The sequence below is a fragment of the Dreissena polymorpha genome, unplaced genomic scaffold, assembly GCF_020536995.1.
Source record: "Dreissena polymorpha isolate Duluth1 unplaced genomic scaffold, UMN_Dpol_1.0 chrUn049, whole genome shotgun sequence".
Classification (NCBI taxonomy): Eukaryota; Metazoa; Mollusca; class Bivalvia; order Myida; family Dreissenidae; genus Dreissena; species Dreissena polymorpha.
The window spans coordinates 45,489-106,436 of record NW_026273363.1 but is presented as its reverse complement, the minus strand read 5'-3'; the positions used below and the strand labels follow the sequence as shown (position 1 = coordinate 106,436).

Here is a 60,948-nt window from a genome sequence, read left to right as displayed (position 1 = left end):
TACAAATAAACATGACCCATTTATAATCCTTTCAAAATCACACACCGTATCAACCGTTATAATTTCAAGTAAGCTATCATTGGTTGATTTAATTGACCAGCGTTGTCTGTACCGGGGTGATTAGTGGGTTTTTCTAAACTCGTGCTTTTCCGGGATAGATCTATTCACACATTGACACATGATTCGCCCCATTGTTGCAAAAAGGTGCGATATGAAATGTCACATAGTACCTTTTTACACCAAAGGTGCGATTTGAGTTCACATCAACTAGAATGATAATGCACAACCTCGTGGATTTGTAAGATGTCTATTTGTAACCGATTTATATTAGCAGAAAAAACCAGTTTTAAAGGAGTTCCTAGTAACAACAATTAGTCAAGTCGTTGAAGCGAAACATCATTGTTATCAAAGTCGGAAAATAGAGTCTCCAATATACGGATTAAAATTAGTGTTCAACACGATCTTGAGTTGGATGACGAAACATACACAAACAGTAAGTAAATAGAATTGTATTGTGTTTTTATTCGCCTGTTCAAAAAACCGGCCGTATTATGGGAACACCCGTAGCGGGCGGTGTCCTGGAAAACGATGTCCGCTCAATATCTCAAAAAGTTTAAATCGGATCATTCTAAACTTGGAGATAATGTTTGTTGGCATAATATCTCGACCATGTTTGATAACCAGCCAGAGCGCTTAAAGAACTTAATAGAGTTATGGCCCGAATCAATGCCTATAACTGTGATTAGCCTTGGAGCAGAATTATGCCCTTAGCAAACAGCGTAGACCCAGATGAGACGCCGCATAATGCGGCGTCTCATCAGGGTCTGCGCTGTTTGCTTAAAGGCTACTTTTTGTACTAAGAAAAGCCCGGTTAAACTTGCGTTCTGAGTAAAATTCAGGTTAAAGTTAAAGTAAAATAGGTTCGTTTTTCTGTCACAACTAAAGTTATCCATTTGAAACTTCACACACGTCTTTTGGATCATCATGCGATACCAACAACCATCGGCCATATCTCTGACCTGAAATTTAGCAGAATTATGCCGCTTATTGTAGAAATTTAAGGAATACGTGTGCATGCAACGAAATATATCTCCAGCTAACATGAAGACCTTGCATGTGGTTGCATTTTAAGCCATTAAGTTCCATGTCATTGTTGCTAAAATAGATAAAACGTCAGTTAGAATTTAGTTATTATGCTAACATTTTGTCTAGGTAGGTAACATGCTAATATAGCATAGGATTGTATTTAAGACCGGGGGGTGTCAAGAATACTATTACTAAAAATAGAAGAAGTCTCCGTACAATATCTTTAGTTTGATTAGTGTATGTTGCTGTAATTTCGTGTGTAGGTAACTGACATTCAGACCTTGGGTGGGATCGTATTTGGAGCCAGAGGTATCAAGATTACTGTGCCGAACAAACAACGACAACACAGTTTCCTCTCAATAACTGAGATTCGATTGATATATTGATGTGTAATTTTGTTTTTAGGTAGCTCAAATACAGACCATGAGTGTGATCACTGAAGGGTCCATTTGGGTCAAGTTCATTATTGGGTCCAGATTACTGTTACCAAAGCTTAACATAGTTTCCGCTAAATAACTTCGAGTTTGGATGGAGGTATTGCGCTGACATTGTGTGTATATGCAGACTATGCATGCAAAGTAAATTAAATATAAATGAGATTGCACGATTTTGTCAAATATTTATGAATTTATATAAAATGTGCAATAAACTTATTATACATAATATAAATTTAAAAAAGTGTAAGAAGAACATGTGTCGAAACATGCGAAATAAGCCAGATATTTAATTCTTAAATCGAAAATATCCGTTCAGTCGAATTCGCCAGCATGTATATCATGCGTTCATACGACACAAAGACACAATTTTGTTTCCTAACGATACCTGTCATAAGACACGCGAACACTGACTCCGATCCTAATAAAACGACGAATGCTTCGGTTATTGTAGGAAAATATGTACGAAATATCTTCGTCACAATCGACTCGGGGCGCTTATTTGTCTTTGCTGCATTTTATAAAATTCGTCTTCAATGTACACTTTTTCTTGCCTATTTTGTGTTATTGTAACATAGTTTTTATCAATATATTACAATTTAATACATATAAAAATCGTACAAGCTCCCTTTAAATAAAAGTAAATTAAAAGTTTACATTTGAAATATTAGTATATTGGCTTGGTCACTTAACTTTTTATGCGCCCTTTAAAAAAAGGGGGGTATATTGTTTTTGGCCTGTCTGTCTGTCTGCCTGCCTACCTGCCTGCCTGCCTGCCTGTCTGTCTTTCTGTCTGTCTGTCTGTTGTCTGTCTGTCTGTCTGTCTGTCTGTCTGTCTGTCTGTCTGTCTGTCTGTCTGTCTGTCTGTCTGTCTGTCTGTCTGTCTGTCTGTCTGTCTGTCGTGTCTGTCTGTGTGTCTGTCTGTCTGTCTTAATTAAAGTTTTATCATAACTTTGGCAATATTAAAGTTTTGTCATAACTTTTGCAATATTTAAGTTTTGTCATAACTTTTGCAATATTTAAGTTTTGTCATAACTTTTGCAATATTTAAGTTTTGTCATAACTTTTGCAATATTTAAGTTTTTTCATAACTTTTGCAATATTTAAGTTTTTCATAACTTTTGCAATATTTAAGTTTTGTCATAACTTTTGCAATATTGAAGATAGCAACTTCATATTTGGCTTGCATGTGTTCAAGGTCAAAGGTAAAAAAAAAGAGTTAAATGCATGTGTATCTCACGGAGCTGCACATTTTGAGTGGTGAAAGGTCAAGGTCATCCTTCAAGGTCAAAGGTCTTTTTTTTCAAAGCGGCACAGTAGAGGGCATTGTGTTTCTAACAAACACATCTCTTGTTTAATATAAGTTATACTACTTAATAACTACACAAATATTCATATTTGTCTTTGCGGTCATTAAGTATACGTTATACATGTACATTAAAAAACCGAAAATATACAATATAGTATCAAAACGGAAGGACAATCGAGTGCGTTGTTTTGGGACAGCTCTTTGTTTATGGATTAATTAACCCATTTATGCCCAGTGGACTCTCCCATCCATCTAAATTGGATCAATTTATTTCCAAAAGTAGGGGTGTCTGGTATATTTATTTCTATATTTAGAATATTTCTTACAGAAATTTCTTAAAGCAAACAGCGCAGACCCAGATGAGACGCCGCATTATGCGGCGTCTCATCTGGGTCTACGCTGTTTGCAATGTCCTTTTTTCAGGACGCTAGGCATGAATGGGTTAATACAAATGTACGTACATTATAAACCACCAATAACATAACACTGATCCCGGAGCAATTATATGAAAAAATGAGAAATACATTGTTTAGAAATAAGGCGCAAAACCGCGCCATACTTTATCCGCACCGATGGAAGTGTCGGTAACTTGAGAAAAGAAATTGTCGATTTTTTTTCAGATATTAAAAGCAGATTGTTAGATGAATTAACTACGAGAGGCTAATTGGTTACACCGACACCATGACTAAATTATTGCTCGCTGTTTGTATCGTCTTGATCGCTGCGTCTTTGCTGCAGACGACAGATGCTCGTCCCCATAGGGAAAAAAGAAACAAGGATCCAGGTATACACATTTTGTGACTTATTGAAGGATATCTTAATTTTAAATATTCTGATTTTAGCACACTGACATTATTATGATACTTAGGAAACGTTAAGTAGCGAGTAAAGTAGCAACATTTTTTTAATTATCTTTTTAAATGCTATTCGGCAAGAACCGAACCCGTTTTTGCATGTTATTCCAATTTTGTTTTAATACACGAAGAAGTATATATTTACTTTCTGAATGAATAATGTATGCATAGGTTACATACCGCAGCCAGAAGCATATGCTTATAGTTCTGTATATGTTTGCAATTTGAAAGCTAGTATCATCGTTTTCTTTCTTTATGAGGATAGCATTTGTCTTACCATTTGGACAAAGCATTAAATAAGGCATCCTTTTATGTATTTTCAAATTTCACAAAATAATGTGATGCAATAGATTAAACCATTTTCGATAACGGAATTATGAGCAGATTCATGTACGTCTTCTTTTACCTAAACTTTGTCAAGGTGAAGAAAAACCCTTTTCCTTTCAATCGCGTGAACGAAAGGAGTTTCGTAACAACATACTACCCGAAACACTGCTGTACGAAATTGAAATAGAAGGATTTCCAGTGTTCGAGCTGGACCTCGTGTTGAGCTACAAGATGAATGTACCGGAAAGTGTCATTGGAAACTTAGCAAGGGATTCCTGCAAAGGAAGTCATAAACTGGTGAGTTTAATGCACGTGCGTAAAGTGTCATCCTAGATTAGCCTGTGCGTTCCGGTGGATTTTTGCTGTGAAGATACTGTCTTTAAACGAAACATAAAAGCGGTAAGTGTCGTCCCTGATTAGCCTGTGCGGACTGCACAGGTTAATCTGGGACGACACTTAACGCACATGTATTACATACTTTTCAAAGAGTTTTATCAGTTTTACATAAATATTAAACGTAACGTTGTTTAATTATTATAAGTATATTACCTTCTTCGGCTAGAAACTGTAATTCAATAATTTAAACACTCTATTTAACATAAATGTGTCACTAGAATAGTTCGCACCATCCGAAGCAATTATAAAATGCACATCTGTTTGCAGGAAAAGACGGTCGGCATATATACAGATCTAAAGGGACACGGATCTTTCGCATGTGAAGCGAGTACAGGAAATGATTGGCAGTTGAACTGCGATATCGTAAGTTCACGTTGTGAGGATTTACGATGGAATAATTCTAAATATATTTCACTCTGTTTCTCTGGTGTTGAGCGTAATTCATAAAGGTATTCATACCTTTTTTCGGCGTAAGCTGCATTAAGCCAGCTTTTCACCTTAGCCTGACCTTTGTAAATGTCCAATAAAATTCCAATAAAATTTCCCGCGGCTAGGTACGAATGAATACACTTCATTTATTCCATTGGCTGATTTGAGTATACCACCAGAACATTGGAAACATATCCGCGTCTTTGTAACACTGTTTTACTGTATGAAACAATTTTATCTCGAATGAAAAGGCTTAATAGATAGAACAGTTTTACACTCAATTCTCGACATCAATACAGTTTGTGCGTACACCTTTTATTTTCAGAGTATTACCAGCGCAAGAGCGTTTATACTTAAAAGGCTATGTTCTCATATTTAGTACTTACTTCCTTATTCCTGTCAACATGTTAACATGTAAAAGTATAAAGAGCAATGGAAGCGAGGCCTCACTTTAAAGCATTGCATTTCAACCCGCGAGGTATATCGGGTCAATTCGCGGATATTCAGAGTTTATATACAGGTCATCACCGGAGTTGGCGGCCAGTAAAATAATCGTTATATAATAAAGACGCTATCCGTGAACTAGGTGACCTGGAATTTTCTTTAGACCAGAAATATGTTAAATGAAGATATTCAGCAATATAATTATGGTATGTAAATAATAGATTCTTAATGTGTTTTCAACAATACAATGATAAATATTATTGTTGATAAATTTAACAATAATTATTCGTCCATATTGCCTAATGTACTAAAGTGATATTATGAGCATGTAACAGTTTATAGGTGTCTATCGCAACCGTTGATTATTTTTGATGTTTCTACTTCATATACACTTATATTAATTAATGCAGCATCATCATACTAAAACAATATACCAGAAAGAGAAAAATAATGCATTTGAATATCAACCGTACTTTCGTTTGACAACTGATCATGCGTTTACGAGTTAAACCTAAATTTAGTTTTAGTGCAGATTTGTTCATACGACACAAAGACACGAAATTGTTTTACGGATCATTTCAGCTTACAGGACTGGGTGGGTCACGTAGGAATATCGAATATAAAATATATTTTTATAAACAACTGGTAGCAAGGTGAGTTGCAGATAATTAATCAGTAACCACATTTTAACTAACTTTTTTGACCTGTTAATTCTTTTCAGCTCAATTCAACAGTGCAAAATGCCCATAATATCACTTTAAGCATTAGCACGATGATAATTGATAATGTTAATAATCGAATCAAATAGCAATGCCCGACAAACCACTAAAACAGGTTTGTTCGAAGAACGCGCCTATAAATACGGATACTTCTCGTGTGGCCGGTTGACTCATATGTTTAAATTTCACTTCCATTCTTCTTTTGGTTTTCTGTTTTGTATCTATAGGTTTATGACCAGCAATATGTTATAATGTAAAATAAGCCGCGAAAACTCCCCGTAACATCCCGTACTGCGTGTGATGCAGCTAAGAACTGCACAGAAAAAGACATTCGCTATCCTTGATCTCATTCATTAAACTATTTACGCCGTATATCTTTTTTAAAGATATTTCTTGTCCAACATGAGCTCATATTTCGTATATTAAAAAGTGAGTCAATTTATTTTTCGACTTACATTTTTGTTTTGTTGATATAAATGGACAATTTTGAGGGGTTTTGGAGGGAGAAGCAGCTGGGGAGGGGCAGAAGTGGGTAAGGGTAGTAGCCAATGCCGAATGCCTGTGATTAAAATTACCTATTTATGACGAAATGGCGGCAAATTGTCTATTTTCAGAGCGGGCTTTTCCATTTCAATGGTACGTCCTGCTACATCGGAGGTGAAGTAGACGAAGCCGTGTGCTTCGACGATACCACGGAAGGACACCTGGAATGCCGTTACCCACCTGATGGTACTATACATAATATAAGCCTCGTTCTGGGAAAACTGGGCTTAATGCATATTCGTAAAGTGTCGTCCCAGATAAGCTTGTACAGTTTGCACAGGCTAATCAATAACCACACTTTACACGGATTAGCCTCAAAGTCTTTTAAACGATACCTAAGTTATGGCATTGGAATAGTTTATGACACATGTTTAACTTAAGTAGATTCAGTTTGAGATTCTTGAACTAAGAAACACTTGTTTGCTCACACTCACACATCATATTACGATTGAATCCTGGTTGTAGAATGTAACAAACAGTTGAAAATAGTTATAGCAAAATTACAGCCTTTGAGTATTTGCTTTGTCAACATCTGTTACGTACTGTTTTGTTATAGTTGTGAGACCGAATAGTTCCGTTGATATGAATCAAACAGCAGATTTACTGGGTCGTGACCGTCGCTCCATTCACCCTTCCCCGGGGTTCAAGGTCGTTGAAGTCGCATTTGCACTGGACGCTGCATTCATGAAACAGTACGTAAATTGGCACATGATACCTATTGATAGGGCATAGGTCCTTATGAGTGGCACATGATACCTATTGATAGGGCATAGGTCCTTATGAGTGGAACATGATACCTATTGATAGGGCATAGGTCCTTATGAGTGGCACATGATACCAATTGATAGGGCATAGGTCCTTATGAGTGGAACATGATACCTATTGATAGGGCATAGGTCCTTATGAGTGGAACATGATACCTATTGATAGGGCATAGGTCCTTATGAGTGGCACATGATACCTATTGATAGGGCATAGGTCCTTATGAGTGGCACATGATACCAATTGATAGGGCATAGGTCCTTATGAGTGGAACATGATACCTATTGATAGGGCATAGGTCCTTATGAGTGGAACATGATACCTATTGATAGGGCATAGGTCCTTATGAGTGGCACATGATACCTATTGATAGGGCATAGGTCCTTATTAGTGGCACATGATACCTATCGATAAGGCATAGGTCCTTATGAGTGGCACATGATAGCTATTGATAGGGCAAAGGTCTTTATGAGTGGAACATGATACCTATTGATAGGGCATAGGTCCTTATGAGTGGAACATGATACCTATTGATAGGGCATAGGTCCTTATGAGTGGAACATGATACCTATTGATAGGGCATAGGTCCTTATGAGTGGAACATGATACCTATTGATAGGGCATATGTCCTTATGAGTGGAACATGATACCTATTGATAGGGCATAGGTCCTTATGAGTGGAACATGATACCTATTGATAGGGCATAGGTCTTTATGAGTGGAACATGATACCTATCGATAGGGCATAGGTCCTTATGAGTGGAACATGATACCTATTGATAGGGCATAGGTCCTTATGAGTGGCACATGATACCTATCGATAGGGCATAGGTCCTTATTAGTGGCACATGATACCTATCGATAGGGCATAGGTCCTTATGAGTGACACATGATACCTATTGATAGGGCATAGGTCCTTATGAGTGGCACATGATACCTATTGATAGGGCATAGGTCCTTATGAGTGGCACATGATACCTATTGATAGGGCATAGGTCCTTATGAGTGACACATGATACCTATTGATAGGGCATAGGTCCTTATGAGTGGCACATGATACCTATTGATAGGGCATAGGTCCTTATGAGTGGCACATGATACCTATTGATAGGGCATAGGTCCTTATGAGTGGCACATGATACCTATTGATAGGGCATAGGTCCTTATGAGTGACACATGATACCTATTGATAGGGCATAGGTCCTTATGAGTGGCACATGATACCAATTGATAGGGCATAGGTCCTTATGAGTGGCACATGATACCTATTGATAGGGCATAGGTCCTTATGAGTGACACATGATACCTATTGATAGGGCATAGGTCCTTATGAGTGGCACATGATACCTATTGATAGGGCATAGGTCCTTATGAGTGGCACATGATACCTATTGATAGGGCATAGGTCCTTATGAGTGGCACATGATACCTATTGATAGGGCATAGGTCCTTATGAGTGGCACATGATACCTATTGATAGGGCATAGGTCCTTATGAGTGGCACATGATACCTATTGATAGGACATAGGTCCTTATGAGTGGAACATGATACCTATTGATAAGGCATAGGTCCTTATGAGTGGAACATGATACCTATTGATAGGGCATAGGTCCTTACGAGTGACACATGATAGCTATTGATAGGGCATAGGTCCTTATGAGTGGCACATGATACCTATTGATAGGGCATAGGTCCTTATGAGTGGAACATGATACCTATTGATAGGGCATAGGTCCTTACGAGTGACACATGATACCTATTGATAGGGCATAGGTCCTTATGAGTGGCACATGATACCTATCGATAGGGCATAGGTCCTTATGAGTGGCACATGATACCTATCGATAGGGCATAGGTCCTTATTAGTGGCACATGATACCTATCGATAGGGCATAGGTCCTTATGAGTGGCACATGATACCTATTGATAGGGCATAGGTCTTTATGAGTGGAACATGATACCTATCGATAGGGCATAGGTCCTTATGAGTGGCACATGATACCTATTGATAGGGCATAGGTCCTTATGAGTGGCACATGATACCTATCGATAGGGCATATGTCCTTATGAGTGGAACATGATACCTATTGATAGTGCATAGGTCCTTATGAGTGGCACATGGTACCTATTGATAGGGCATAGGTCCTTATGAGTGGCACATGATACCTATCGATAGGGCATAGGTCCTTATGAGTGGCACATGATACCTATTGATAGGGCATAGGTCTTTATGAGTGGAACATGATACCTATTGATAGGGCATAGGTCCTTATGAGTGGCACATGATACCTATTGATAGGGCATAGGTCCTTATGAGTGGCACATGATACCTATCGATAGGGCATAGGTCCTTATGAGTGGCACATGATACCTATCGATAGGGCATAGGTCCTTATGAGTGGCACATGATACCTATCGATAGGGCAAAGGTCCTTATGAGTGGCACATGATACCTATCGATAGGGCATAGGTCCTTATGAGTGGCACATGATACCTATTGATAGGACATAGGTCCTTATGAGTGGCACATGATACCTATTGATAGGGCATAGGTCCTTATGAGGCAATTTTCATTTAACAACAAATGAGCCTTCCTCTGTACAAAGAGGGTGTAATGCATGTGCATAAAGTGTCGTCTCACATTAGCCTGTGCAGTCTGCGCAGGCTTATCAGCCACGGCACCTCTTGCCTAAACTGTTTTTTTGTCCAGACGAGACTTCGTTAAAGTGAGTATGCAAGGTTTTTATATGTGTTAAATTGTAATATATTGATAAAAATATGTTACAATAACACAAAATAGACAAGAAAAATTATACATTAAAGACGAATTTCATAAAATGCAGCAAAGACAAGTTACTCGTATTTGTTAGGAAACTAAATTGTGTCTTTGTGTCGTATGAACGAATCTGCACTAAAACTAAATTTAGATTCACATCGTTCATGCATGATATACATGCTGGCGAATTCGGCTGTACAGCCTTTTCGATTTCAGATTTAAATGTCTGGCTTATGCCGCATTTTTTGACACATGTTCTTCTTAACTTTTATTTTATTTTATATTGAAATAAATGTATAATAAGTTGTTTGTACACATTTTATATGAATTCATACATAATTGACAAAATCGTGCATACTCTATTTGAAACGGAAAATGCTATAAAAGCGGAATGCGACGTCCCTGATCAGCCTGTGCGGACTGCACAGGCTAATCTGGAACGACAATTTACGCACATGCATTAAAACCCTTTTTTCAGAGCGGGGCTCATATTAATCTGCCCCTTGCATTTGTAGCACTCACTTTTATTGAGGTAATCGCAGTGATGCCATTATGAACATATATATACCAGCGATAAAAAATAAAGACTCTACTGGAATAACAAAAGAGGTCTGTCTGTTTGTCTGTTTGACTATTGTCTGTGTGACTGTTTGTCTCCGTGTCTGTTTGACCATTTGTTCGTCTGTCTGTTTGTTTGTCTGTTTTTCTGTATGTCGGTCAGGCTGTCTGTTTGTCTATCTATCTGACTGCGATTCTCTACTTACTATGTTCAATTAACCCATTTATGCCTAGCGGACTCTCCCATCCTTCTAAATTGGATCAATTTATTTCCAAAATTAGGGATGTCTGGTATATTTCTTTCTATTTTTATATTCTTTCTATATTTCTTACAGAAATTCCTTTAAGCAAACAGCGCAGATCCAGATGAGACGCCGCATTATGCGGCGTCTCATCTGGGTCTACGCTGTTTGCAATGTCCTTTTTCAGGACGCTAGGCATAAATGGGTTAATTCCCATCTGGTTCACACTTGTCATGACTCGGGGTCCATATTTTTATTGTCGCAATTTTCTACATATTACTACATGCAGTGTCGTTTTTTTTTTCGTCTCGATGTTACAAGTTCTTATTTACAATTGTCAGGTTTTACGATCGCCATCGAGGCAATACTGCGGCTGCCGAAAAGGAAGCTGATCTGTTCGTGGTACTTTTTGTAAACGAGGTAGACACTAGGATATTACTGATAAAACTGAATTTTATAAGCATTTGATGGTTTTATTAAAATTGGAAATGTTAGAAAATCCCATATAATTGCATACACAATATTTTTCATTCCTTGATTCGCTTATTAAATATGAATGCATCTCAATTGGTAGACTTTTAATTTGATCTTATGTTAGCTTCATAATCATCCACGGGAGATCTGACATATGTGTGACTTACATCTGTTGTCATGTTGTATATATAATACAAATACTACACGGTGTATGTATGAATATTAAATATTTTAGATGAACGTTTTCTACGCGTCTGTCAAAGAGGTTTCTGACGGTCAACTTGACCTATACGTTTATCCTGCGGCTATCGTCTACCCAGGCGTAAGTTTTGCTCGAGATAATCAAAACAACTCCTTCTTATCAAATAATGTCTAACTATCTAATCATTACATACAGACTTTAGAATGAAGATACAGTTTTTACCAAATACTGCATTGAAATGTGTAATGTCTTATAACAGAGTCCCAACTTGTCTCAAAATACGACAGTGTAACGGTTGTGATAACATAGGTCTGTGCAGGATGTTTCGATTTGTTATAGTACCAGGGTGCAGGATTAACGGGGTTTTCAGGAGTTTACACACGGACTGGACAGAATGTAAACACATCGATAAGGACTTTATTTTTGCAAATATCTCAAGTGATTGAAAAACATTTTCAAATATTTATAGTGCATAAAAGACAGTTTTGCTTGCAGTTTGTGCCGATATCTTCAGATTTAAGAATAAATATTTAAATACGTCTGAAATAGGTGACAATGTTTACAGGTAGAGAAAATAAACGTGAACATGAATGCTGTACACATCAAATTTCTCCCAAGAACACAGGCTAATTAAATAAAGTAATTCTGACGTATTTCATATTGCCACAAGCAACTTTAAAACTGTCTTATGCACTAATTGAAATTCCAAATTTTAATTGTTTTAGAGGGTTATTTGAAGAAAAACAACAATTACCGATGTGTTTGTTTACATCCATAAACGTTCAATTGTGAACAACACAAAGTCACGTGATCATGCACCCTGAGTACTGATGGTACATTCAATAACGTTGCCTACAAGAAACATGCAAATGCCATGAAACCAGGTCTTCACAGTTTTAAAAAAGAATCTTAAGTTAATTAAAATAATTGTGCAAGTCTCAAGTTAGATGTGCTCTGGTATCATAAATTTAACAAGATATAAAATGCACTTTTTATTTAATTTCCCGCAAAGATATCTATTCATACGACACATGCACACTTAATTGGTAAATGAATAGTTGTTTAATATATTGTACCACACATAATAAAAAAGAGCATTTTGTATCGTGTTAAATCTATGTTACCAGAGCACATCTTACGTTTATATTTGGCAATTGCTACAATGAAGTCTGATTATTTATATGTTAACTTTATTTTACGAAATATATTACGAAATTTTCGTTGATTTTGAGTGTTTAAGAGGCTTTAAGCAAGTTTGGAGTTGATATGATTAAATGTATTTTAGTTACAGAGAGAGGAAAAGGATCATTGGCCAGTTTTTTTTTAATTCAAGGGCAATACTTCCGAAATTCCATGCGATTTGGCTGAGTATCGAACTTGGCCGAGATTTAATTCCCACAAACGTTATCACCAACTTTAATGATGATCCGATTTTAACTTTTTGCAATATTGAGCATTCATCGTTTTGTTGGACGCCGCAAACCCGCCCGCCAGCCCGCCCGCCGCAGGTGTTGCAATAATACGCCCCGTTTTTAAACGGGCTTATACAAAAATTATCTATTACCAATTACGAATAGCTTGCTAAAATCTTTAGCAAATCTTTGAATGGTTGACTTGTCCTTAAGTACCGAGTATTATTTATGCATTGTGTATAAAAATTATGTTACTTGGTTGAATGGATTCGGTAATACAAAGTAGTCGGGTGACGTATAAGGGGAAGGCAAGTTATTCCCTGTGCTATTTCTGCCAGATTTTTTCTAGCGAGCGTCTGCCTAAAAACTTGGTGGTCGAGGGTTCGATCCCCATGTAGGCTGATGATTTTTCAGCAGGGTTATAATACTATAATCTTCATAATTGAATTTCAGTACGGGTATGATTTCCGCTGGGCTTCGAACTACAATGACGGTGGTCGTCTACAAAGTAGTACAGCCTCCGACGAAGAGCTAAGATTGTTCTTCAACAGTGAATTTACAACCAACCATCATGACTTTGCCATGGCTCTAACGGGGTACGTGTTTTACTTATATATTTCCATTATATTATTGTTTTCATTTGACCTGTATATTTCTCTTAGAAAAAAAGACCTGTTGTTGTATTATGTTTTATTATATGCTTTTTAGTGAAATACTAGTATATACTGTTTTGTTGGCATATATTCTATATGTTAAAATAGTTAAGTTGAATATATTCTTCATTTTCACTCAATGAAAAATATAACATAAAGGGAACTACTTTGTATTGGCCGATTATTTATGTGCATTATCAAATGTAAGTAAAAGAACATTAAGATATGTCAACAATCATCTATTTCTTGAAGAAAACACACACAAAAATAAAAATCAAGTACAAAAATGAAAATCTTCTATGAATGTTTAACATGAAATTGAACAGCGAAACATTGAAGTTATACTGGATGTCCGGTTAGCGCCGTGGTTGGCACACGCGCTTTTCACTTATGTGACCCGATCTCAATACCCGTGCCCGGCAGCATGCTTTTTGGTTAGAGGTCACCATACTGGACTAGTGGGGTTTTCTCTGGGTACTCCGGTCCCCCCCCCCCCCCCCTCCACAAAGCACAAGACCACGCCGAATATTTAATATTTCAGTTAAGACAAAAAGTCGGAAATTGCAGCTTCAATTAAGATATTCGTCCCATGAAAATCAGTTTAACTTCATAATCAAATTGAATATTGTAGGTTGGATCTCATTGACCAGGACGGAAGCGAAGGGTTGCTAGGTTACGCCTTCCTCGGTTCGGTTTGTGTAGACAGCAGTAACACACTGAGTAAATACAAGTACGCTATCAACGAGTTCACAATCAGCAACGTGGCCTGGGTGGCTTCACATGAACTGGGACACGCGTAAGTGTAAACATATGAGCCGCGCTATAAGAAAACTGGGCTTAATTCTGATGCTTAAAGTGTCGTCCCAGATTAGCCTGTGCAGTCCGCACAGGCTAATCTGGGACAACACTTTCCGATTAGTCTTAATTTTCATTAAGAAGACACTTCCTTGAAACGAAAAAAAATCATAAAAGCGGAAAGTGTCGTCCCTGATTAGCCTGTGCGGACTGCACAGGCTTATCTGGGACGACACTTTACGCACATGCATTGAGCCTAGTTTTCTCAGAACAAGACTCATATATTCTTAAACATTGTGTCGAACAATGAAAAGATTCGTTAATCATTTTATTCCAGAAATGTAATGCTCAAGTAGTAGTTTTGTTCATATTGGTGATATAGGTACATAAAAGTGAGTATGTACAATTTTTATATGTGTTAAATTATAATATATTGATATAAATATGTTACAATAACACACAATAGACAAGAAAAATTATACATTGAAGACTTATTGCATTAAAATGCAGCAAAGGCAAGTTAGCGCTGGTTAAAGCCGATGCCGACACTTTTACTCGTATTCGTTAGGAAACAAAATTGTCTCTTTGTGTCGTATGAACGAATCCGCACTAAAACTAAATTTAGATTCACATCGTACATGCATGATATACATACTGAACAAAATAAAATAAAAATAAATGTTTAATTAGAATCCTGAACTTATGCATTTTAAACCAAATTTAATATTGTTATTAATAATTCACCCAATACCGGAATGACTTTTTTTGTAAAATGAAGAAGTATCTGTACAATTTAACTCAATACGTATCAAGAGCAAGGGTCATTAAATCGAGTATTTCACAAACTATTATAATTATGCATATCATATACTGTAAAATATTTATTATTCGTGGGAAAATAATTTTCGTTGTTTTCGTGGGTTAATACAAACACAGTAAAACGACCGACGAAATTTCCCACATCATAAATCCCCGAATTTACGTGTCCACGAAAGTCTTGTTGTGAAAACCACGAAATTTCATGACGACGAATACAAATTTTAAGTGATTATAAAGTTTAAACTTTTTATGCCCCCTTTTAAAAAAGGGGGTATATTGTTTTTGGTCTGTCTGTCTGTCATTCCGTCTGTCAAAAACTTTAAGAAATCTTCAAGTTTTGTCATCACTTTTGCAATATTGAAGATAGCAACTTCATATTTGGCATGCATGTGTATCTCATGGAGCCGCACATTTTGAGTGGTGAAAGGTCAAGGGCAAGGTCATCCTTTAAGGTCAAAGGTAAAACAAAATCAAAGCGGCGCATTAGGAGCATTGTGTTTCCGACAAACCCATCTCTTGTTTATTTTAGCTCGATTGAATCGAAAGCTTAAGGCTCATTTGAAACGCTCTCGAGTCTGTTTCCTGTGACTAGAATCAGTACTTGGAGTCTTTGTGGGGTATCTAAAGAACGCCCCCACTGTGGGGATCGAACCCGTAACCTCGCGATCGCTAGGCGGACACCATATACACTACGCCACGGCGATCTCAAAATGATTTTACACTTTTCATAGACTGGGTGCTAACCACGATTCGAGTGAAGAATGCCCTGCCGGAAGGAACATAATGTCCGCCTCCGTGTTCAACCCTGACGAGAGCACCGTCGACACCTACAGCAAATTCTCCACGTGCAGCGTCAATCAATTCATCGATCACTTGAAACGGTAAGTACGAATAGTATATCGGTTTTGTTTGAAACGATCACTAAAAAAATATATATATAAAACACGAGTTCCGCTGTTATTTCGACGTTTAAAGTCAGCAACGGTTCCGTTTGTTCTAATTTATTAAAGGACTACCTTTATAACTGTGCTGTTGAAAGTCAGAAAAAAAACGTTTGTAAATGCGCCACTAAAATTAGAAAGGAGAACCGGTAAACGGCCTTTAAAAGTAAGAAATTACTACCGTTGTAAATTCGCTGTTCAAATTCGAAAAGAACTACATTTGTAAATACCCTGTTGAAAGTATGATATGATTATCTTTGTAAATGCCCCGTTAAAAGTAAGATGTGATTTCCTTTGTACATACCCTTTTGAAAGTAAGACAATATTTTCTCTGTGAATTCCCTGTTGAAAGTCAAATATGATTACCTTTGTGAATGCCCTGTTGAAAATCAGATATGACATCCTTTGTTAATGCGCTGTTGAAAACAGATATGATTCCCTTTGTAAATACCTTGTTTTAAGTAAGAAATGACTTCCTTTGTTAATGCCTTGTTGAAAGTAAGATATGATTTCCTTTGTAAATACCTTGTTGAAAGTAAGATATGATTTTCTTTGAAAATGCCCAGTGTAAAGTCAGATCTGATTTCCTTTGTAAATGCCCTGTTGAAAGTATGATATGATTCATCTTGTAACTGCTCTGTTGAAAGTAAGATATGATTTCCTTTGTGCATGTCCTGTTGAAAGTAAGAATATATTTCCTTTGTGAATGCCCTGTTGAAAGTCAAATATGATTTCCGTTGTGAATGCCCTGTTGAAAGTAAGATATGATTTCCTGTGTACATACCTTTTTGAAAGTAAGACAATATTTTCTCTGTGAATACCCTGTTGAAAGTCACATATGATTTCCTTTGCGTATGTCCTGTTGAAAGTAAGATATGACTTCCTTTGTTAATGCCCTGTTGAAATTTAGATATGATTTCCTTTGTAAATGCCCTGTTAAAAGTAAGATATTTTTACCTTTGTAAATGCCCTGTTGAAAGTAAGATATGATTACCTTTGTAAATGCCCTGTTGAAAGTAAGATATGATTTCCTTTGTGAATGCCATGTTGAAAGTAAGATATGACATCCTTTGTTAATGCGCTGTTGAAAAAAGATATGATTTCCTTTGTGAATGCCCCGTTGAAAGTAAGATATGAGTTTCTTTCTAAACGCCGTGTTGAAAGTAAGATATGAATTCCTTTGTGAATGCCCCGTTAAAAGTAAGATATGATTTCGTTTAATAATACCCGGTTGAAAGTAAAAAATGACTTCCTTTGTAAATGCCCTTTTGAAAGTAAGAAATGATTTCCTTTGTTTATGCCCGGTTGAAAGCAGATATGATTTCCTTTGTAAATACCCTGTTGAAAGTAAGACATTATGGTAATTCCTTTGTAAATACCCTGTTGAAAGAAAAATATGATTTCCTTTGTAAATGTCCTGTTGATAGTAAGATAAGATTTCCTTTGTAAAAGCCCTGTTGAAAGTAAGATGTGATTTTCATTGTGAATGCCCTGTTGAAAGTAAGATATGATTTCCCTTTAAATACCCTGTTGAAAGTAAGATATGACTTCATTTGTGAATACCCTGTTGAAAGTTACATATGATTTCCTATGTGAATGCCCTGTTAAAAGTTATATATGACTTCATTTGTCAATGCTCTGATAAAAGTCAGATATGATTTCCCTTGTAAATGCCCCGTTAAAAGTAAGATATGACTTAATTTGTGAAAGCCATGTTGAAAGTAAGATATGATTTCCTTTGTGAATGCCCTGTTGAAAGTAACGTATGATTTCCCTTGTGAATACCCTGTTTAAAGTAAGAAATGATTTCCTTCGTGAATACTCTGTTGAAAGTAAGAAATGATTTCCTTTGTAAATGCTCTGTTGAACGTAAGATGTGACTTCATTTGTGAATGCCCTGTTGAAAGTCAGATATGATTTCCTTTGTGAATGCCTTGTTCAATGTTAGATATGATTTCCTTTGTTAATGCCATGTTGAAAGTAAGCAATGATTTCCTTTGTAAATGCCATGTTGAAAGTAAGCAATGATTTCCTTTGAAAATGCCCTGTTGAAAGTAAGAAATGACTTCCTTTGCAAATGCCCTGTTGAAAGTAAGAAATGAATTCTTTTGCAAATGCCCTGTTTAAAGTAAGAAATGACTTCCTTTGTAAATGCCCTGTTTAAAGTAAGAAATGACTTCCTTTGCAAATGCTCTTTTGAAAGTAAGAAATGAATTCTTTTGCAAATGCCCTGTTTAAAGTAAGAAATGACTTTCTTTGCAAATGCCCTGTTGAAAGTAAGAAATGAATTCTTTTGCAAATGCCCTGTTTTAAGTAAGAAATGACTTCCTTTGCAAATGCCCTTTTGAAAGTAAGAAATGACTTCATTGTAAATGCCCTGTTTAAAGTAAGAAATGACTTTCTTTGTAAATGCCCTGTTTAAAGTAAATAATGACTTCCTTTGCAAATGCCCTTTTGAAAGTAAGAAATGACTTCATTGTAAATGCCCTGTTTAAATTAAGAAATGACTTCCTTTGCAAATGCCCTTTTGAAAGTAAGAAATGACTTCCTTTGTAAATGCCCTGTTGCAAGTCAGAAATGATTTACTTTGTGAATTCCATGCTGAAAGTAAGAAATGATTTCCTTTATAAATGCCCTGTTGAAAATCAGATACGATTTCCTGTGTAAATACCCTGTTGAAAGTGAGATATGATTTCCTTTGTGATACCTTGTTGAAAGTAAGATATGATTTTCTTTTAAATGCCCTGTAAAATGTGAAAATTCAGATTTGATATTTTTTGTAAATGCCCTGTTGAAAGTAAGATATGATTTCCTTTGTAAATGACCTGTTGAGAGTAAGATATGATTTCCTTTGTAAATGACCTGTTGAAAGTAACATATGATTTCCTTTGTAAATGACCTGTTGAAAGTAAGATATGATTTCCTTTGTAAATGACCTGTTGAAAGTAAGATATGATTTCCTTTTCGAATGCCATGTTGAAAGTAACATATGATATCCTTTGCAAATGCCCTGTTGAAAGTAAGATATGATTTCTTTTGTTAATGCCCTGTTGAAAGAAAGATTTGATTTCTTTTGTTAATGCCCTGTTGAAAGTAAGATGCTTTCCTTTGTAAAAACTTTGTTGTAAGTAAGAAATGACCTCTTTTGTTAATGTGCTGTCGATATTTCGGGACTAATTTACAAATATGACGTCGGATGTCAGAAATTACTACCTTTGTAAATGCGCTGTAGAAATTCCGATATGAATATTTTTTACAAATATGACGTTGTCCAGAATTCAAACATAACTACCTTTGTAAATACGCTGTTAAAAGTCAGATATAACTTCTGGTGTGAATGCGTTTAAAATGAGAGATTACTATCTGTTATTTTGCTGTTAAGAAAAAGAAAGGGCTACTTTTGTTCATGCGCTATACAAAGCATGGATAGGCTACCATTGTTAATGTGATGATGAAGGTCCGAAAAGACTATCTTTGTAAATGTGCTGTTGAAAATAAGAAAGGACCATCTTTGTAAATGTGATATTGAAAATAAGAAAGGGCCATCTTTGTTAATGTGATGTTGAAAATAAGAAACGACCATCTTTGTAAATGTGATGTTGAAAATAAGAAAGGACCATCTTTGTAAATGTGATGTTGAAAATAAGAAATGACCATCTTTGAAAATGTGATATTGAAAGTAAGAAAGGACTATCTTTGTAAATGCGATGTTGAAGTTAAGAAATGACCATCTTTGTAAATGTGATGTTGAAAGTAAGAAAGGACTAGTTTTGTAAATGTGCTGTTAAAAGTAAGAAAGGACTAGTTTTGTAATTGTGCTGTTGAAAGTAAGAAATGACCATCTTTGTAAATGTGATGTTGAAAATAAGAAAGGACCATCTTTGTAAATGTGATGTTGAAAATAAGAAATGACCATCTTTAAAAATGTGATATTGAAAGTAAAAAAGGACTATCTTTGTAAATGCGATGTTGAAGTTAAGAAATGACTATCTTTGTAAATGCGATATTGAAAGTAAGAAAGGACTATCTTTGTAAATGCGATGTTGAAGTTAAGAAAGGACTATCTTTGTAAATGTGATGTTGAAAGTATAAAAGGACTATCTAAGTAAATGTGATGTTGAAAGTAAGAAAGGACTATCTTTGTAAATGTGCTGTTGAAAGTAAGACAGGACTATCTTTGTAAATGTGATGTTGAAAGTAAGAAAGGACTATCTTTGTAAATGTGCTGTTGAAAGTAAGAAAGGACTATCTTTGTAAATGTGATGTTGAAAGTAAGAAAAGACTATCTTTGTAAATGTGATGTTGAAAGTAAGAAAGGACTATCTTTGTAAATGTGATGTTGAAAGTAAGAAAGGACTATCTTTGTAAATGTGATGTTGAAGTTGAGAAATGACCATCTTTGTAAATGTGATGTTGAAAGTAAGAAAGGACTATCTTTGTAAATGTGATGTTGAAAGTAAGAAAGGACTATCTTTGTAAATGTGATGTTGAAAGTAAGAAAGGACAATCTTTGTAAATGTGATGTTGAAAGTAAGAAAGGACAATCTTTGTTAATGTGATGTTGAAAGTAAGAAAGGACTATCTTTGTAAATGTGATGTTGAAAGTAAGAAAGGACTATCTTTGTTAATGTGATGTTGAAAGTAAGAAATGACAATCTTTGTAAATTTGACGTTGAAAGTAAGAAAGGACCATCTTTGTAAATGTGATGTTGAAAATAAGAAATGACAATCTTTGTAAATGTGATGTTGAAAGGAAGAAAGGACTAGTTTTGTAAATGTGATGTTGAAAGTAAGAAAGGACCATCTTTGTAAATGTGCTGTTGAAAGTAGGAAATGACTATCTTTGTACATGTGATGTGGAAAGTAAGAGAAGACTTATCTTGGAAAATTAGATGTTGACCGTCTTTGTTAATGTGATTTTGAAAGTAAGAAATGACTATCTTTGTAAATGTAATGTTGACAGTAAGAAAGGACCATTGTTTTGTCAATGTACTGTTGAAAGTAAGAAATGACTATCTTTGTAAATATGCTGTTGAAAGTAAAAAAAATATTACTCTCTTTGTAAATGTAATGTTGAAAGTAAGAAAGGACCATCTTTGTAAATGTGATGTTTAAAGCTTCGGATTGTCAAGGGACATTTGTTCCACATCTGACATTCTGGTAATAAGACATTATAGTTTTCGCGTTTGCTCAATATAGCCAAAATTGATGTTGATCTTTTATATTTCTTTACATTTTGCTGCATTCACATAAAATGCGAGTTCCTACGGCGGCATAGAGGTGACATTTACTCCTCTTTTTAAATTGCACTTCTCTTTTTTCTATCTCGAGGGAACGACCTACTAACTCGTTGAAACGAGTAAGCTATGTCGTGGGAACGACTTAATAAGTCGAGGTAACCAGATGAAAAAAAGAGGAGTGCACAACTAAATACAAGAGGAGTGCAATGAAAACAAATGAGGTCCAGTAACTAAAGGAGGAGCGAATGTTAGCATCAAATTGTTTGTTATATATTAAAATTTTACCTATCATTATCATGCACCCCTCCTTGATATACCGCACCGCTCTTTGTTTCTCACTGCACTCTTCTTTTATTCAGTTTTGCACTCCTCTTTTTTTCTGTCTCGTTCCCTTCACTTAGTCACTCGTTCCCACGACATAGTTAACTCGTTCCCACGAGTAAGTAAGTCGTTCCGCTAGTAAGTATGTCGTGATAACGAGATAAAAAAAGGAGTTCAATAACAAAATATAATATATATAAATATATATAATCTCCTCTTTTTTTATTGCACCCTTCCTGTATCTATATCTCCGCTATTTCTTTCATTGCGTTCTCTTTTATTCAATGTTGTACTCCTCTTTTCTATCTTGTTCCCTCGACTAAGTAAATCGTTCACACGTCATGGCTAAATCGTTACCACGAGCTATTAAGTCGAGATGGAAAAAAGGGAAAAGTGCAATTTAAAAAGAGGAGTGAAGTAGTTTCCTCAAGTTGGTATGTCGTGGGAACCAGATAAAAAAGGAGTGCATTTAAATAAATGAGAAGTGTATGTCACGTCTATGCCAACGTACTTTTTTGTCAACTCTGGCTGTTCGTGTATTATAGATAATGTACATGTATTGGTTTAATTATTTGCATTTCTATTTGTTGTTTAACAGACAAAACGACTGCATCGCGGACAATGGCTTCACAGATGAGCAGTTCAAAAACTCGTTTTGCAGCGGCCTGCTGGGTCAGCGAGAGAACAGTCTTGGCCTTCAGTGTCAGAAGCGAACTGGCTATACCAAAAGTACCGTGTGCCAAGAGGTTAGCATGTTAGTTTTACTCAACACACTGGGTTGTTCCGCATAAACATCCCCATAGTGCAGGATCAACGGGGGTTTCAGGGGTTTGCACACGGGCTGGACAGAATGTAAACACACCATTTAGAACTTTATTTTTGCAAATATCTTAAGTTATTGCAATACATTTGCTCAAATCTTTAGAGCATTAAAGACAGTTTTTCTTACAGGTTGTGCCGATAGCTTAGTAAACAAGAATTAATCCTCGAAAACGTCTGAAATCGGTGACAAATTTTCACGTTGTGTGAAAGATAGTCGTGTACATAAATTCTGTACACATCGACTTAATTTTTGAACAAGAATACAGGCTTATTAAATAAATTAATTCTGATGTATTTCACATGTATATAAGCAGCATAAAAATCTGTCTTTTATTCACTAGTTGCAATTCTTAAGTAAATGTGTTTTAAAAAGTTATTGGAAAAAAAATAACACCACTTGCCGGTGTGTTTACATCCATAAACGTTAATTGTAAACCCCACAAAGGCACGTGATCCTGCACCCTGTCCCTATAGCGCTGATTTTATTATCAAGTTTACACATATTATTGGGTAATCAATGTCGTTCTTCTAAAGATACAATTGTCTTGCTTGTCCTGACTGTAACTTTGATAGTATATCAATAAGCGTTTGCGCCTTGTCTTGCGTAAAAGTCATGAATGTGTTAAACATTGTCCATTGTTTTGTTAGACGACGATCAGCGGCGATGTGGGCTGTTACGGACATGGTCAGGTGTTCTGTGCAAATGAATACGGCTCGTGCGTAGACCTCGCATTTGTATGGAATGGAACCCCTTGCGGCGACGGAAAGGTGAGGTTTAACCAGAGCTACAGATAAGCTTTTTGGGGTAATTGGGTAATACCCTTCAAAATAAGAATGAATTGGGTAATGGAAAACGTGATTGTGTATCCAAAAGTATGATACCCGCTCATATAAAAAATAATTGGGTATTTGTACCAAAAACAAACAAGTGAATTGGGTAATTGCAATAAAACATAAATTTAGCTTCTCAAAACCGTACCTACATAAAGTCACTGTTATATATTCAATTGCAGTATAATAGGTTGGTCCAATTTCTCAACCCACTCATCGAATGTGTTACTACTTGTTTTTGTTCCAATATGGGCCAGTACTTTCGTTTTGGAAACACAACCTACCCCATCATAGGGGGGCTGGAACGGTGTTTTGATAGTTTAATATAGTGTATTTTGACCGAAAATGCCCAAAACCAAAATTAAATATAATAATAGTAACACATTTTTTATTTTCTGATAGCCATCAATCAGAGTCCGGTTGCATTGCCAAAAAAATAAATACAAATAAACCACTTTGGCATTGAGACGTATCTAAGCTCTATCAATTAACAATAACAACTTTCAGCACAAGGCACTGAAAATCTTATTTTGGAGAAAAAACTTAAACATATCTGATTGATGGCTGTCAGAAAATAGTTTTTTTATTTGAAACCCTTGTTACTTTTAGTATAAACTTTTAGTATTCGGTCTAAACACACTTTATTATACTATCCCAACACCGTTCCAGCCCCCTCTGCACCCCATCAACAAGTTCATCTAAAATACTACCGCAGATGTCCACGGAACAAAACATGGAGTTAATAATGTCATTAACTATGCCCTTTGCAATTGTTTTAGATTTAGATTTATTTACCACGACAAATGAATCTTTATGGGTTTTTTTTGTTTTTTTTGCGGAACTTTTCGTCTGCCTCGAGACGCCATTTTGTTTGACTCGCATGCGTTATCATCTAAACGATTGGTAAATACGTTTCCAGATAAAACAAGCGCTTGTCGATTAAGACTCGAGTCAAAACGGCCAAATCAAAGCGGGATTTTTCATTACGCATAGAAGGCGGCTCGAATTGGGTATCGGCGATTTGTTTTGCGTACCGGTACGCACAGATTTTGAAAAAAATGCGTATCCACCTTTTTTTGATTGCGTATTTACGCAAATACGCAGCTTATCTGTAGCTCTGGGTTTAACACAATGTTGTTGTGATTGGTTGTTGTTTACCGTATAAGATTTGTATTGCATATAATTATATTTTTCAATGTACTTTAACACAGTCCCTAGTACAGCATTGTATGTTTGTAGATGTGCTTTAAAGGAAGATGCGTGTCTGACTTCGACATCTGCAAAACGACAACCACTAAGCCAACAACAACCACTAGGCGCACACCTACAACCACTAAGACCAAACCTACAACGACAAGGCCCACAACAACAACACCTGAGGAAGAACCAAATGAAGATTATGAAACCACATATGATCCTGAATGGCAGCGTTTAGAACTCGCATCGTCCGTCCGTCCATCTGTCGCTCCGTCCGTCTTTTCGTTTCGCACAACACTCTTGTTAGTATTTTTGGAGGTATTGTTCTTTGCTCTTTTTTATATTTCCTTTTAGCTCACCTGAGTATAACGTTCCTGATACATCAACCGGAATCTACCAAGCTTTGATAAATGTATTTATGTAATCTTGAACGCTCTAAACACACCCATTTCACTTGACTTCATTTTAAGATTAACCTTGACCAACTTTAGGACTTATTCAAACGAGCCCTCCCTTGAATCAATACTGACAGATTGCATGGGTACATATGCGTTTATTGGACGCATCACCTCTTTTTATATACTTAATTGAACTTTATGTCCAACTTTGTTCATCCGACTTTCACCCAAATTTGAAAAACTTTAGAGGCGACACGTATACACCTTTTGCTTAAACAGACCTAACATCGTCCACCAAAAATACGTCAATACATTTAGTAGAGCATCAGATTTAATGAAATTATTTAACTATTTTTGTTTGTAAGAACTGCAATTATGTGTATGTTCGAAATCGCTTTGTGTGAATGGAACACATACTTTATTGTGAGCATGTTAAGAACTAAGTGAACTTTAAAAAAAATATCAAAGATATATCAACTTTCTATTTTAGTAGGTGGAAAGTTCTAGAACGATTCGAAGTACCACTCCTTCTCAAGTTCGCTTGCATAAACGTTAAAAATGATACCCTAAGGCTTATAAAGACTGCCAGTGCCGTTTGGGGGTAGAATCGGCACTTGATGCGTTAGAAGGAGCTTCAAATGATAATATCTATGAAAAAGGGATTTAATGCAAGTGCAAAAAGTGTCGTCCAAGATTAACATCTTATAACCCCCTTTTCACTGCGCGCGATTCATATATATATATATAGACGATCCCAGAATCGATAAATTGACCGCCTCCATACTGAAAACGGTACTAAAGAATTAGGCAGATTACAACGTTATCATAGTGTACACCCGCTTTATTCCAATAAACAGACTTAAAGACCGAGGATGGCTTTTTTTAAATAAAATAGTACATATCTTTGTTTGTCTAAACAGTTACCATTTCGTTATTAATATTTCCCTTGTGTCATTTTAAAGGTATAGCCGAAATGAAGTTTGTGATTCTAAAAATATTTATTAGCGAGACTCTGTAAGATTTCAGGTATAGTTGTTTTTTTAAATTAAAATTATGTATCTAGTTGAGTCTAAAACTAAAGTGGTTTTTAGCAATCTTTTATTGACAAATCGCTCTCAAACTAATACAAAAATATCTAGCCGGACATGAATTTTGCAATTTTAAATGAACAAGTACCGGAGTTATTCGTTTGCAAAAATGTGTAAGATGTCCGGACATGTCATTTTTTTATTGAAAAGGACATATCAGTTTTTGTCTATAACTTTCTTATATTATTATTTAAATAACGTTTTACATGTATTGAATCAGGTCGAATGAGTAAACCAGTAGTTACACCAGTTGAAAATAGAGCCTGCTTCTTCTGTGATAAACTTGAAGATGAATACCATTTTATTATGGAATGCGATTTATATAAAGATGTACGAGATAAATATATACCAAATTTTTTTCGCACAAGACCAAGTGTGCATAAGTCCATATAATTACTTCAAACAACAAACAGAAAAGTACTTAGAAACTTTGGCACTTTTATATTCTACTCTTTTGAGTTGAGAAAACAGTACTTATATCAATAACATTCTAATCACATACTACGGATACACTTTTAACACATGTTTATCTGTTGAATAAGTTTGTTGTAAAACATCTCAACTTTCTACTTATAAGTTTATATCTAACTTTTGTCATCCTGTTCTTATATATCGAAACGTCTTTTGCACTTTCTCCACCTATATGTTTGTTATCATATACTTTGTATGCGCTGTTTTGTAATTTTTGTTTGTAAATATGTTATCCTCATGGTTCTTTTGACCATTTGGAACTTGTGAAAACAAACTATATAACATATATGTTTATTATCATATACTTTGTGTGCGCTGTTTTGCCATTTGTTGCTTGTAAATATGTTGTCCTCGTGGGTCTTTTGGCCTTTTGGAACTTGTGAAATAAACTATCAAACTATCAAACTATCATGTAAAATCAAAGTTAATTGCCTGAAGTAAACGTTGTTTGTGCTGTTCTCAATATTTACTTAACTGATTTCATTATTTATTACATTTTCTTAATAGCATCTTAATTCACGATTGAAATGTTCAACATGAAAAATAATGAGCCTTAAATAGTTCCAATTGTGTTCTCTAGATTTCTTTTAACGTATGTCTTTATTAAATTTTCGTAATACGGTCTAAATTAACGATGAAAAAATAAAAACACGTAAAAAATAAGTGATATATTTCTTCGTTAATTACGGATTAATAATGACAGCAACATAAATCTCTTGAAAAAAAAATCAGCGATAAAGGCGCGAACGAATTCGCTAAATGGGAGGCGATGTTCCAAGTGTGGATTAAAAGCGTTTATGGGTTTGCCCGTGACACCACATGTCTGCAAATGTGTAGATACCGTAATTAAGATATCACGCGTCATATTTAAATAACATTTTAAATGACAATCAAGACCTTATTCATGCCAGGGACTTACACAAATAGGTCCAGGCCCATGCTGTGTTTTATTACTCTTAAAAGAATGCAGATGAACCTTATTTCTACAAATTACGCAATAACTTATATTAGAAAAACACGAACTATTATGTGGTTGTCAGATCGATAACAGAAACTATTTAAATCTTCAAATATATTCGAAAAAACCGTTTCGCTTCCTTGTTTTGCGTAGGGACCTATACACACATATATAGGTCCATGTTTTTTTCTTCAGTACCGTTTTGGAGGCGCGCGAGAGTATTCAGGGGCGGGTAATCCGGGAGGTATCGATTTCTGGGATTGTCTATTTTGATAGAGGTTTCCTGTTTGAATTTGTTTGTAGATTGATGATATTGTGACCTGAATTGGGATTGCATAGTTATTGAAATTAAAATTAAAAGGTGAAACGATGAGCATTAGTTTTGTGGTATGGCTACATTTTGTATCTAGTTGTTCAGGTTTTATTATCCATCGCCAGAGGCGGAGGGATATTGTTTTGGCGTTATCCGTCCGGCCGTCCGTCCGTCCGGAACTTTTGTGTCCGGAGCCATATCTTGGAAGTGCTTTGGCGGATTTCATTGAAACTTCGTACGAGTATATATATGCATAAGAGGATGATGCACGCCAAATATCATTGTACACCATCTGTTAAAAACAGAGTTATGGCCCTTTGTATCTTGAAAAAAATGATTTTTTACTATAGGCACTTTTGTGTCCGGAGCCATATCTTGGAAGTGCTTTGGCGGATTTCATTGAAACTTGGTATGAGTATATATATGCATAAGAGAATGATGCACCCCAAATGGCATTGTACACCATCTGTTAAAAACAGAGTGATGGCCCTTTGTATCTTGAAAAAATGCTTTTTACTATAGGCACTTTTGTGTCCGGAGCCATATCTTGGAAGTGCTTTGGCGGATTTCATTGAAACTTGGTATGAGTATATATATGCATAAGAGAATGATGCACGTCAAATGGCATTGTATACCATCTGTAAAAAAACAGAGTTATTGCCCTATGTATCTTGAAAAAATCTTTTTACTGTAGGCACTTTTGTGTCCGGAGCCATATCTGGAAGTGCTTTGGCGGATTTCATTAAAACTTGGTATGAGTATAAATCCCCCGCCAGAGGCGGAGGGATATTGTTTTGGCGTTGTCCGGCTGTCCGTCCGGCTGTCCGTCCGTCCGTCACTTTTGTGTCCGGAGCCATATCTTGGAAGTGCTTTTGCGGATTTCATTGAAAATTGATACGAGTATATAATTATATGGATAATAGGATGATGCACGCCAAATGGCATTGTACAACATCTGATAATAACAGAGTTATGGCCCTTTGTATCTTCAAAAAAATGCTTTTTTTAGTGTCAAATATAACACTTTTGTGTCCAGAAGTATATAGGCGGGGGATATCAATTCAACGAATTTGCTTGTTTTGCATATAACCAAGTAAGCAACCATAACACATATTGAACATCGAATATGACGTCACATAGAGAATAGCAGGTTACTGCCTGATCGTTTTGTAATATATCAGGCGAGGCTTAGAATAAAATAAATAAATAAAATATTGTATTCGTGCCGAGCCTGATATATTGCAAAACGATCAGGCAGTAACCTGTTTTTCTGTTTATCATACCACTGACACCACTCACCCCGTTTTTTAAGAAAGACTAAAAATTCATCGCTACGTCCTGGAGCCGCTGCATTTGTTTATCGCGTATGAATCGTTCTAAAAATAGCATTGTTCCTCAACACGAAAAGTAGTGCCATTTAATGTAATTTAATAACGCTGTCTCTTTCTCTGTCTTCTTTAATTCTGCAACAAAACTTTAAGCAGCAATACTTTATTACACAAAATGAAAACATATATTATACATTTTAAAGGAAAAACTTAAAACGCAATTGTATCATGTCAAGGCCAGTGCAGTCGCTCACGTCTTCGCAGTGTGTCAACACGTGTAAAAAATGAATGATGTTTTTATTAGAATTCGGAATATGTACTGCGCATTTGGTTTACTGTGGTGGTTGTGCGTACATATTGAGGTTCTGCACGTTAAGTACACTTCCAAACAAGAAATATCTTTAAAAAAAATATACGGCGTTTATCCTGACTTGGAAAAAAGTAAGAAAATGTATGTGCTATTTAATTCTGTAGTAGAAACAATGGTGCACACTCGTTAAAAACAAACCCTTTTCTTTTTTAAGTAAAAATGGGTTATAATTATGATTAATTACCAGGGCAGAGTTCTGGGCCTTTGTTTTTGACATCTGATATAGTGTGAAGCTAATGTTGGTGACCTATTAATAATGATACATGATATAAAGAAAATCAACATGCAATTACTGTGTTTGTGTGTGTGTGATAGAAAATGTATCAAAAAAGTAATATAAATATTTAGTACCATATACTATGACAACAAATAATAGTGTTTGTATATAATTTAAATGTACATTATGTGAGTTGCTGCTTACATGGGATCCCTACCAGGATTTGAACCTTGATTTCCTCTCCATATGGAAAGGTGTGTTTGCTTACACTTTAAGGATGTTCCAATTAACAGCAGTATTGGTTACAATTATTTCTGACAACTAAATTAACTATTTCAATAACTATTTTTTCCGTGACACAAACATGTGTAAATTCATGTTTTTAAGTTTTTTTTAAGGCAGATGTCTCTACAGTTATGACATGTACCATAAGGGATCGCCTTAATAGCTGGTCCGGATCAGGAACTCTTGTGCGTCAGAGGTTTTAGACTCTTAGGCAACTGGCCTTTTCATGGGCAATGGCAGTGACTCTGGCACTACCTATCGAGTCCACTCAAGGGCTAGTCCCTCTTCAAGCGATATCCTCTCCCTGAGCTTTGCACCAGCACTGAACCTGAAATCTGACACAGATACTTTAAAAACACAATATTGTTATAAAAACAATTAAATGCCTTTCTTTATTGGAATTGATTATTATTGCTGATGGAAAATCTGAACAGATAACCCAACGACTTGTTGAACATATGTCTGTACATCTACATGTGTTGGTACATGTGCGTCTGTAAGAAACTGCAAACAAATAAACGAAACAAATATTTATTAAAAACTGCCAGTACACGATATGTACAATTGTATGTTTCTTATAATAGCAAAGTTATGAGAATAACTAAACATGACAATAAGTTTAAGCAGCACAAAATATTAAGATCTACATGCCTTTTCAATGTTCAATAATTTTCGATATATAATTTTCGATAACTCGTACCGTCAGAAATAACTTCTTTATTGATGCAACATGCATGCAAATAATCCCCAATAGTTGAACCAAAACACACAGAAATATAATTTACTAGATTGACATGAACAGATCGTAAAAAGTGTTGTTGAATAGTCATTCTTCATCAGATCATTTATAAAATTGTGACAATCATAGCTGTATTTAGTTTCATACTAATGATTCAAACAAATAACTTTAAATTAAGTACTTCGACATTTAAACAGCAGTATTTTTTACTGGAATATTGGTTATATGATGGATTCTCAAAAACCACAACAGCAACACTAAATGATAGTCCATATAAACGGACTCCCTGAGAGCCTATGATAATTTTTGCTATTACGGCTCTGGGAGTCGAAACCCCTTCACTCAAAAGTGTTACATGCTATACTACAAGAACGCGATTTTTTACCAATTATTCCAACGGACAAACATGGCATAGATTCATAATTGTTCTTTCCAATTAGAAGTCCGCATCCCCTTCAGTGTACAGGGTTACATGTAATGATATTCTACAAGAACGCGGCTATGTGGCCAATGTTCAGGGTAATTATGCTCAAATCAGCCAATGCAATCAATGAAGTGTAATCATTTATTCTAGTCGCGGGACGTTTTATTTGAATTATATTGGACGCTTGCAAAGGTCACGTAAAGGTGAAAACCTGGCGTATTCAGCTAACGCCGAAAAACAAGCCATGTATTCGATTTTGGCCAGGAAGCTGTGCTTGTGCACGGTGGGTGGGGAGAGAAATGTTCATTTCGGAAGTGTTGACAGAAGTGCATGAAACAGATGCCTGAGATGGAGTTGCAGTAGAACATGATGCTAAAAGGTTTGAACAACTTTTATTGGTTTGTTCGGAAATTTCGCTGTAATTTATTATTGACTGGACGTTTTTGTGTCCTGTTACTTGCATGATTTCAGTGGGTGCGATATTGGAATCCCTTAATTTTTGAACAAGGTGTTTTCTAGCGGAATGGTTACTGATATTTTTGGTTTTGTCAAAACCGGCCTCGATTGCCATAGTTTTTCAACATCTTGGCAATTTTTTGTTCACCAAGTTTCTGTCGTAGGAACCACTGATCAGAAATGTCAGTAAAGGGCACGGTTCTTGTTGCAAGGTAGAATGGGCTATCATCAGTGCTGAAGCCGGTGGCCTTTTATCACTATACTGTTTGGAAATGTAAATAGGGTCCCTATTTCCTAACTCTGGTGAGGCAAACATCTTCGAATGATTTTTTTCTGGCATCTGATGCATTTGCGCCAGTGCGGGTCTTAGTCTGTCGTTCATTGAATTCCAGAAATTCATTTCCTGAAGCATCTGTCTTCAGTTTGACATCACCCCATCTTTAAAAAATGTGTTTAATTATCAGAAGTTGTTTCATTATATTGAAGTAAGTATTCAGTGCCGTTCATGTAAAATTCAAGATGTTGGAGGTTAAGCAAATGATTAATCAGGTTTAATACGGGATTTCAATTATGTCATGATTCCCAAAAATTTATCAAATTTTAGACTCTCATTTTTAGCACTGAAAGTCTGTCATTTCATAATTTAACTAACCTTAAATTGTACTGCTCGTGGGTTCCTCGTAGGCTGAAATGCAGGATTTGTTCAACCAAATGGTATTTAGGAGTGATTTTGGCGTTGTTGCACCCAGAATGTTGTCTGTGTAGAGTTTTTGAATCTCTTCGTCTGATAATGCAGCAGCCGCTTTAGGCTTGTTTCCTTAAATAATAATAATATAGAGAACTGTTTTGCCTGTTTTTGTGAAGCGGCCTACGCCCATCCATTTTGAGTTGCGTACTTGTTTAAATTTGTGAAAAATGAGTAGCAAACTTTTTTAACTTGTGAAAATTTTAGTAGCAAACTTATTGAAATTGTGAAAATTTGAGTTGCGAACTTCTTGAAATTGTGAATATTTTAGTTGCGCATTTCCCAAAATTATGAAAAACGGCCATTCTCACAGAAAGAGAAAAAGCCCTGATATATATTATCATTGTTTGCACATTTTACACATAATTGAGACTCTTTAAGAGTTAGATATTACCAGTAATATCAACAATAACAAACATTATCAGAAAGTGTTTCTTTCATTTATTTAAGTAGATTTAAAATCGAAATGAAATCAAGACAAAAATATATAATAGTAGATAAATTTAATATAATGTTTTTAGTCAATAATGCTGTCTTATTCACAAATTTCATGCCATATTTATTGTAAAAACAGTGATTAAATTTACATTTTCCTTGTTTTTTTTTAGATTTTTCTGCTTTCCTTTCAGGCAGTCGCGTGTGAGGGAAAATTCTGGACCGCTGCTCCGAAAGATAGAGTATGGGTACTTTGCTTATTGGAGTTTCCGCTCAATGCTTCCCACGATGCTACGCAATGTGACAGGCTCGTATTCATCACCATCACTCTTGCAAATGGAGAGCAGATATGTGGCAAGATATTCATCAAGATGGTCGACTGATAAATTGTGTATTGCCTTCGTTTCGCTTTTCTTCGTAAGATATTGTTGAAATCGACTGACATCTGCCAGTGTTTTCTGGATAGTGTTTTTGTTATATTCCAACTTCGGTTGTTATTTCTGTGGTGTCGGATATGTTTTCACTGTTCTCAGTTTTTGATTTTGTTTCAGTAAGGGATTCTAAATGACTTTTAGTTAAATTTACATTTGCATTCGTGCTTTCATCGAATGGTTCATTAAACACACTCGAATTTATTCCAAACTGATTGTCTTCCTATGACATAACAACTTCCTCCATTAAACTGTCCCATACGATGTCAAACTTACCCCATCTACAAAGTCTGACATGGTAATGTTTATTTATTGTATTAATATATGTTTTTATGTTTAAGTCCTTATTTTGAAAAGAAATTGGCTTTTAACTAGCCTAGATTTATCAAACACAATTCCTGTGGCAAACTGTACCAGACGACAAATCATATTTGTAGCCTTAATAATAATATATTATTTAAATTAAATTCATTTTGTAATGCATATTACAATTGATTTTATTGTGAAGTGTGTTACTATTTTATTTTTAATATTTTTACTACTTTTTTAATGTTTGTTTTATTTGTTGGTCTGTTTATATAAGGTGCTGAATTTTTGACATAACCTTTGACCTTTGATGTTTGCATATGAAGGCGTGTCAAATAAGTAGTCCGTTGGTTACATGACGTCATCAGCATGTACTTATTCATTCTTAATATTTTGAAAATACGTTTTTTTTCTGTTTTTGTTGCTGTTTGTGGATTAAATGTTATACCTCTTGGTATCAAATTGTTTGTTTTGATAAATCTGATTCAGTTTTACAATAAAACAAAACATTAAAATTAAGTCTTAGTAGCCTCCACACATGACTGATATATGAACTTCCTGTTGACCGTGATATAAAAAAATAACAGGCAACAGGATATCAAGCAGATATCAATGTGGTGGTATGATAAAATCATTTTATCAGGTGACTGACTGACTGTACATGATACTATACAATCGGAAAGAATAGTCTTGGGACATATTTTGTTAAACTTTGCAAACAATGTTTACATTTGTATGCAAATGACTTGTAATCAAACTTCAGTAGCATACATTTTTTCAAGGGGAAATAAATAATGTTTGACTTTGCCGCTGCGCTTTCCGAGGTTGTGCTCCTTACACCATTTATCTGCATTTTAAAACACGAAGTGATGCGCAGTTAATCATTAGAATTGAAATGGATCTACAGGCATTTATTGAAATTAGCTTATTGGATTTTTGTACGAAGTTACTGTTGTAAAACTGTATCTGAGTGAATGCAAGCAACACCTGGAAGAACCTTACTGGTAGTCTTTAGCTGAGCCTCGCCCTGTTAAAAGGGGGTTTAATGCATGTGCGTAAAGTGTCGTTTCAGATTAGTCTGTACAATCCGCAAAGGCTAACCAGGGTCGACATTTTCCGCTTTTATTGTATTTTTCTTTTAAAGAGAGATTCTATTTGCCTTAAATCAGATAAGGCGGAAAGTGTCGTCCCCGATAAGCATGTGCGGACTAGGACGACACTGTACGCACATGCATTAAACCCCATTATCACAGAGCGAGGCTATATTAATGTCGGACCTTTGTAGGAAAAAGAAATGTATTATTCAAGATATAAGGTTATTGTTAACATTACGACAGTAGATAAAACTCAATGCCAAATGCGTTGAAACAGATGTGGCGATCGTAAGATCTTTCCAAAGAGACTGGTTTTACCCAAGAAAGGGGCTCGCAAGGCTTTTGACAAATTGTCAATTGCAATCTCCGTATTGGTATGTAATATGAGAAGAAATACACTTGTTAATTCAATGTTTTGTCTCATTTATGTTGCATATATATATCAAATACTGGTCTTTTTTCTGTTTAGTCTAAACATAATTATGTTTAGCTCCGTTGCATTTAAAGTCCTTACTACTCATTTGAAACGAGTCTAAAGAACGCTCTTACAGTGGGGGACGAACCCGTGACAACCCCGGTCGCTAGGCGGACACCATGTCCATTACACCACGACGACCTTGCTGAACTGTTAATGTTTATTATTTGTATCCAACACGTCACGACGGTTGAAATTGAGCGTAAAGTTTATATTTTGATATTCATTTACAGACTATTTAATCTCGAGTTTGAAATGCAACAAAATAAATGAGCAAATATACAAATATTCCATATGTTATCAAGAATGGAAAAAAATATTTATTTGCCATGGAGTGGGAGTCGGACAATACGCAAAGTGTTAATATTTCTTAATGACGAGAGTTTAAGACACGCCCATTTTTTATTATTTAAACAAATGCTATTGAATGTGTAGCTTAGCAAAACAGAACTTTTGGAATGACGTGCCTTACCGATTACTCTCGAATTCTTTATGTATTTTATACAATTATCGAGCAGCTGTTATAGAATGTTAAGTACCTGTTATAGAATGTTAAGTACCTGTTATAGAATGTTAAGTACCTGTTATAGAATGTTCAGTACCTGTTATAGAATGTTAAGTAGAGGCATATAGACACAGTCGTTCTAGATTTTAATTAAGGAGTCAAACTTTATTTGTCTTGTCAGTGGCCCACTTAAAATTGTGTGCGGTAAAATCTGAGAATAGAAATATAGAAACATCGTAAATATATATATATTAGCAAACATGTCAACAATTAGATTTAAGGGAAATGCGTGAACAAGGGACTTCTTTTCATACTTTTAATTGAACATTGTAAGTGCGTGCAAATTGTCAAGTCTTCATTTTCAAATACCATCGTGTAATGAATTTAATAAGAAAAATGTAATTGGCACATATGTTAACGAATTCCAAACTAGAATACAGCCCGGAATATATCATAAATGCAGTTTGGTTACAGAAAAAATATTTTAACTCGTGGCTACGCCAGCCGAGAATTTTTAAAGCGTTCGTGAAAATAAAATTTCTTATAGTTATAGATATCGTAATTATAAATACATGTTATAACGAATTGACTTAACGAGCATACCCTTATTCGTAAACATCGGGCAAAAATAATAATAAGCCCGATGTTCTATATCTGAAAAGAATCCGATCGCGCGACGTGGAAAAGGGTCGAAAAGTCTTTCTCGGAAGCTAAGGCGAAGTGATGTCTTCATTTGAACGATATTTTTGTGTCGTGTACGGCCTTTAGTAACGGATTGCTGAAAGATTCAATGTTCATACAATACCCATATCAAGATCAAAATTGTATTCAGTTTTTTATTACACGTGGTAACTTTTTTTAGAGGAATATGATTATAATCCCTCGATGATAAGACTAAGAAAACTAAATTATAATAAATACCATACCGGGGGACTCGTATGGAAATTTGCAAGCAATAAAGAGCAGTTTGCTTAATATGAAAGATAATCAAGTCCAATTATTATATCACTATGACGTAGTGTGCTTCTTTAAACCTGACCTGCGTCGGCGGATTCTATTCCCTTCGGGCCAACGTGTTATAATTGTATACAAACGTGAACATAAATCATGATATTAATGGTTATAAATAATCAAGTGACAATATTATATCACCGTGCTTCGAAAATTCGAAAAACCTTACCTGCGTCGATGGATGTTATTCCCTTATAAAAACGTTTTATAACCGTCTTCACACATGAATCATGATGTTAATGTAAATACATTAAATGTTATGTTCATTATTTTATATGTATCTATTTGTAAATCAGCTCCCTATCCAGGCGTGAAATCGACTCAGGCGGTTGCAGTACCAGTGTCAGTGGTATTTGTTTAATTATCTTATTTTGACTGAATCCGTTGATGAATTAGCGGAAGTTATGAAAACTGTAAGTATTGCGTTGGGAGTGCCTTTAAGTATGAGTATCTCAAATAGTGTCCAGTGTAAGTACACTTCACTAAAAGCGTATCCTATGTTTGTACAAGGCTTTATATCGAGATAAAGAGCGTCATTCGAGAAACATCACTCTGGGAACGTCCTGGCAGATGACAGAGTGTCATCGACAGTCATTTATTCTGCAATAATTCTAGCCAATTCTGGCTTTGAGTGTAACTATTGTGACAATTGCGCGATGTGGTTAATTTCTCATATGCCATTGTGGCAATATGGGTATTTTGGAGAGATTTTTTGAGTCAAATATCACACAGGTTTGATCCAGTTGTTTTTAGATGTGATAATGTTTTAGCATGAGTAGTTATATAAAACGACTGATAATGATACAGTAGGCGTATTGCATATGGCCATTAAAACCATTGACATTTAGCTACCTTTTCCTGCATCCGGACTAAAATGTGGGCACATATGGTTGTGGTCTTATGTTTGTGAATGTGTGTTTGTATAATTCGTTTAGCCGATAATTGAGATGGACACAGATTTTAATATAATTTTTTTCCGAGGTTGCACTATATAATAAGTCTAGATTGATCAAATATTTCTATTGGCAACACGGTCCCTAAATGCATTTATGCCCCTGTGGATTGGAATATCGAAATTATAGCCAATTTGAGCAAAATACAAAATTTAATATTTTGACCTTGATTGTCAAGGTCATTAATTGGTGAAGGTCACATTCAGTATGGTCCACTTGAAGAGTTATCCTAAGATATTGTTATGTCCATTTATGAAGACAATCTATAAATAAATGACCAAGTAATAGCCAATTATCCGGATTCTTATATTTTAGTATATTTGCTGTCATAGCAACACTATACAGAAAAAAAAATAAAGTGCATAATCCCCATCATGCCGTCTTTCTATATTTCAAGTTTCATTGAAAATTCTTAGTACTTTCAGAGAAATCGCAGGATCCAGTTTTTTCGGACGGATTGACGGACGGAGGGCAATTTTATAGTTCCCTCTGGGCATACCGGTAAGGAACTTACAACTGATTATTTATTCACAGTATTTAAATCTTATTTTTGTACATGGTCAGTATCATATGGGATTTTGTTCATCTCACTTGGAAATTGTACATTATTAGTAAAATATTTTTTATGTTTAAAATTACCGTTAGCATATATTCGGATCAATTTGGCTGGCAACCATTCTTCTCGTCCGTCTTCGAATCTCCAGAATGCTTCAATTTCTTTCTCTTTTGATGAATTTTCCTTGGACTTCGAACAATCTGTTTTCAGATAGAATAAAATACCCTGAACTGATTTGATGAACTATTGATTGCGAGCATGCGCCACCTGCAGACAGTGTCATCCACTTGTCCGAGTTTTGGGTAGAGTAGAGGAAGTCATTAGTATTAAGGTTAACTGTCCATGTAAAGTCAATGTTACATGTGACACTCCAACACTCAATGTTCAAAGTGGGGCACTCATTTAACAAAATAATATCAAGGTGTATCTGCCATTGATAAATATGTTCACTTTGTGACAATAAACAAGAATACTTGACTACGACCAAGTATCTATTTCCATTTTTTAAAGAAATTGTCCTTAACAATAGGGTCAATAAACAATGAATTTTACAACATGAAAATGGGCCATAATTATGATAACAGGTTATAAAACTAAAACTTTAACCCATTCTCCCAAGTGTGTTCTTATCTTTATGAACCCAGCTCAAGTTTAAGGGCCCATGGCTACTGGACTCTCGCTAATTTATGTCCCTAATGATTCAATTTAGGCTTATTTGCCCTTGAGAACTGAGTTGCTTTTTTAATTGGTAAACATGAATACCTAAGTTGAACCAAATGTCTTTGACGGTCTCTGAGAAATGGACCATAACAAAATGTTCATCTTGATAGTACAACTATTCATGGTTTTATTTAGGACAGGTGACCAGTTGAACAGACCACCGTGTCGTCATCATTTTAGCACATTTTTTAATTATACTTAAAGTATGTATTTCAATGGGTGAACAAACAATAAACGGTAGATAAATTGCGAAAACAGTTGTTTATGTGTAAATCTGAGGATAATTGTGGGAAAGAATACTTCTATTAGCATTAACTTGACAATTGAATAAATAGAACAATTTAATAGAAATATATTACAGAAGATGTAAAAACAAGTGCTGTTTGTAAAACACGCATGCTCCCCAAATGGGAAGTTTATTGTAGTGGCAGCCAGGCCATTGTGACCTTTACCTTTGGCCTAGTGACCTGAAAATCAATACGGGCCATCTGCCAGTCATGGTCAATGTACCAATGAATTTTCATGATCAAGGCCTAAGCAGTCTTGAGTTATCATCGGGAACCACTGTGACATTGACCTAGTGACCTGAAAATCAAAAGGGGTCCTCTGCCAGATGGACCCACAAACCGACCAACAAACGGACCGACCTGCATGTGCAAAACAATATACCTCCTCTTCTCCGAAGGGGGGCATATAAATATTTATTACATATAAATCAGGATAACTCACTTATGATCAAGTGTCAATGTATGTCAACTTATATCTGATCAACTGTCACTGGTGTCTCAAACAGGGTCTTTATGAGGTTATTTGGTACTTGAAGCCTGTACATTTGTGTCTATGCCTAATAACTCAAACTGCATATTCAGGTTTAAAAACATTGAAATATTAGGCAAATTAATGGGGTTGGTATAAAAGCTATTCCAGTAAAACATATGTCCCACCCCCTAGACGGCACTTTCAAAATGAACCAACCTCCTTTAGAAGTTAATTTAAAAAAAGAACCCCCTTTAGAATATTTTTTTCTGCTATTTGGACCCCATGTAGAAGTTGTTTTATGGCACTACCGTTTTGATTTTAACAGCAGTTGAAGGGCTTTTTTAACGCTGTGCCAAGGACTATGGATAAACGTGTAATAACACTTAAAACGGTGCATGAGCGCGAAAATCTCTGTTATCTGTAATAACCAATTAACCACGGCCTCTAGATGACAATATACGCTCCGTGACCTACCACACGAATCGGTCCCTAAAGTTTACTCCTCCACGAACAAATTGTGGCCAGAGACTGATGATAGCAACCGGGTGTAATCCTCATGGAAATCGTGTTTTTCATGCATAATATTATATCAAAATATTGTTCGACACGTTAAGCGTTGTAACAAATTAATATTGAATTCATTACACATATAATGCAAATATAAATGGTTTGTGTAATATCCAAATGCGAATAATTATTGGTAATCCGAAACACACTTCTGATAATTTATGAGAACCTAGGTTTCATGAGAACCTAGGTTCTCTGAGAACCTAGGTTCTCTGAGAACCTAGGTTTTCAGAGAACCTAGGTTTTCAGAATTACGCGTCGGACGGCGTAAACTTGCTCGTTTGGAATACGGGACACATATTATTCAGGGCGCAGGATCAATGGGGTTCACATATGATTACACACGGGCTGTTCAGAATGAAAACACGCCGTTAAGAACTTTATTTTTGCAGATATTTCAAGTTATTGAAATATGTTTGCAAAGTCTTTAGCGCATAAGTTTTTCTTGCAGTGTTGCCGATATCTTACGATTGAATATTACATTATTAAACATAATCAATAGAGATAAAACTTGTATTTTATACCATAATGATTGCTTCCTACATGTAGGTCACAGACATACTTAAAATAGAAAACTGTACCGTACAGTCGTTTGAGGCCCGAACAAGGGAACTGAATATTTGAAACTCATTTAATGCTGTAACAATGTATTATGTAACGATTGATCTGAATTTTTAGTCTCAAAATAATATTTACAATTAAAGATGTATTTCATAAACAGTTCAATTTTTTATTAACGTGTTCAGACCAATGTCGACCGATTACTTTACTAATTTCATTCCTCAAGAACACCCATGCACGGAAACATGAACAAGAGGCGGTCACCGACGGCTAATGCCTGTTGTCACAAATATTCAACAGACAAGTACACAAGTAGTTTAGCATTTCGACATTTTTGAGATTGGTTTTAGTTCTGGCTGCGACTTTGTCGTCCTCGCCCATTCCGCTATCCACGTTTCGTAGAATATTACTGAGCATTGTCTGAATATTGTTCAGAAAATGCTCTTGAGGAGAAACATTCACGGTTTCACGCCTATTTCTATTCATTTTACACATATGCCGCCAGCGTGTACCAAGCAATGGGAGACAACTGCACCCGATTGTATAAACGCTTGTTAAAGTTACCGCTCGGTAACATTCAAACCTTGGTAAGTTTGCGGTTATTCAGGTTTAGTAACCTTCAAGGTAACTCGATTGTATAAACACGTTATACCGCGAAGTAATCTAACCGCGCATAGTGGAATTTAACCACCGGTAACTTTAACCAAAACATGCCCACAATGCATTTTCTAATGACGTAATTTTCGCGCGAAGAGTCACGCTAATAAACAGCGACATGTATTATTTTTATCAAATTCATTTACAAATGAATTCACAATAAAATAAAGTGTACATTGTAACTATGAGTTCATCAAAATGACCAGGGACAAATTGATAATGATGTCGGGATTTGCATCATTTAGCGGAATCCCTGGTGCTTCCAAACTGCAAGAGAGTGCTTGCAAAGACGTCTATTCTTCTAGTTGTTCTAGATGTAACATAAAAAGTATACATGGTCGTCGTAACAAGCTAGCCTATTCTTCTAATTTGTCTTATATCCCGTTTTCATGACTGCGTTATAAAATAATACGGGAAATAATATATTTCGCAAAATAACGGTTTTACACATTCAAAGCACAAGCTGAGTATATCATTAACTTAAAATTACATCAGAAAATCACTTTGTCTGTAGTCCAATATTGCATATTGCAGTTGAGAAAAGTGCGAGTCTTTTTGACGATTTATTATAAACGCGACTTATTTCACATGTAAATGTACTGCATAACGACATTTGAATTGTCAATTTATCACATTTTCCTTATTTCGTTCAATGTGCATTGTTTATAATCCGTGCACATACTTTTGACAATTTAGAATGTGCAACAAGCCATACAAATATCGCACAATGCATAAATAATCTGCACTATTTGCTTTCCGATTTAATTCACGTTAGGCATAGAGATGTGTAAAGTATAAGATGTTAAAAATAGCACCACACTGGAATTCGGAATGTCCCATTTTGTACACGGTATAATGCATTCATTTATCTGTTGTGTAATGGGACGTTTTCCATTCTTTGTTTATTAAATATTAAATAATTTTCTTGTAAAATAAGAGAATTTACCATAGACAAATTAAACATTGTTCAAGTTTAAATATATATTTGTATGCAGAAATCTGCAAATGCAACCGAGTTCACCAACGGCTATTATTTGAGCCGCGTTCTGAGAAATCTTGGCTAAATGCATGTGCGTAAAGTGTCGTCCCAGATTAGTCTGTGCAGTCCACACAATCTATTCAGGGAGGACACTTTCCGCTTTTCTGGTATTTTTATTTTCAAGTAAGTCCCTCCTTACCGAAAATCAAGTTTAGGCGCAAAGTGTCGTCCCTGATTAGCCTGTGCGGACTGCACATGCATTAAGTCCAATTTTCTCAGAACAATTGTAGGTAACCTACACAAAATGGCCACGGCGCGCGACATTATAAAAGCTAACCATCGACGACCTTCACAATTTCGACGAGTAAACAACAAATTGCAGTGACTGACACTTTAATTGACTTAAATTACAGGGCAATACGATTTCCGACTTCGGACGACGAATTTAAGGACGCACAGAACGTGTTTCTTATATTCTGTTATGGGTATGCCGTGTGTGATCCGATGCATCAATGGCGCCCATGTTAAAATCATTTCTCCGAGAACAGGGAACAACAAAAGTACAAACAAAAAACAAAACACGTTCGAACAAGTATCTTACCTTTAATAATCCTTTAAAATCCATACATAATCCATTTAATTCAATAAGTGACGCGTTTGCATCTAGGGTCTTAGATAATTATCTTAGCATAGTTAAATAAAGACCCTTATGCCATCATATCATTATATTCAAATGAGAACTCAATAAACTCTCTTCTTTGTCACACGCTACGTCATGTACTCTATGTATATTACTGCTGTTAAAATGAACCGGAGCAGTTTAACAAATGTGTCGTGTTCTGAGAAAAATGGGCATAATGCATGTGCTTAAAGTGTCGTCCCATATTAGCCTGTGCAGTTCGCACAGGCTAATCAGGGACGACACTTTCCGCTTTTATGACATTTTTTGTTAAAATGAAGTCCCTTCTTAGCAAAAATCAATTTTTGGCGGAAAGTGTCGTCCCTGATTAGCCTGTGCGAACTTAACAAGCTAATCTGGGACGAAACTTTACGCACATGCATTATGCCCAGTTTTCTCAGAACACGACACAAATAATAGCCGTTGTTGAACTCGGTTGCATTTGCAGATTTCTGCATACAAAGATATATTTAAACTTGAACAAAAGTTTAATGTAAACATAAGCCAAATAAGAAGAATAGTCTAGCATGTTACGACTACCATGTATAATTTTTATGTTACATCTAGAACAGCTAGAAGAATAGACGTCTTTGTAAGCACTCTCTTGCATTTTGGAAGCACCAGGGATTCCGCTTAATGATGCAAATCCCGACATCATTATCAATTTGTCCCTGGTCATTCTGATGAACTCATTGTTAAAATTTACACTTTATTTTATTGTGAATTCATTTGTAAATGAATTTGATAAAAAAAAATACATGTCGCTGTTTATAAGCGTGACACTTCGCGCGAATATTACGTCATTAGAAAATGCATTGTGGGAATGTTTTGGTTAAAGTTACCGGTGGTTAAATTCTACGTTGCGCGGTTAGGTTACTTTGCGGTATATCGTGTTTATACAATCGAGTTACCTTGAAGGTTACTATACCTGAATAACCGCAAACTTACCAAGGTTTGAATGTTATCGAGCGGTAACATTAACCAGCGTTTATACAATCGGGTGCTGGCGTCCACAGGCATGTTTAATTTGCGTTCGAGTTGACAATAGATTACCGAATGGTCAGGCATAGAGCATTCCGGTTTTATAGAAAACTTCACACATAAGTCCTTTACAGTGTGCACTTCAAATGTTTTAAACAAGTCAATGTTTGAGTGTGGGGTAAATACATAATCCACAACCGCCTTGCCCTTTGTTGAGATAGAGGTATAATTGTCATTTGCTGGTGTAATTCGTCCATTTAGTACACACAGTTTTGCCTCGCGTAGAAATTCAAGAAATGACTCGCCATGTTTATTATTTGTAAGATCAATTGCTTTTCTATGGGGTATGCTGTCTACGTTATTTATGGTGTCGTTTAAGTCCGAAATTCTACTATTAATATCTCCACAGAACACAAGACAATCTGCATTAGAATTCAGATATACAAGGCTTGTAAGGTGGTCAAAAAATTCATCAACATGTTGGCCCCGCTCTGAGCCTTCCGGCGGTAAGTAGCATACAGTTACGATGGTTTCAGTAGACGATATTTTATCTATTAGTTTTAAACTGAGAATACCTTCAAAAGACTTGTCTAAACACGTCACATAGTAATCATTCATAAAGGTATCTTTCATGAGTATAGCAACCCCACCCGAGCCACATGTAGCTCTTTGTTTCGCTGATTCTCGGTTGAATAAGTAAGTCGTGTAATTTTCTGAATGAAGTACTTCATTTTTTATTAGCTTTGTTTTCTGTCAGGCATATTATATCCGCATTCAATCTGAATAGTATTTCCTTTCTCGGTAAGCAGTTTTTGTTAGTCCATCCGTTAATGTTCCATGTCAGAATATTAATGTTAGAATATAGCTGGGCTTCCTCCTAGTCACTTTGTTCGATCTGTGACGCTGGGCCCGTGTTTTGAGATTTTGCTGGTATCGGTCCCCTGTAGCGCTGACCGTCAATGAAAAGCGCACCGTTGCGATATTTCACGTTTTTCTTTTCTCGCATTGCCTGGTCGATAATCGGTTTCAGTTACGATTTATGTTCACGGTCAAATTCAGTTAAATCGTCCGTTATGTAATAATTGCGTTTGTTTAGAGCTGTTTTCTTTGAGCTGAAAATTGCCAGTTTATGATTGAATGATCGTACTCTAAACACTATTTGTCTCACTTTTCCAGATTGTTTTTTTCCTTCTCTGTACGCATTTTCCACTACAATATCCGGTCGTTTAAAGTCGGTTTCTAATATCAATTGGACTATTTTCACAGCTTCTTCCGCATGTTCGCCTTCTCTTTCATGGTAACCTACCAGCCTAAGATTGTTTTTAATGGCCTGGCGCTCGAAGTCTAATTGTCGTCGTTGAAGGTCCTCGATTATTGTATTTGCATCATTCAATGATTTTTGTAGGGATTCACATTGTGCACTCATTTTTGTACTTTTAGTCTTACTTGTCAGTAATTTCATTGTGGGCAAAATCTAAAGATTTGCTTTGTTCTTTACACATGTTTTTATGGCGCTCCATTCTGACCTCATATTCATCAAGGCGCTTTGTGATAATGTTTTGTTTTTCAAGAACGTTTGAAACCGATATCCTAAGAAAATTGAATTGTTCTCGTACGTATTTTTTAAAATTTTCATTGTCGGGAGAAGATTCGGCCATTGTATTTGATGTGTGAGACGCTACTTCTGAATCGAATACAGGCAGGTTATTATCACTTTCTGATGGGTACAGAACAGAGTGTGTTTGTGATAGAATATCACTTACAGTAACATCATCTTTTGTATTGGAGCCTTGACGTTGCTGCTTTAATCCTTTTTCATTCTGGTCCGTAGTGCTACTTTTCTTTCGTTTCTGTGATTTTTCGCGCTTTTTTTTCCTCCCATGTGTACGAAATTTATTGATCACAGCTTTCATCTAGAAGTGACGGTGTGCGTTTATCCAATTTTGCAGCAGTAGTATAAACATGCGATGCATTCATGCGTGACGATCCGGCGGACAAGAGATAGTGAGCAGTTGTCAATCCGTTAATCCGTTAATTTGGCGCGAGATAACGTCCTGAATAAATCAACCTTATATCGTCCAACACAAAGAAAAAGTAGAAAAAAATAATGTTTTATTCAACAAGTTATATGTTATTAGCACAATTCATTTAATTCACGTTGAGACTCACTCGTTATTTTGATATATCCAGATATATCTGATAATCCACACATATAAATCACTTTAAAACTAGATTATTTTGCACTGAGACAAACGTTCACGTCTGACAACACCGGAAGCGGAATTATTTATTATAGCGTATACATCGGAATGATTTGAATTGTTGATCGCGGGACAAGCCCGTACGGGTCTGGCAGCCCACCGTATTTTTAATTATTGGACCTCAATATTTTGTGAAAGTGACTGAATGTATCGTATTATTTAGATTTTTTACGAACGGTGTTACAAGTTAACACGCCCGTAACTTATATGCATTCTCAAGATATATACCCAATGCAAAAATAGCTTAATTGTTGCCTAGTGTCAGACATGATGCGCTAAAATAAATGTTTTGGTATCTTACATGCCAACCATTTATTCGTGAAGATACTAATTGGTGAAAACACATAATACAAAAAAGAAGGAAGTGCATGTTTCTTTAACCCATTAATGCCCAGTGGACTCTCCCATCCTTCTGAATTGGATCAATTTATTTCCAAAAGTAGGGGTGTCTGGTATATTTATTTCTATATTTAGAATATTTCTTACAGAAATTTCTTAAAGCAAACAGCGCAGACCCAGATGAGACGCCGCATTATGCGGCGTCTCATCTGGGTCTACGCTGTTTGCAATGTCCTTTTTTCAGGACGCTAGGCATGAATGGGTTAAGGTAGGTGTACCAATGTTATGCTTTTAAGCTGTACTTAACAGCAACCTTTCACCGCCCCTTAGCTTTGCAGAGGTCTTCTTCTTTTAAAAAACTAACGAGGGCTTCCTGTGCCTCTTCCCGACGGAATTTTTTATAGCGGTGAATTCTTGTACCGCACTCCCAACAAGGTTAGTGAACGTGTCCTAAGCTTCTCTGGAAAAGCCATCGATAATCTTTATGTGCCTCTTCAAGTTGTCTGCCGGCGTTCTCGCTCGTACCGCTCTAATGCTCTATGATGAAAATAACGATGCAAGAGTAGCATTGTCGTTTTTATTAAATAAATAGATAAAATACACTGTGCGCACTCGTGGTCCACCAGGGCGCATCGCATTCCATGCTATCGTACTTGCAAGAGATCGGCAGAGCCGATCGAGATGGGGATCCCGCACTGGCCGTTGTTTTCGCCTAACCGCGGTCAAAGACGGATTGCGATGACGCCATCAAGACAATTGTAAATGTGACAGAATTTGTCAGAATTTGCCACGGAACTGAGAAGGAAAGAAATGGATCCTTTTCCGGCCTAATGCAATGGTTGTGAAGATGACACATGTGAAGTGTGTGTTTGCATGTTTTGTATTTGTTGTGACAGGCGCTAACGAAATTTTACTTGTTTTCAAGCGTGCCCTGACACACTATTGTCAAGGTATTTTTATTTTGATGAGCATGTGTTGTGTCAATTATCATGGATTAAACGTTATTTTTATTTATTTGTTTTATTAAGTGTGTGTCTATAATTTAGACTAACACTAAAACTTCAGTGAATACGGACCCAGCGCATTAATAATAGTGTAATATTAGGCTCTTGCAGTATTAGTGTTCCTTAGCGCTTGCAGTGGTGATCAAATTTTGCACCTTAGGACAATAGACAGCGCATTGCAACTCTCAGCAAGCTGAGAGTTGAATTATTGCAACTAGCCTTAAAGGAAGAGAATACAAAGAAATGAGCGATACTGTCAATGTTGTAACTCCGTCGATATTGAAGACGAGTACCATTTCACTCTTATTTGTCCTTGTTTTAGCAATATACGTACGAAATATATTAAGAAACATTATTATGTACGACCATCAATGTTCAAATTTATTGAGCTATTGAAAACTTAAAACAAATCTGTATTGATTAAACTTGCAAAATATATTAAAGAAAGCTTGGAAATTAGAAACGAAATTACAAATGTTAACGAAAACTTATCATCCTCTTTACATGCTGTGTTATGTTATATTGAACTGTCCATTAATTCGTGTTTATATATTATACTGATATACGTGATGTTATAAATTATCATATAATAATATGTGTATATGATGATGTACTGTGTACAAATCAAATAAAATATCTGTTCTGTTCTGTTCTTAAAATCAAAGCGCTGAAGGCACTGAAGATGTTCGCTATTGCATAATTAAACACGCAATTCATTTTTCAAAATCAATCGCAAGTTTGAAATGAACACACGCCATTCAACTTTATAAAGTGTGTGTCATAGGGTACGGGTCGAGTTTTGTGTGCACTTTTTATCATCTTTATTATTTCATAGAAATAACTAAGACAAAATAAAAAACAACATGCTTTTTGGAAGTTCTGAAAGCATAGAAAGTATGATGAAAATGGTAATGAGAACTTAATATAAAGAAAATTTGCAGTCACCATAATTTTAAAGGAATATTTGTTCTAATATCAAATGACTATCTCACCAAGAATATAAATTCATAATGAAAGTTCCGTGTACAAAACTTTTGATTTTTGACACCATATACAAATTCAAAATATACAATAATCTTCGTATCTTGTATATGGAGGAATAAAAGTATATAAACATTGCTGTTTATGCTTTACTTGTTACCCGAGCAGTTCACACGGTGTCAACAACGCCGACAAAAACATAGGTTTAGAGCACTAATGCGCTTTTAGGCATAGCTGTTTTACTCAGTTTTCATCTTAGTGACTTTTACATAACGCCAACAGACACGCATGAATATTTTCGAATATTTAATAAGCTGATTCGAGATACAACCTCCGAATTTTTGCTGCATCACTGCGTATGTGCTCAATTCAAAGGATGTAGCACTGTTCAGTGTAAGGAATTCCGGACTACTCTCTGTATGCTCAAACAACACAAATTGTGGCCCTGTTACAATTACAAGTTACAATCCATCTCGCAGAATTTCACTTTCGCCTCCGAGATGAGAAAACAATCATTAGCGAAATAGTATAGTGTCACGATAAGAGAAAATCGTTTATTTATCATACCACAATGTTTGCCGTTCTTGGTCAGCACGTCTGGAAATCATTCCTTAATGTGTGGATAGGCTGCCATTATTAACAAGTTTGCTATTTTGAATCAAATTTTGTATCAAAAAGCATTGTTCTTAAAGGTGGCATTTTCAATTCGCAATGAGATTTGTAATGACCCTCGTCATGCGAAAATGGGTCTTATTCCATATGCGCCCACTATATAAATAGCCCACTCAGCTATCTCTCCTTGTGGTAAGGAGAAACATAACCTATTGAGTTATTTTAAAGCGAACAGCATCGCCTATGGCCTGACTGCGCAAAAGCACATGTTGGGTTTAACAAACGCTTGCTGAAACGCATAAGACCCACTTTCGCATGACGGCGCTATTGACGTGTGATTTAAATGTGTCGAAAGAAAACGGCGTTTAAATCAAATATAAACATACGATATATTTCGATAGTGAAGAAAGATACTCATAACAAGGCATATGAGGAGACATATGAAGTGCTCTCCCGTAGTATATTTTTTTATCTACTCACACTAATGTGTGGTTGACAATGCTAACACACATTTCATGCAGTGAATATGCAGCTTACAAATAGAAAAACACAACACAATAGTTTAACTTTTGTTAAATTGTATTTATTTACTTAGAAAAGTAAATTGCTAACTTTATTTCAAAGCCAGCGTATACGCCAACTACATTTTTAAAAGATATTTATTGTTATAAATATATATAATATAATATATTTATTGTTTTCGGTTTTAGCGATTATAAAGCATTTTCGAGGTTGCCTATAGTATGCCTGTAGTAATTGATGAACTCATATCCAACTGTCTATGTATTGAGAACTGTGAATATAAACAAGCTAAACCTTCTACTAACCTTCTACTTTTGCGTTGCTGGCACCCGTTGATACAAAAGATCGCCGCTATCTGTTGAGAACCAAAGAACGTTTTCCAGAAATACCCGCTGTTGTAGCATTAACGAGGTTACGAAACAGGTCATTCGTAATACGGTATTATTATTATAAATTGTTTGTTATATTCGGGTTTAGCGATTATGAAACATTTTTTTGTTTTTGTCCATCGTATCGCTGAAGTTATTGTTGAACTTATGTTCAACGTTTTATAAATTGAGAATATAAATAAGCGTCAACGTTTTTCCCGAATCTATTAATAGCCTCAATTTACGACCTGTACTCGTCATTGAGCTGTATATGAGAGCGTAACCGCCTTGTTATCGCCCGTGGACTTTCCTTTGTTTATCGACAGGCGCATCTATTAATAGCCTCATATCATGAATGCCAAAACACCAGCGAAAACAAACCACGTGACGAAATAGGACGCTTAACGCAAATACCATGCGACTACGACTTTTATTATGTAAGAACGCTCCGCAATTGACATGACGCCTTATCTATGATCGTTCCGCCCACTAGAATTGATCCACCAATCAGCGATCGACTAATCGGGCGCACTCGTTAGCAACGACCTGTCCGCCATTTTCTAGACAAGCTACATGTTTAGGTTCACTTTTATTCCAACGAGTTTCTTTTGTTTTCCTCTTAAAAAAACGATTAAAAATGGTTAAACGGTGTAACTGGGGATTATGTAACTCGGCCAATCGATATCCTGAAAGATTAGTTGGTGGCATTTAATTTATATCGTTTCCAAAGCCGAAAAGATATCTTGAAAAGTGTAGGAGATGTATAAATACACGCGGTCGTCACCAGTAACAAATGAACGTCAACACTGTCAAAGACAATTATATTATATTTTTATCGGATATACAAGCAGATTTAAATAGTTTATGTTATCGATCTGATTATCACATAATATTTCACTTTTTTTAAATAGTTTTATCAGTTACTAGGTCAGAAGCGAGGTTCATCTGCATTACTTAAAGAGAAATAAACCCCAGCATGAAGTCTAATTCATGCTGTGTTTTATTACTCTGATAGTAATGCACTTAATTGACATCATGCATGTTATTTGAAGGTGACATGTGATATATTATCTTATTAACGGTATCTACACATTTGCACTCATGTGGTGCCACCAATAAACGCTTTTAATCCACACTAGGAGCTCGAATGCCTAGATCTCATTTTTTTAACGAGTTTCGTTTATTTTGTTCGGATTAAAAAACGGAAATGAAATATGGCAAAAACGGTGTAAAAAGGGTTAATGCAACTCTGACATTTGGTATCCAGAAAGATAAGTTAGATGAATTAAATTTATACCATTTCCAACGCGGCAATGCGGTCTTTACAAGAGCGAGTGGAAGCTTCAAGAATTACCGAGATCCCCTTTATAGAACATTAATTTATTTCACAAACTTGAAATGTCATATAAGCAATAACTAAGCATTATTACGTATGTATTATGTCACGTGTGCATGTAAAATAATTGGGAATGTTGGTACCCAATTCGTGTAACTTTACGAAATCCCTGTTAAAAATCGCGTTTCTGTGTGAGTCAGAAACAAGTGAAAACCATTTTGTTATTATTTTAATAAAGACGTTTCGATAAATGCTATTGTAAAAAAATTATTATTACTGATATTAGTTAACCAATAAATGCGGTAACTTCGGGGAAGTCGGTACTTGCGCGAGCGTCTGATCTTGGTAGCCTTATTAATTTATAATAGCCTGACCGTATTCCATTTCGTACAACGCTAATTTTATATTAGACAATGTACAAACTTACTGTGTTGTTTTTGCGCTTTAAATTATAGTGATTGATAAATGTCCCATAAGCAATGTTTAATATGATTAATATCACTTTTATACGCAATAACATGTGGGATTGAGGTACCCACCCGGCGTCAGAAAGCGCGTAAAACTTCACCGAATTCCCATTTATAAACCGCTATTTCGTGTCAAATACACGGGTAGGGGGGATGTTTCGGTAATAATTTTGTTAATAACACGGGTAAATACCGATGAAGTGTTAATTTATTGCAAATACCACCATTACACGTAATAACGGGTTCGATTTCGGTAAGCGCGCAAGCGTTTGAGAGCGTGTTTAATGTATCGATTTGTATATGCACCTTTCACAAAGTTACATTTTTTCGTTTAATTATATTCTGTGTCACCTGATATTTGACATTTGCAGAATAAATGATTGCTCATTATCATCTCATCACTTTTATTTTGTTTAACAAGTTTCCTTACTTGATATTCTTTTTGAGTCCGAGTTTAATTGTTTATGGACGGTCACATTGTGAACATAGTAAGGGATCGACAGACAGACAAAAATCACATGCAACAACACGTGAAACGAATTGCGTGACACAGACGACGCCATCTGACTGATAGGAGTATTTGAACATACCACGAATCGCGATGAAAACAGATGGGATTTGTAGCCGCTGATAAAGAGAGCGAAATTGCAAATCGATAGTTTAATCACAGGTGGTTAGCGCGTGGCTATGATATTAATTAGTAAAAACATCATTTTAAATGAAAAATAATCAAATTATAACGAAAAGTCAACTATCAAATATATATATTTGACAAGGTATTCAACTCAAAATGACCCGAAAGTAAGGTGCATGACTTTGAACAGCCATAACTTCATCAATTGTGCAGTGATTTCCATGAACGCGGTCTTATTCAAAGCAGAAATAAATTTCCTTTCTGGAAATGTACATATCTTGTAAAATTTGTACAAATGCTGGGTCAATTTTTAAGAAATAACACGACAAACAACTCGCGCGTACTTCTCGTCATCGATCAGACCCGATTCAAGTATGAAATCTTCAGGAGTAAAGACACACCTTCGCGTTGGACCAATAAAATCACTCGTGTGTTTAAAATGTCGGCCAGTTGACATGTATGTAAATTAAGGTTTCAAACGGCGCTGGACAGATAGTTTTGATGCATTATATAACTGCAAGAACGGTAAGAATGTTTTTTTTCATACGTTTTATTGAATCATGGTAATGAGGTCCGTGAACTTAGCAGGGAAAATGCCCTTTATACTCCATGAATAGTTCAGTCTTGGATCGGGTCTAATCGATGACGAGTAGGTTGTGTATGGTGTTATTTCTTAAAAATTAAGGAGATATACGTTCAACATAATGTGATGTAGATAATGTTAGATTCATTAAGATAAATACAATAAAGTTTTGTTCGTGATTAATGTTAATTTCCTAATATTCAGTAAGGTACTATAAGGACAAATTATTGATTGAAAAATTGATATGGCTTCTAACTAAATTACAGAATAATCCATGAACGGAAAGTACTTTTTTCCGAAGTGATCTTTTATTGCAAATCACTGACATAAATATGTTAGAATGTTGTTTCTTAGTTTACAAAAGACACACTATATTTAAACCTTTACAATCCGGACTGATGTTTTGTTCGTTTTACTACACATCATTCCAACTGTTTCAGAGGTATCATTTTTATATTAAAACAACTTTAAAATAACTATTGAATTTTTTAAACATATTATTAAATTACCATATTCAATTGATACGCTACAAACTAAACTTCACTTGGAAATTAATCAGAAACATCTAAACTTTCTTAAGTATTCAAATAAACGATACTAAGTTTGTGAAGCGGTTATTTTTACATTCAACTTAAATAGATTAAACGATTAAGATGATCAGTAAAATTCAAAAGCTATATGTTTGACATTTAAAATCGAATGGAATTAGACTCGTTCGGTTGAGCGCTTATTGTTGAAATGGATCTGTCATAATAATGCACAATCATAACCTTAAACACACACTACTTTACCTCTGTTTATTTCAAAATGAATTCGGTCCATGCTCTGTGAATAAAGGGGTTTAATGGTTGTGCGTAAAGTGTCGTCCCAGATTAGCCTGTGCAATTTCCGCTGAGAAGAGACTTTCTTTAAACGAAATGTTTTATTAAAGCGGAAAGTGTCGACCCTGATAAGCATGTGCGGACTGCATTAGACCCCCTTTTCCCAGAGCACTGCCTATTCCCAATACAACGAAGTCGTGGCTCTTTCGTCGTAGTAATACTCCTTCAATATAAGCACGGTTTAAATTATATGAATTCTTTAAATTATTACCAATATTCAGAAACATTGTTTTATATAAAGAATAAGTAGCATCGTTTTGTTTTGTTTATTTATTTTAGTTTTATTTCAAGTAATTTGGTCTCTAAATACATTTTCACCGCCAAACCAGAATAACTTTACAATATTCTCTAGTGTGTTTACCGTTATTTTTTGCCACGTTTAATAATGTTAGAACAAAAACACAACGTTATATGGATGCATTTGTTTTATTGATAGCTTTGCAAAGTTTCAAACAAAGCCATTCGCCGGCCGATTTAAATGCCCATGGTCGTGTCGAGCCACGACCTGTACGTGGACACTCTGGCGTACACGCTGGGGTACGTGGTGCCACACCCAGACACGCCCCAGGAGGTCACACCAGCCAGCACGGGGGTTGAGCCACGGAAACACACCATCGGGCCACCACTGTCACCCTGCAATCAATTTTAGAAACAACTAGAACATAATGTTTAACTAAAAACACAATTTGATAAATGACTAGTACTCATCCGAACATAAGTAATTGTGTGTCAACGGTTGTTAAACAAATGTACCTGACATGTTCCAGTGTTCCTGTTATTGATGCAGATGTGAGCACTTGCAGCGTAATTGGTTCCCCAGGATGACGCGCACTCGCTGTTCGTCATGATGACACCGTCTGTCTCCTGTAGCTGATCAGGAATCTGTTTGTTCGGCTGAGTGCCTACAATAAAAAGTCGGCATGTTGGACTATGGTATAAAATCGGTGGGAAACAAAAATTGATATAGAAAATATATACTTGGTGACTTATTATATCATTTGATGTCAGACGAGGCCGACATTGCATAGAAAATGGCGAGGCTTGTTTGCTTGTATTGATATAAGCGACATTCCACAACCACAAAAAGTAGTTCTCACAGTGGGCGGGACTAAACATTACTCTAACGCGACTTATTTGCATGATAATTTCAGTTAGGCACGTAATACTGTTGGCAATTGACGGACTTTAGACGTGTTATCGGATGGGGGATGTAATTCTACATTGAAAGGGTAAGTCAGCGTCTCCAACGTAAGTGTGCACTAGTGGCATAGTTAAATATGTTATTACCGGTGACTGTATGTCCCCATCCACTGATCTCACATGTTTGGCGATCAAAGTTCTCGCCCGTAGTTGCCAGTTCGATGGCCTTGTTGGTTCCCGACAAGTCAGCGTCAGAGGTCAGCTCTAGAAGGGCAATATCGTGGGGATAGGCACCGCTCCCCACGTTGTAGTTCGGGTGCTATAGTACGTTATGGAATATTAATTGATCGCTGTCAAAACCAAAAACCAAGTTGTTAAATAAACAACAAAGATATGAGCCGCGCTCAGATATAACGGGGTTTAATGCATGTGCAAAGTGTCCTTGCTTAGCCCCTGTGGACTGCACATGCTAAGAGGGGGCAACACATTCCGCCTTACCTGGATTGTCGAGAAGAAAAGTCTCCTTTTTAATAAATAATATAATAATAGCGGAAAGTGTCGTCCCTGAATAGCATGTGAGGGCTGCAAAGGCTAATCTGGGACGATACTTTACGCACATGCAATATTCCCCGTTTAGAAAGAGCTCCTCTTTTATGAATAGTTTATATCTTTATGACTTGTTTATCTAAGAATATATTTGCAACATTATACAAAAATCCTGACACTGTCAAAACTGTGTGCGATATTGTTTAGTATGACGCGATGTTATACTTTATTTTATTGAACCTGTTTTTAATTATTTAAATAACATATCTTACCATGATAACCCGTCTGACGGCGTATGATTTCCTGTTGGGGTCTGACAAGAATCCGTTGGTCAAGACTACTTGGAGAGTAGACGCACTGAAATAGTTTTTTGGAAACAATAAAAAGTGTTATATCTTTCGGGTTTAACATTCTTCGGTTGAAAATGTTTTTGACGGTGTTGTAAAGTGTTCACTCAAAACATAGGCTTGATTGTTAAATACTGTGGAAACATTACATTTTCTAGATGAAAAAAAGAAAGAAAACGATGCTCCTTTGGCAGCTGCAGCAGTTAGTCAACTTATATATGAGAGAACCTTGTCTAACCAACCTGGAGCCTTCCACACAGTGTGCAGCGGTCACAACCCATTTGCTTCTGACGATGGACCCTCCACAAGTGTGGTACCAGTAACCTCCACTGGAGGTTGTGTACCTTTGCAGCGAAATCTGGTGCGGATGGGACGCAATGGTCGTCGGACTTCCGTTGATGATCCGGGAAATCGTATCTCCTACATTCACACAAACCGTAATGATTTTATTTCCAGTTAATAGATAGTGAGTAATTAATTGATTTAACATCAGTGCGATTAAGAAAATATCCACAAAATTTGCATGATACTTTAAAATAGGTTTTAACCTTAAAACTTGATAAAAATTGTATACTTAATGATTAAATGCATGTGCATTGTTTGTCAATATAATTTATATGTTCAGTACAATACAATAGAAGTAGAAGTATTTTACAGTCACTTCCTCTGTTTATATATGTTCATGTCCAATAATATGAAACACCAAATAACATACCATTTGCCGAAGCAATAAGGAAGACGAACGCAAGAAGATACCCAACCATGATGATGCTGTGTCTCAATCCAAGTATTCTGCCAGAAGCACTGGTTAGGCTGGCGTTTCTCTACCCCTTATATAGGACGGGAACATAGCATAACGTAAGCCTTAATATTAACATATCATGGGAATGCCGACATTTGGATGTTGTTAACTTTTATTTTTGACACGAATACTGTCAAACTATAGTGGTTAATAACGCCCACTTCTCTCCTTATGGTACTCTTCATTTAATAATCGCTTCTCATAAATTAGCATTAAAGAGACTGAAAATTTACGATATTTACTATGAGCAAATGGCAATTAAATTATGCACAACAAAATACTTGCAAGATACGCGCTTAACGCACATGGTTTTATAATAAATTAATAAAAAATAATGTTATGACTTATTCACATATTACTATAGTGTACAGATGATCTTTATACTGTATTTGTAGAAATTAAATTATAAAATATGTATTTTTTCTTCTTGATATAGTTTTTCGTTTTCTATCAATAATATTTCCATTACTAGATTAACCCATTTATGTCTAGCGTCTAGAAAAAAGGTCTTGGCAAAAAGCGTAGACCCAGATGAGACGCCGCACGATGCGGCGTCTCATCAGGGTCTGCGCTGTTTGCTAAAAGGAATTTCTGTAAGAAATATTCTAAATATAGAAATAAATATACAAGACATCCCTAATTTTGGAAATAAATTGATCAAATTTAGAATGGTGGGAGAGTCCACTATGCATAAATGGGTTAACTACATGCGTACGTTGCGGTATCAACACAGTGCGCGAAAGTGACGCTTCACGTTTCGTCCACCAGGGACCCTACGTAAAGTATGGTACCAAACGTTGGCGGATCTGAAGAAACGCTTTAGTGATATCTCGAGCTGGAGGGAATCATGTTTGCTTCAGTTAGATTCTTCAAATTGAGATTGCTGGATAGAAAGTTGTTTAAATTATATAAAAAAAACTTATAACAATGGTTGATCATGATTTATTTCAGTCTGAACGTTTTAGCGGTAAGTTGTACGTGAGATGCGGTTTTTATGGATAAGCGGTGAAAGAAATTACGAATGATATAACAAAATAATGCAATCTGAACGCATCGGACAGTGGGCTACACCACACCGTCTCTCTGATGTACGTAGGCGGCCGTCATATTGGATTTGGAACTACTTTAGAAAACAAGATGGCGGCCCCCTCGTAAAGAGGAAAAATTAAAATGTGTGTTTTTAGCTCGTCTTTTTCAAGATAACATTCTGTAAGTAATAATTTAATGTAGATCTGTGAATTCCCACAACGTACTTACAAACTTGTTAAAATTTTAAGAAGCCATTACTGACATACTGATAGGAGTACGTTATAGTATTGACATCGAGTAAATTTAAAAATTAAATCGACTGTTTTCGTTATATTTAGTGAGATACGAGGATTGCTTACATAAACTTGATAAAGTATGAAACACATCACTCATTGTATGAGCATGGATGGCCGAGAGGTCTAAACGGTAGACTTTTACTCCATGGGGTCAATGGTTCGAGCCCATTTGAGGGTTACTTTTATAAGGGTGATGGAGGTTTCGTCACAATGCAGTTTCGTCACACTGATATTATGAAGGAGGGCAGTGGAGGTTTCGTCACACTGATATATTGTATAGAATAAAATGATATTGCAATTGAATATGATGTTGTTAATAAATATATTGGGATATATGCTTCTTTATGTTATTTTTAGCGTTATTGCGTTGAGTTTTGTAACAAATGATGGTTTTAATTGTATATATCATTTAAATGCGTTATTTTTGACTTAGGTTAAACAGCGTACTGTTTGTTATAATGAAGCGTATTTATTTTAGTAGTTGTAGTACCAGCTAAAACTGTAAAATTTTGTCAGTGTTATTTTATATTTAACTAGAAATATATTCACATGTAACAGGCAATAATTAATGTCCAATGATTTTAATAAAAATGATTTAAAAAGTAACTTTTTTGTCTTTACTGTTGATTTTATCCAAAAAATGTAACACTTGCATTACACTTTGCATATCATCCTTTTTTCTACCATAATATCAACTTTTTCTGTGCGCATAATATATGAATAAAACACATATTTTGTGGAACACATGAAAACACATCCACACCCTATTGACTACCAATCTACGAGTTTAAGATATTTCAATTATTGATTACTTGCTAGTGCAAACATATTAGTTACCACATTGCAAACAATCAATTAGCGACACACGCCTTTAATTGGCAATTAAAGAAGTTGGCTTAAATTGGCACCGTGGATTATACAAACTGTGTGTATTTATACATATAGAGTAAATAGCGTCTGTTAAACAAGAGAATATAATAGGGGAGTTGTTTCATTGCAACCATAAAATCCAATCATGGCTTCAGAATATTAAGAAGATTTTTATGTTAATGTATTGTGTAATATTGTGTTGTATTTGAATAATTGTTTTTGTCAATCATAATCAACATTGTATAATGTCATTTAATTGCATGTGTATACTAACTAAATACTTCAATTTATAGAATTTAACAGAAAAGAAAAAAAAACATGTTGATTGATAACAGAAGAAAGGTGTCAATCAAAGGTACTAAAGTTTCCCGGTATTATTCACACCTATATTTTACCATTGTGACGAACCCTCTACCCGTTTTCTACATTAAATTCAGTGTGACGAAACTGCAGTGTGACGAAACCTCCGAAAACCCTTTTATATTTTTATTCAATTTTATTCTTGTTTTTTTATTGCAGCTTTTTAGATCCAATGTTTGCATTTATCAATAAAGCATAGAGTCTATCATGAAAAAAATAACTTGGGGAGTTTTTATGTTATAGTTAGATTGTGTGACTTATCAATTTAAAGTATTTAACAAACTTCAATACATGTGACGTCTAATCTGTGAAAACGTCCCTTTGAAATTGCTAGTTTTCCTCTTACATGCCCTTGTATTTTAAGATAGAATACTTTCCTCTCCAGAGGAAAGAGGTATGGGTTTGAATCCCATCGGGGGCTTCAGAGGATGATTCATTTTGAGACAAATGTTAATATTTGCTTTAGTGTATCCCAAAATTAACCTAATATTAAATATATAACTGTGAAAGATAATTCAAAATAATGCTTGTTTCTATATACATTGTGATCCATGGGCATGAACATTCAATTATGCAAGAAACATGTATGATTTTAGGGAAGAATACGACAGCAAACTTAGAATGAACATTCATTTTAGATTGTTAAGTAACTAAAACTATAAATGTTGTAAAGCTTGTGTATGCCGTCCTTGCTTCTGGATAGCAGAACAGTTAAGGCATAAATAATTACTCTTTTTCTTTAGAATCAACATTGATGCATTATTACTTAAGCAAAGTTGAACTTTTTAAAAACTCGAATTGGGAACTGAATTTTTCATGTTCGTTGCTTGCAATTTACCGGTACTGAACATTATGTTACTGGTGAACAAATGCCTTCTCTCTTTACACTTTACAGGGAGATGGTGTTTTTCAAAAATATCCAGGTTAATTTGTATAAATACTGGGTAAGACCTCGTAACATATTTATAATTTATATACATGTAAGCAATACATTTATGATGATGACATTATGTGTTTCGCTGTAAATTTACAGAGAAAATATACTACAGCCGCATGTCACCAGAGTTGTTAAAAGGGCATTTAGACAGTATTGTCCCTGACTTTTGCCCATTTTGACATATTCTTATAAACAAGAGAGCCACGATGGCCTTGTATCGCTCCACTGCTGAAAAAAAGGCTGAAACAAATATTCTCAGCGTGTGCAAATACTTAAATATAGGCCCTATTTGAGCACATGAACACTTTTGTGACCCCTGGGCTGGGTAAAATTTAACCCCAGGGGCATAATTTGAGCAAACTTTGTAGAGGACTTCTATACCTCACTACTTACAAAATGATGTAGCCCGTGGTCCTAGAGTTAAGGATAATAATATGTTAACAGTTTTCACAAAATAAGCAAGATATAAGCATATATAATGTTCAATTTTGTGACCCGCGGGTCAGGGTCAAATTTGACCCAAAGGTCATAATTTGAACAAATTTGGTAGAGGACTATTAGATGTCACTACATACCAAATTTGAT

At 35.6% G+C, this 60,948-nt stretch overlaps 2 protein-coding genes across 2 annotated transcripts; one reads left to right on the top strand and one right to left on the bottom strand.

Moving 5' to 3' along the window:
• Nucleotides 1-208: 208 nt before the first annotated feature.
• On the top strand, nucleotides 209-27,826 carry LOC127863851 (A disintegrin and metalloproteinase with thrombospondin motifs 14-like). Its single transcript, XM_052403519.1, has 15 exons — nucleotides 209-493; nucleotides 3,450-3,613; nucleotides 4,105-4,307; nucleotides 4,674-4,769; nucleotides 6,613-6,727; nucleotides 7,098-7,233; nucleotides 11,222-11,300; nucleotides 11,590-11,676; nucleotides 13,422-13,564; nucleotides 14,253-14,417; nucleotides 15,967-16,116; nucleotides 22,336-22,483; nucleotides 23,208-23,327; nucleotides 24,630-24,905; nucleotides 27,806-27,826. The coding sequence occupies exons 2-15, from the start codon at nucleotides 3,511-3,513 to the stop codon at nucleotides 27,824-27,826; spliced, it is 1,842 nt and encodes a 613-aa protein (XP_052259479.1). The 5' UTR covers nucleotides 209-493; nucleotides 3,450-3,510.
• A 26,617-nt stretch (nucleotides 27,827-54,443) lies between these two features.
• On the bottom strand, nucleotides 54,444-56,893 carry LOC127863857 (chymotrypsinogen A-like). Its single transcript, XM_052403526.1, has 6 exons — nucleotides 56,785-56,893; nucleotides 56,312-56,489; nucleotides 55,995-56,079; nucleotides 55,324-55,495; nucleotides 54,790-54,938; nucleotides 54,444-54,669 (listed from the first exon to the last, which is right to left on the bottom strand). The coding sequence occupies exons 1-6, from the start codon at nucleotides 56,831-56,833 to the stop codon at nucleotides 54,511-54,513; spliced, it is 792 nt and encodes a 263-aa protein (XP_052259486.1). The 5' UTR covers nucleotides 56,834-56,893; the 3' UTR covers nucleotides 54,444-54,510.
• Nucleotides 56,894-60,948: the final 4,055 nt, after the last annotated feature.

What these genes read in the sequence shown, in the direction of transcription:
- LOC127863851 (XM_052403519.1), top strand. Translation starts at nt 3,511, where the DNA reads ATGACTAAATTATTGCTCGCTGTTTGTATCGTCTTGATCGCTGCGTCT. An exon ending in GCAAAGGAAGTCATAAACTG is followed by an intron (nt 4,308 to 4,673) that starts GTGAGTTTAATG and finishes ATCTGTTTGCAG; the next exon opens with GAAAAGACGGTCGGCATATA. An exon ending in ATGCCGTTACCCACCTGATG is followed by an intron (nt 6,728 to 7,097) that starts GTACTATACATA and finishes GTTTTGTTATAG; the next exon opens with TTGTGAGACCGAATAGTTCC.
- LOC127863857 (XM_052403526.1), bottom strand. Translation starts at nt 56,833, where the DNA reads ATGGTTGGGTATCTTCTTGCGTTCGTCTTCCTTATTGCTTCGGCAAAT. An exon ending in ATGGGGACATACAGTCACCG is followed by an intron (nt 54,939 to 55,323) that starts GTAATAACATAT and finishes TTTTTATTGTAG; the next exon opens with GCACTCAGCCGAACAAACAG. An exon ending in GGAACACTGGAACATGTCAG is followed by an intron (nt 54,670 to 54,789) that starts GTACATTTGTTT and finishes AATTGATTGCAG; the next exon opens with GGTGACAGTGGTGGCCCGAT.